At 54.4% G+C, this 68,864-nt stretch overlaps 2 protein-coding genes and 1 long non-coding RNA gene across 15 annotated transcripts; 2 read left to right on the top strand and 1 right to left on the bottom strand.

Annotated features, from left to right (window-relative positions):
- Positions 1 to 27,832: 27,832 nt before the first annotated feature.
- IZUMO2 (IZUMO family member 2) lies at positions 27,833 to 39,342 on the top strand. Of its 4 annotated transcripts, XM_058280674.2 has the most exons (7): positions 27,833 to 28,076; positions 28,174 to 28,248; positions 33,055 to 33,141; positions 33,382 to 33,402; positions 34,251 to 34,331; positions 36,062 to 36,185; positions 38,873 to 39,342. In XM_058280674.2, exons 1-7 carry the CDS (start codon positions 27,851 to 27,853, stop codon positions 38,913 to 38,915), a joined length of 657 nt encoding a protein of 218 aa, XP_058136657.1. In that variant the 5' UTR covers positions 27,833 to 27,850; the 3' UTR covers positions 38,916 to 39,342. The 4 variants fall into 4 exon arrangements, with proteins under 4 accessions (XP_058136657.1, XP_058136658.1, XP_071065509.1 ...); XM_058280675.2 differs by lacking the exon at positions 33,382 to 33,402 and having other exon boundaries at positions 27,851 to 28,076; XM_071209408.1 differs by lacking the exons at positions 36,062 to 36,185; positions 38,873 to 39,342 and adding an exon at positions 35,212 to 35,297 and having other exon boundaries at positions 27,851 to 28,076.
- LOC131274383 (uncharacterized) lies at positions 30,015 to 35,220 on the bottom strand. Its single transcript, XR_009181652.2, has 3 exons — positions 33,361 to 35,220; positions 32,619 to 32,726; positions 30,015 to 32,445 (listed from the first exon to the last, which is right to left on the bottom strand). It is a non-coding gene; the product is annotated as an uncharacterized lncRNA (long non-coding RNA).
- A 5,612-nt stretch (positions 39,343 to 44,954) lies between the features above and the next one.
- Positions 44,955 to 68,159, top strand: LOC101410997 (zinc finger protein 135). 10 transcript variants are annotated; one of them, XR_011646398.1, is made up of 7 exons: positions 45,053 to 45,137; positions 45,368 to 45,432; positions 48,970 to 49,057; positions 49,742 to 49,868; positions 52,651 to 52,752; positions 55,247 to 57,162; positions 66,583 to 68,159. XR_011646398.1 is itself a non-coding variant. In XM_071209405.1 (7 exons), the coding sequence occupies exons 4-7, from the start codon at positions 49,025 to 49,027 to the stop codon at positions 57,094 to 57,096; spliced, it is 2,112 nt and encodes a 703-aa protein (XP_071065506.1). In that variant the 5' UTR covers positions 45,079 to 45,137; positions 47,350 to 47,698; positions 48,333 to 48,395; positions 48,970 to 49,024; the 3' UTR covers positions 57,097 to 59,510. The 10 variants fall into 10 exon arrangements, 7 of the variants coding, with proteins under 7 accessions (XP_071065504.1, XP_058136654.1, XP_058136655.1 ...); XM_071209405.1 differs by lacking the exons at positions 45,368 to 45,432; positions 66,583 to 68,159 and adding exons at positions 47,350 to 47,698; positions 48,333 to 48,395 and having other exon boundaries at positions 45,079 to 45,137; positions 55,247 to 59,510; XM_071209403.1 differs by lacking the exon at positions 66,583 to 68,159 and having other exon boundaries at positions 44,955 to 45,137; positions 45,368 to 45,548; positions 55,247 to 59,510.
- The last annotated feature ends 705 nt before the right edge of the window (positions 68,160 to 68,864 follow it).

Genomic DNA, 68,864 nt, shown 5'->3' with positions numbered 1-68,864 from the left:
CAGCCCCGGCAAACGCAGACACCCACATTCGAATCGGGTCTTTTTATTATTTGGTTCCAAATAATATTATTATTTGACTGGTCACGACCAAATTGTTTTGAGTCACTCTCCCATCACCCACGTAGAACGTTCCCGATGTGCCCCTCTTCTGAATTCTTCTCTCCCTCCCGTCCCGCCAGTTTTATACTCGAGACCCTCACTGTCCAACCTGGAAGCCACATGGGGCTGTTTAAGTCGCCTTTTATTAAGATCAAATAACATTTTTAATTCACTTCCTAGGTCGATCGGTCACATTTCAAATGCTTGAAATGGCAGATACAGACTCTTTCCATCAGCCCAGAAGGTTCGTTTTTGGACAGCAAGGTCCAGCAGTATTCAGAGGGAAACTGCCCTGTGTCTCGCAGCAGCAGCTGCCTCTCATACGATAACGTGGACGCCTTATATACGAAATAACTTCTCCCCACCGGGGGTGGTGAGCAGAGGAGGAAACAAAGGAGAGGAGAGCCTGAGAACCACACGGACCACAGCCCTCGGTGTCCGGCCTTTCTAAGTGCTCGTTGTATGAGAGAAACACACACACCACCACATTTAAAGAGTCTTTACTGCGTCCCGGTTCCGCGACTGCATTATCTGATCTATGTTTAATCCCAGAGAAACAGGGCGAGCAAGAAAGACTCAAGCCAAGCTCAAGCTCTTCTTTTCATACCGCAGAGAGGTGAACCCTCCAGGCTCCACACACCTCTCGGGGCGGCCAGGATAAAAATCTCTCTGAACCGTGTTAGGCTGAAACAGGGCTCATTACATCCCCTGCCGAACCTGCTGGAACACCCGCGTTTCCATTGTGGCGAGTGGCTCCTCCCTGGCTCCATGGGTGAGAACCAGCGACACCGTTCCCACTGCTCTGGCCCCCTTCTCCCCGGAACACTGGCCCCCCCGCCCCCCACTGCCTCACTCCCCCCACCCCAATCTCTGCGACTCCAGCTCTGTTTCTGACCTGTCCTCTCCCACCTGGACCCTCACTCCAGCCTGATTCTACTCCTAGAGCTGACCCTGCCCCTCCCCTGCTCACAGCCCTCCCATAGCTCCCCAGTGCTTCTGGGAAGAAGTCCCAGCCCCTCAGCTCGGCTTTGGATATATTCTCCTCCTTCTCTGCCCAAGCATGATTCACTGTATCCAGAATTCTCTTTCCCCCTTCTCTCCCTGGTGAACTCTTACTCATCCTCCAAGACCCAAGTCAAATATCCCCTCCTCCAGGCAGCCTTCCTTCACCACTCAGGCCAGTATCTACCCTCTTCTGAGCGCCCCCCAGGTCGATGGGAAGCCGTGGCCTCCCACTCGTCTCTCTGTATTGTGAGTTTCTGACCACCTACTGGTCTTCTTTGGGAGAGCAAAACTTCCCACACTGGGGAAGACTTACCCATCTAGGTCACCACAGTATCTTGGACAGGACCTGACACATATTTAGTGCTCAGTAAATGTGTTCGAACAATAAAGAACACTTAATAACAGTTAACATCAACAAACCCTGGCAGGGAATAGCCCCTGAATAAAACAATGAAAATGTCAGACAAACCCAAAGGGAGGGACATTCTACAAAACAACTGATGCCAGCTTTTCAAAGGAGTCAGGATCACAAAAGACAAACCTGGGGGGGCTAAGGCAGATCGGAGGAGACCAAAGATGAGTGACAACTAAATGCCATCTGGGCTCTTGGGTTGGATCCTGGACCAGAAAAGGGACAAGCATGGGGACATTGGTGAAATTTGAATGAAATCTGTAGATTAGTTCATGGGAATGTCATCCAGTCGATTTCACGGTTTTGATCATTTCACTGTGGCTGTAGGTTATGGGTTGAAAGACACGACGTGGAAATAAACTCAGCGGTGAACGTGACCACGTTTGGAAATAGGGTCATTGCAGATATGATTCATCAAGTTAAGAGGAGGTCATTAAAAATAATAAAAGATGAGCTCATACTGGAGTAGGGTGGGTCCTTCATCCAACATGACAGCGTCCTTTTAAGGAAAGAAGAGACGCAGACAGACCGGGGAGAAGGCTGGGTGTCAATGAAGGCAGAGGCCGAAGTGCTGCGGCTGCAAGCCAAGGAATGCCGAGGGCTGGCCAGCAAATCCCAGAAGTGGAAGAGACAAGGAAGGCGCGTCAGGCAGCCAAAGGGGCACTGACGCAAAGTATCAGAACGCTGTTGTTTTTGCAAAGAGTGTTCGTTTGGGGTAAAACTTTCAGGTACAATGCCCTAAAGAGTAAAGCGCAAGGTTACTTCCTCACCAAAGTCATTTGCCACGTGTTGAAGCCAGACGGCGGGCGACGTCTGCGAGGGTTCAGCCCTCCTCTTTCCCCTCAAGGCTCCGTGGCTCCAGCTTCTTCTGATCTGCAGTAGGCTGGCATAGGGCTCCTCTCTCTTCCCAGGGCTCGTTTCTTTCCAGGTTTAGCTGCTCTGTTCTCTTCACAAGGTCAGCTGTCAACTGTCAGGCAAATGGCTCAAGTATTCCCAGGGCTCCAGCGTCAAAACCAAGTTCTGGAAAGTAGATTTGGCTCAATGGATAGACCATCCGCCTACCACATGGGAGGTCCAGGGTTCAAACCCTGGGCCTCCTGACCCATGTGGAGCTGGCCCATGCGCAGTGCTGATGCGCACAAGGAGTGTCCTGCCATACAGGGGTGTCCTCTGCACAGGGGAGCCCACGCGCAAGGAGTTCGCCCCATAAGGAGATCCGCCCCACGTGAAAAAAAAAAAATGAGCCCACCCAGGAGTGGCATTGCACACACAGAGAGCTGACACAGCAAGATGACACAACAAGAAGAGACACAGATTCCCAGTGCTGCTGACAAGAATACAAGAGGACACAGAAGAGCACACAGCGAATGGACACAGAGGGCAGACAACCTGCGGGGGTGGGGAAAGGGGAGAGAAATAAATTAGAAAAAAAAACTGAGTTCTCTCCTCTGCAGTGTCTTTTTCTGGCTGTTTACTTCTGCATGCAAGCCTGTTTTATCAGCCCATCGAGGGGGCGGAGACTCAAGCCTGCACGCCCTGATGTGTGGTGGGTCAAAGTCCTAATCTTGATTTAATAAAGTAAAAGTGAAACCTCTGAATTTAGTACAGTCAAAGGGGTACCACGCCCAGGGGAACGCACCAGTTCACAACCGTAATCAACATTTCTTTTTGGAATTCATCGACAATGTCCAGCGACCACAGAGGGCTCTTCCCCGCAGGCTTCAGAGGGTCCCTTGATGACGGACCTTCCCCCTCCCGAACGGAGGGAGGCGGCGTTTCTGTTACTGCGGCCGCCTACTGCGTGGTACCGCGGCCCCAGGTAAACTGAGCCACGGTGCGAAGTGTGAGCATTTGGACAAGCTGAGGAGAGGGTACATGGGAGTCCTTTGCACTACTTTGGCATCTTTTTGTGAAGTCTGGAAGTATTTCAAAATGAAAAGTTACAAAGAGAAAGAGCTGTGTGTGGTCAAACCTTCACTGGCATCATCTGTGTTTAACTTTCTCAGCATCGTCTCAATTTCGCCAGCAACGAAACGGGCACAGAAAGAAGCAAGTAAGGGGCAGAGCTGGGCTGTGAACCTGTGGGGTCGGCTCCAGTGTTTGGACTTAAACAAAAAAAAAACTCACGTGTTTCTTGAGCACCCTCTCCGAGCCAGGTGCTGTTCCAGACACTGGGGGCACAGCCATGGACAAGACAAGTTCCTCTCCTAGAGCAGAAGACAGGCAACAAACAAGCAAACGATAAAATAAATGATACACGTGAAAGGGGGTAAGTTTTTTTAAATGCTGAGGAAGGGGCTACAGGTGGCAGGGGAAGGGTGCACTTTGAAAGTAAGAAGCAGGTGGTGGACTTGGCCCAGTGGTTAGGGCGTCCGTCTACCACACGGGAGGTCCACGGTTCAAACCCCAGGCCTCCTTGACCCATGTGGAGCTGGCCCATGCGCAGTGCTGATGCACACAAGGAGTGCCATGCCATGCAGGGGTGTCTCCGTGTAGGGGAGCCCCACGCACAAGGAGTGCACCCCATAAGGAGAGCCATCCAGCGCAAAAGAAAGTGCAGCCTGCCCAGGAATGGTGCCGCACACGTGGAGAGCTGACACAGCAAGATGATGCAACAAAAAGAAACACAGATTACTGTGCCGCTGACAACAACAGAAGCAGACAAAGAACACACAGCAAATAGACACAGAGAACAGCCAACCGGTGTGGGGGGGGGAGGGAAGAGAAATTAATTAATTAATCAATATTTTAAAAAGTAGAAGATATTAACAAAAAAAAAGAGAGTAAGAAACAGGAGGTACAGCGAAGGCAGAAGCTTTTTACCTCAGCTTTGGCTACCTGCCTCCCTTCTGCTCTTCTCCAATAGGTGACCATCTCTCCCGCAGGTATTATCACTGAACCTGTTTTTTACTCAGGGCAATATTACAAATACTGGTCTATTGATCCTGGAGCTGTTGAGCAATATCCTGTAGACCAGGGCTGCTGACCATTTAATGTGTTCCGTAAATGCGTGTTGGAGAAAACAGTTCATCGTAGTTACCATCGAATGAGCCTTGTGTGAGAAATCGTAACTTCACAGAGAAGAAATCGGGTAGACAACGCCGTAAGCAAGTGATCGAATTTAATGTCAGCCCTACTGCGACCTACCAAAATCGTGTGCCTCCTGGTGTGACGCACGGAGAAGGACACGCCTCCGTGGTTCCTGAAATTGTCACGGGGGGTCTTGTTCAAATGCAGGTTCTGACTCGGCTGAGGTTTTATACTTCTAACAAGCTCCCCGGAGGGGCCGCCGCTGCCAGTCCATGGGCCGCACTGGAGAAGCAAGGCCAGTGCTTCTCACACTTGAGCAGGCTTGAATCACCTACAGGACCTGCTAAGATAGGCCTTGCTGTGGTCCACCCCCAGAGTTCCTCTAGGGTGCCCATAATTGGGCTCCTCAGCTCTTCCGTCTCCTGTAAGCAATCCCCTATATTAAATTTCCTCCAGTTGAAAGATCTCGGGTGGTTTTGTTTTCCTGGCCAGACTCAGACAGATACATGCGCCTGGAACTGTAGGGGAGAAGCGGGCCCTGGTTCAGCGTCCCAGAGACGGGGCACCCTGAACACTGCTGTATAATAGAGAGCTTGGACGGCTTTTGTCCCAGGTTCCTGGGAAGTAACCGCTAAATCTTCGGGATTTCCCGTGATAGGGGTGTCTGTCGTTACTCACGCTGGGCCCCAGACCACACCCGATAGCTCATGCTGAGGAGAAGAGTGTCTTAGGGTGGGGCTGACCACACCCAGGTCTTGGAGAGGGTCTGGCCTGCACAGGATGTGGGTCACACATCCCGATGCCACGCGGAGAGGACGCAGAAGCTTTGTGTTTGAGACACGTACACCCCCTTCCCGAGAACTCACCATAAGTGTCTCTTCGCTTATTTGTATCCTTTTTTTCATAATAAAATGATAAACATTATTGTGACACTTTGATGAATTCTGTGGGTCATTCTAGTGAATTATCAAGCTTGAGAATGTAGTGGGAGCCCCCAAGTTTGAAGCCAGTTGGACAGAACTGCGGGTGGCCCGGCAACCCCTAAACTTGTGGTGTCTGAAGTAAGGGCAGTCTTGTGGAGGAGTGCCCTTAACCGTGGAATCGGACCCAACTCCAAGAAGTTAGTCAGAAGTGCATTGTAGTTAGTGCCAGAAATACACTATGTACTCCACGGTCCCACCCAACTCAACTGTGCCTTCTCTGTCCAAACCCAAAGCCTCCCTGCCTCCTCACCTTTGGCCAGGCTCTTCTCTCTGTCTCCACATATCTGAATTTTGGACTCATCTGTTAAGGTCCAACTCAAATCCTAACTCCTTTTAAAATTGTTCCCTGATCACCCAACTATCACTCATCTGTCCACCAAATCTGCACAGCTTCCCCCTCCAGATCTGATTACAAGCTGGCTTGCAGTCTAGACATTTTTGTCTGTGTTTTGTAATTGTCCTCTTCGGAGACGAGCTTGACGAGGGCAGCATCAAGACCTTAGACACACTCTGTATCCCCACAGTGCGTTAATGCAAGGAAAGTGCTTGCTGTAGGTTTTCTTTTCTTTTTTTTCTGAGGTACCAGGGCCTGGGATTGAACCCAGGACCTTATATGTGGGAAAGCTGGCACTCAACCACTGAGTTACTGCATTGGCTCCCCTGAATTGGTTTTTTTCTTTTGTCTGCTTGTTGTTTGTTTTTGTTTTTAGGAGTCACCAGGGACCAAATCTGAGACCTCCCATGTAGGAAGCAGCAGGTCAAGGTCAACTGCTTGAGCCACATCTGCTAGATTTTCAAAATGAACAGATGAATTAACTCAATGATTATTTATTGCGCTCCTAATAATCACAAGCCTTGAGGTAGTACCTGGGGATACGGCAGAGAATAAAACAGACAAAAATTCTTGCCCTCATGGATTTTCTATTCCAGTGGGGAGAGACAGACTAAAAACAAGTCTGTTGGTGATACGAGCTAAGACAAAAAGAAGTGGCAGGGTGGGGGGAGGCCCACTCAGATTGGGTGGCCCGGGAAGGGCCCTCTGAGCAGGTGACACACGAGTCATGGCACGAGGGAGAGGCGTTAACATCGCTCTCCTGTGAGTAAAGACCATGAACTTCATTGCCTGGCATTTATGACATTTGGCGTCTCAGCGGTATTTAATTTGTTTTTTTCCTGCTCATTTCCTGGTTTGAAACTGGTGAGATTAAGAAGGAATAAAGCCCAGAGCCAGTGGGGCGTGGTTCTCGTAGGAATCTGAGAATGTTTCTGCTGGCCGAATTCACTAGATCAGCAGCCCTAAGCAACCCCAACTTCTGCGAGGCTGAGAAACCGTCAGATCCCCATTGCAGAGAGGGGTCCGGGGCCTCCGCCGTGCAGCAGCTGCTTGCCAGCTCTCAAACCGTCACCCCAAGGCCCCTGCCGCCTTATTCAGAATAACGTGCACGCAGAAAGGGACACGCATCCTGAGCTTACAGCTCCATAAAATGTCACCAGGCAAACACACCCGCGAGCCAGCACCCCGACTGAAAGGGTGGAAAACCCCCAGGCCCCCAGAACTCAACCCCTGTCCCGCGGTTCCTCCACTGTCCCAGGGTAACTGCTTTCCTGACTTCTCACGCTGTAGAATCGTTTTGCCATTCTTGAATCTCAAGAAATGGAATCGTGCGGTCTGTGCTCTTTTATCTTGGCTTCTTTTTCTTAACATCACACATCTACGTAGCTCTGGGTTGCTCCATGAGCTTTACTCTCATGGCTCATTGCAGGGGGTGACGGTAGCGGGGGGTTCAATACCAGCCTCTTGCCTGTTTTGGCGAATAAAGTTTTATTGGCTCACAGCCGTGCCCGTCATTTACATGCTGCCTGGCTCTTCGGGTGCTACAGTGGTTGCAGAGGCCAGATAGTTAAAATTTTTAGGCTTTGTAGGTCACTTATGATCCCTTCAAAGATCTTTTTCTTTTTTTTTAAAGATTTATTTATTTCTCTCCCCCTCCCCCCGTTGTCTGCTCTCTGTGTGCCTTCGCTGTGTGTTCTTCTGCGTCCACTTGTGTCCTTGTCAGCGGCACTGGGAATCTGTGCCTCTTTTTGTTGCGTCCTCTTGCTGTGTCAGCTCCCTGTGTGTGCGGCACCACTCCTGGGCAGACTGTGCTCTTCTCACATGGGGCGGCTCTCCTTACGGGGCACACTCCTGGCACATAGGGCCCCCCTACGCAGGGGACACCCCTGCGTGGCACGGCACTCCTTGTGCACATCAGGCTGATGTGCTTGGGCCAGCTCCACATGGGTCAGGAGGCCCTGGGTTTGAACCCTGGACCCCCCATGTGGTAGGCAGATGCTCTCTCCATTGAGCCAAGTCTGCTTCCCAAAGATCGTTTTCTTTGTTTTTGTTTTTTAAAGCTTTAAAAATATAAAAACCATTCTTAGCTCTGGGCCCAACAAACCCAGACCAGATTTGGCAGCGTAACCCGTCTCACTCCAACTGCTGTGGCTCGATCACATTAGACCAGCAATTCTCAGCCAGGGGCACCGGGGTCCCCCACGGGTATTTGGCAGTGCCTGGAGACACTAGCGATGGAATCTAGTGGGTAGAGCCCGGGACGGCTGCTCCACGTCCTGCGATGCCCAGCTCGGCCCCCTGCACAGAGAAGGACTGGACCAAAACGCGGGAAGTGCTGAGGCTGAGAACCCCGGCGCTTATTCCTACAGGGCGGTCCAGGGCCAGCCGCGCCTGCATCTCCAGGGAGCTTGTTAGAAACGCAGACTCTCAGGCCCCCCCGGGCCCCTGGATCAGAGGCTCCATCTGAACTCCATCCCCAGGGGTCTGTGTGCCCACGAAAGTTCGAGGAGCGCTGGCCTGGGATACCTAATGAGGTCACAGGGGCTGGGGACACTGGCCATGAGAGCAACAGCTGCAGACACAGCCCCACGCGGGGACTCGTCTCCCACTCAGATGCCCCCACCGCCTGGCTGTCCTCAGAGATGTGATTTTTTCCAAAACGATTGTCAGCTCTTGCTAACGCCCCGAGCAAAACGGAGCCCAAGGGGAGCAGATGTAGTGCAAGTGGTTGAGCGACGGCTTCCCGGGTTCAATCCCCAGTACCTCCTAAAAAAACCAAAAGCACAAACGTCTCTCCATTTATAAGCCGGCAGCACACCAGGAACCACCAGTGCGTACTCAACTGAGCAAGACGTATTCTGTGTTTACGTGTAAAGGAGAGTTAGGTTCCAAGCTCAGATCGTGATAAACAGGTTTTTCCTCTTCATGCTTGTCGGGACGCTGGGAAGGTTTGGAAAGAGCATTTTTATAGCTCATCCGTGCAGTCACTCATTCGCTCGCCCATCACTCACGACGTGGCTCAGCATCCCTGACCAACGTCCTCCAGATTCTTGCCGTGCCACCCATCAAGACGCCAACGCCAGGGAAGAACCACCGCAGACGGGGAGCGCCTCGTCCTCCCCACTGGGGGGGCACCGGGGCCTGGGAAGGGGGCACCCCGCCCACGGCCCACGGCAGCTTACGTTGGTCCCGCGTCCGCCTGCTCTTCATGCGGTCGTTCATTCACTCCTCCTTCATCCGACAGACACAGCGGGAGCACCGTCCCTAGCTGTGGGGACCCAACAGGAGTCCTGGCTCAGGGCTCATTCCCTCTCCCCATTTTCCTAGGCCGTGCTGCCCAGAAGAAAAAGGGTGCAGGTCGTGTGGGCTGTTTTAAATTTCCCAGGGGGAGCGGGTGTAGCGCCGTGATTTGAGCGCCTGCTTCCCACGTATGAGTTCCTGGGTTCAATCACCGCTACCTCCTAAAAAAATAATGAAATAAATAAATTTCCTAAGAGCCATGGCCTTTTTTTTAATGTTTGTTTGTATTTGTTTGCCACATGTTTTAAGAAGTAAAGAGAACATGGAAAGCAGACTTGGCCCAGTGGTTAGGGCGTCCGTCTACCACATGGGAGGTCCGCGGTTCAAACCCCGGGCCTCCTTGACCCGTGTGGAGCTGGCCCATGCGCAGTGTTGATGCGCGCAAGGAGTGCCGTGCCACGCAGGGGTGTCCCCTGCGTAGGGGAGCCCCACGCGCAAGGAGTGCGCCCCATAAGGAGAGCCGCCCAGCACGAAAGAAAGCGCAGCCTGCCCAGGAATGGCGCTGCACACACACGGAGAGCTGACACAACAAGATGACGCAACAAAAAGAAACACAGATTCCCAGTGCCGCTGATAAGGATAGAAGCTGTCACAGAAGAACACACAGCGAAGAGACACAGAGAGCAGACAACTGGGGTGGGGGGGCGGGGAAGGGAGAGAAATAAATAAAAAATAAATCTTAAAAAAAAAGGAGTAAAAAGAACAGGTGGCATTCATGTTAATAATACATTTCATTTAATCTAATATAGCCAAAGCATAATCGTTTCAATGTGTGATCACTCTACCAAATTATCACAAGATGTTATATTTGACGTTCTTTTTTGTTTTTACTACGTCTTTGAAAGCCGGTCCATAGATTCCACTCGTGGCTCATCTCAGTTTAGGGCACTTACGTTTCACGTGCTCAAGAGCCACGCACAGCAAGTGCAGCTCAGCCTGCAATCTCAGCATTGCTGACACTGGAATCCTCTCCGCTCTGGGCTGAGCCTCTGCCCTCGCTGGATGTCTTTCTCTCTGCCAACGATGAGATCTTTCTCTCCAAAGCTGTCTCCATCCCTCCCCTGGCCTCTCCCCTCCATCCTTTCTTTGTGATACGGCTGGCATTTGTCCCCTCCTCTCCAAGCCCATAGCTGCTAGCAGCTTGTCACTTGCTTCGTTCGTGCACTCACTCATTCATTCTTTCATCCTTCAAATCTTTATTGAGCACCTACTGTGTGCCAGGTGCTGGGGATACAGCAGGGAAGAAGTTCCTGCCCTCCCAGAGCTTCCATTCCAGTGGGGGAGATCATCATTAGCCAAACAGTCACACCAGCATTCCTGCTGGGGCTACCACTGAAAAGTGCACGATTTTGTGAGACAGGTTAACAGGGACCTGACCTTGCGGGGACTGCCCAGAGGGCTTCCCTGAGGAGGTGTCCTCCACTGGGCTTTGGCGTGAAAAGTGAGTGGGAGCTATTAGGTAAAGAGTAGCAGGGACAGGTGGTCCAGGCAAAGGAGGGGGCACGTGCAAAGGTCCTGAGGCAGGAGCCTGCCAGGTGCAAGCAAAGAACACAAAGAGCAAAGCGGCCGGAGCAGAGCGAGCAGGGCAGGGTTCAGGGGAGGCTGGAGGTGCGGGCGGGGCCCCATCGGGCAGCCCTCGGTTTCCATCCTGAGCACAACAGGAGCCCCCAGAGGGGGTTTCGTGGTAAGAGGGGGTCTCTGGTGGAGAATGGAGAATGCGCTGGAGGCAGCAGAGGGAGGCAGGGCGAGCAGGGGGAGGCTGGAGTCCGCCGGGATGACACGAAGTTCCCCACGGGCCCCTCCGTTTACCCTGCCGTCCGCGCGACAGTTCCACGCGTGTGTCTAATGGAAGCTCTGACCCTTCCTGCTCGGTATCCCTTCCCAGAGTTGCTGAAACCGATGACCACCAACCCGGGGGCCTCGAACAGCAAAGCTGACTCTCACGCGGCCAGGGGGGCAGAGGCCCCTCACCGGGTCCCCGCCGCGGCCCACCCCGCCCCTCCCTTACTCTCCGCAGCCCTTTCCCCCTCCCTCGCTCAGCCTCCTCGCTGCTTCCCCAGCGCCTGGCTGGCCCTGCCTCGGGGCCTTTGCACGGCGCCCCCTCTGCTCTGCCGGAACGCTCTTTCCTGCGCCCCCGTGTGGTTCCCTCTCCCGCCTCCTTGGACCCTGCCCCGGGTCAGCCTCCGCGGGGCCTCCATGGCCTGCCTGTCCCCCGTTGCCCTTTCCCTCCCCGCCCCGACCGGCCCCACTGCGCTGTGACTTATCCCCTCACCGTCCCACTCTCCCTCCTGAACAAAACGACGAGGGCAGGGGGTTTTCTGTCTTCTCTCTTTTTTTAAAAAAAAGATGTATTTATTTTTCTGTCTGCCCCCTCCATTGTCTGCTCTCTGTGTTCTTCTGTGTCCCCATGCATTCTCCGTGACACCGGGAATCTGTGTTTCTTTTTGTTGTGTCATCTTGTTGTGTCAGCTCTCCGTGTGGGCGGCGCCATTCCTGGGCAGGCTGCACTTTCTTTCGCACTGGGCGGCTCTCCCTATGGGCGCACTCCTTGTGCGTGGGGCTCCCCTACGCGGGGGACACCCCTGCGTGGCAGGGCACTCCTTGCGCGCATCAGCACTGCGCATGGGCCAGCTGCACACGGGTCAGGAGGCCCGGGGTTTGAACTGCGGACCTCCCATGTGGTAGGCGGAGGCCCTATCAGGTGGGCCACGTCCCCTTCCCTTCTCTGTCTTCTTCACCGCCGTGTCCCAGGGTCGGGGACAGTGCCCGAGGAACGAAGGCGCGAGCTGCGAATGGGAAAGTCACGTGATTTTTCTAACCACCGGGATTCACTGAGCCTCCGTTTTCTCCAGGAAATTTCACAGAGGCAGCGGAGGTGAGGCGGAGGGGCTGACCTACCCACGACCCTGCGCGGTGCTGCCAGGGCCCCGGGCCCCGTTGGAGGAAGCCGAGCAGGCCAGGCGGCCCGGCACGCCCTGCTGGACCTCGCGCTGCCCGGCCTGCTCGCCCGTGGACCGGCTGGGCCGCGACGACAGCCCGCCCGGGCCGCCCCCGGGGCCACGGACCCCGCCTCCCGCGTGGCTCACGGAGCACTGCGCCAGCCGTCCCCACGTCCCTCCCCTGCTGCCCCCGCCCCTTCCCTTCGTCTCAAGCAGCCATTTAAGCTGCTCCCCAGCTCACCCCTTCCAGCAGAGGCCTCCTGGGGGGCTGCTCCCACGTGAGCGCCACTTAAGTCAACCCACTCGCCCTGCACCCCCTTTCTAAGTCTGTTTTATTTTCAGCACAACAGCCCGAACAAAAGAGTGGATGACCCGCGTGCCAGGCGCTGCGTGGGGTTCCCACGGAGCAAGTGCTCCGTTATCACGAAGACAGAAGCACCCGGGAGAGACAGAGGTGGGGGCCCTGGCCCAGACCCTGGCTCCCGCGGTGCCCTCTGGCTGCCCAGCGCCGGCAGCGGGGAGGTGCAGGAGGACAGGACCCGGCCCTCGCACCCCCTACCAGAATTTTCCCTTCATCTGCTGCTCTCTGAAGCCTCGCACGGCACCGGCACCTCATGGCCGCTCAATTAATATCTGTCACTGAGCCGTGGGGCCCACAGTGTGGCTGGGAAAGACACCATTTCCCACTTGGCGTCCGTCTGTCCGCTCACGCAGCAGAGCCGCTGGGCAGGCCGAGGGCGCCCCGACCCGGACCCCCACGTGGGCCGAGGGGACCCACGCAGGCGGCGCTGACACCGGGGCCCGGGGAGCAGGGGCCTGGCCGGGGCGGGAACCGCAGCGCCTGGACCCTGCCCAGGGCAGACGGCGGGAGGCCGGGGCGTGGAGGGCGACTTCATCCCTCGCCACAAATCCCCGACGTCAAGAGGCGACGCCTGCCCCGGAGCAAGGAATCGGGTTGGGTGACCGTCGCCCCCTGCTCGGCCCTCCTGGGGGGACCCCAGGGCAATCTGGGCGCCTCCTCACAGGCCCCCACTGGGGGAGGGGCCGTGCACTGTGCTTGGCGGCCGGGGGGACAGGAGCCTCGCTCTCCTGTGGGTCCGTCCACTGTGCGCTGGGGCTTTTGTTGTCCTCGGTTAGGATTTCCTGTGTGTGTTTGCTTCTCCCTGTTGTCTTGCGCTCCCGTCTGCGCCGTGTCTGCTCGTCGTCGTCTCAGGAGGCGCCGGGAACCGAACCCGGGACCTGCCGTGGGGCGCCCAGGGGCCTGAGCCCTCCGCCCCTCGGTCTGGTCTGGTTTCCGCCCCGCGCTGTGTGGAGGCGTCGCCCTGCGCCCCGACAGCAGATGCGGGGCTCGGCGGGGTCTGGGGAAGCGGCGCGGCCTCGTCCCGGCTGCCCCCGCCAGGGTCCCACCGAGGCCCGTCCCGCAGGGCGAGCTGGAGCGGCAGCTGCTTCAAGCCAACCCGGTGCTGGAGGCCTTCGGGAACGCCAAGACGGTGAAGAACGACAACTCCTCGCGCTTCGTGAGTGGGGCTCGGGGGGGACCGCGGGCGAGATGTGTGGGTTCACTGGGGGCCTGGGCTGGACCCCGGGCCTGAGGGAGGAGGGCTGGGGGGGCCTGGACCCCAGGCCTGAGGGAGGAGGGCTGGGGGGGACCTAAGGAGGAAGTTGAGGGACGAGTCGTGGATTCCCGGGGATCCCCTCCTGGGGGCCCTGATTGGGGGGCTTCAGGTGGGGGAAAGTCTAGAGGCCCCCGGCTCTGGGGGAGGGGCTCCTCCGGCTGAGGGAGGACGAGGACCCCCTGCCCAAGCCCCCGTGCCCCCTCCCAGGGCAAGTTCATCCGCATCAACTTTGACGTGGCGGGGTACATCGTGGGCGCCAACATCGAGACCTGTATCCTCCTGGGGGCCGCCGGGGGCAGGCACGGGAGCCCCACCCCGTGGACGCCGGTCCCCACCGAGCTGACGCTGCACCCAGCGCGTCCGGGGCCCTGAGGAGGCCGCACGCGGCTGGGGCGGGGAGGGGGTCCCAGGAGCTCCAGGCCCTGCGGCCCTCGTCCCCCGGGGCAGGGCCGGGCGGGTGGGAGCCGGAGCTGGGTGAGGGGGCTCCCGGCTGGGGGGACTGGGTGGGGGCTGTTCGCAGGCCCCACTGCCCGGCACGTTCTGGATCCTGACCCCGGGGAGGGCAGGGCCCAGGACAAGCCCGTCGTTGAGCAGCTGAGGGGCCGCGAGCCCCTTACCAGTTCCTAAAGGCGGGAGCCCAGGCCCGAGTGCCCGACGCCGCCCCCAGCTGGCTTTTCCCCACAGGCAACGCACAAACCTGGGGACCTTAAAGAAACCACCTGGAGACCTGGGGGCTGTGCGCGCTCTGTGCCTCAGTTTCCCCCCACCGTCCAAGGGACAGAACCCTGCTCTAGGAGCCCGAGGGCTAAACTTAACTAACAGGCCTTGTAAACGCTAATATCGTCAATACGGCGTTAGTGACAAGCCACACCCCCATTCCCCGGGGCGTCTGAAACACGCTCATTTCAGGGCATCAGGGACTGAGGAGGTGGGTCCCCGCGAGCTGGGCCTCAGGGGCGCTGTGGCTGTGCTGGGTCTGCCGTGCTGGGTCCGCCGCCCCTGGTGAGGCTCCTCGGATCCTGCCCCCGGGGTTCCTGCCCCCGGCCCCTGCGCCCCTGCGCCCCTGCGCCTCGCAGCCTCCTCTTACACGCGGTCATCCTCTCTGCCCACTCCCCCTGCTCCCGTCCGGTCGTGGCTGCCCCTCCTGGACCCCCCCCCAGGCCCAGGCCTGGCCCGTTGGGTGCCATGACCCGCCCCCAGGGCCAGCACGCCCCGCTGACCTCTGAGCGCTCCCTGCGTGCTTTACTCAAGAGGAAACTGCGGCCTGTGGACTTCCCGCACCCCCCCCCCCCCCCGCCTTCTGGGCTTTTTTGGCAAGGTGCCGGTGCCAGTGCCGTGCGAGGCTTCAGAGGGCAGCAAATTAGGGCGACTGGACCCCGCCTCGAGGGGCTTGTGTTCTGGTAGGGGGTGCAGAGGGCCGGGTCCTGTCCTCCTGCATCTCAGCCGCTGCCAGCGCTGGGCAGCCAGAGGGCACCGCGGGAGCCAGGGTCTGGGGCCAGGGCCCCCTCTCCCGTGCGCCCTGTCTCTCACAGGTGCTTCTGGCTTTGTGCTACTGTCGTAAGGCGGCTGGGCCAGCTTGCATTCCCGCCAGCGTGCGTGCGACTTCCAGCTGCACCACGTCTTCACCAACACTTGGAGTCATCAGTTTTTGTCGTTTTAACCATTCTGGTGGGTGTGTAATAAGTGATATAGTTGAGCAATTCCATAAAGGTAACGTGGGGGAAGCAGACGTGGCTCAAGTCACTGGGCTCCCGTCCGCCATATGGAAGGTCCAGGGTTTGCTTCCCAGGGCCTCCTGCTGAGGGCAAGCTGGCCTGTGTGCAGAGCTGGCCCGAGCGGAGAGCTGGCACAGCAAGATGACACAAAAAAGACAAACAGAGGGAAGGCAGTAAGAGACACAGCAGAGCCGGGAGCGGAGGTGGCGCCAGAGACTGAGCAGCCCTCCCACTCAGGAAGGTCCCGGGGTCAGTTCCCAGGGCTGAGTAAAGAGAAGACAAGCAGGGACAGAAGAACATACAGCAAATGGACAGAGAGAGCAGACAATGGTGGGGGGAGAGAAATAAATAAATCTTCAAAAAAAAAAAAAGTAATGTGAAAAAAAACAAGAATAAATAAATTAAAATAAAATAAAAGTGGGCATTTCAAGTTACAACTGGTTATTAAACCTAGCACTATTTCCCCAGAGTGGCTTTTAACAGCCCAACTCTACAACAATAAACCACATTTGAAAACTCATTATGTCAAATGTTTAATGTACATTTTATAACTGGCTTTTTTTAAGGTCGAGATTATGACCTTCTTTTAGAGGCAGGGATAATTATTAGCTTTTCGTAATTGCATGATGCCTTACGATCTTTAATACTTTCTTTCTGATGCAATAATGTGTCATAAAACAACCTCTAATTTTTGGCTAATAAAGTAATAAATGCATACATAATTAACAATTAAAAAGAGAGTATTAGAGACTGTAAAACAAAATTTTCCCTCCTACCCCAAACACCTAGAATCTGTCCCTATGGGTAATTGTAATTTCCTGCAAACACTTCCATGATATTTTTAGGCATACAAAACTTACAAAAAAAAAAACAGTTATCACTTTCTTTACTCTAATATAAGGTCAGCGAGCTACAGCCCATGGGCCAGGCGCCTGTTTTTATAAATAAAGTTTTATTGGAACATAGTTGCGCCCATCCATTTCTATCCTGTCTGTGACTGTACAATGCAGAGCTGAGCAGTTGCAGCGGACACTGAATGGTCTGCAAAGCTGAAAAAATTCATTGTCTGGCCCTGTAAAGAAAATGTTGCTCACCTCTGCTCTAGTTTAAAGGCTAACATTTATTGAACGCTTATTAAAAAATAAAATTTTTACAGGTTTTCTCATCTAACCCCCTAGAAGTCTTTAAACTCCATTTTGTAACTGCATTTTTTAAATTGTGGTAACATAAACATATAACATAACCCATTGTAACCATTTTTAAGTGCACAATTCAGTGGCATGAATTACATTTACAATATTGTACTGCCATCCTTACCATCATTCCCAAAACTTTGTGTCACCCCAAACAGAAACTCTGCACCCATTAAACAGTAGTTTCCCCTTCTGCACACCTCCAGCCTCTAGTACCCTCTAATCTACTTTCTGTCTCTAGGGATTTGCTTATTCTGGATATTCCTTGTAAGTGGACTCAGACAGTCGGTGGCCTTTCAGGTCTGGCTTCCTTGTCTTGGCTTCGTGTGGGTTCATCCAAGTTGCCATGAGCGTCAAGCTTCGCTCCTTTCTGTGTCCGAGTCATATTCCATCGTGTGGGAGGACCTGGCTGGGTTTGTCCCTCGGCTGCCTGTGATGCACCTTGCGATTTCCACTTAGCGATGGGTCTCGAAGGGCATCGCACCTGCACGCCTGCACGCCTGCCGCTTGCGTTTCTTTAGCATCCCCTCCTGCTGGATGGTTAGGTTATTTCCCCTTTTGCTGTCCTCCGCTGAGCTGCAGCAAACATCCTCGTGCTGAGGTCTTTGAGCCCACATTCCCTGTGCGTGACCTGAAGACAAATTCCTGGGATTGGAGCTGCGGGGTCAAAGGGCATGCGCCCACCTTGCCGCTTGAGCTGGAATTGAGTTCCCTGGGCAGGTGGGAGGGCATTCCAGACAGAGGAACTCGCAAGGACAAGGGCAGGGGGCAGAACCGGCTCCCCTGGGGTGCTTGGGACCCCACCCAGGAAAGGGGAGGCAAGGAGAGTGTGGCCAGGTGTCCCCAGTGCCAGGCTGAGCTCTGTCCTGGAGCCAGGAAAGGGAGGACAGGGACAGCTCTGAGGCCAGGATGGGGGGGCTGGAGAGGCCCGGGCGGGGGGCCCAGGGCGGAGGCGAGGTGTGGGGGGACGGTGGGCGTGCCTCACCGGGCTCCGAAGTGCTGCGTCCGGCTCGGTTATGGAGCCAGGGATGCCGAGGACTGCGGCGCCCTCGTTCCCCGCAGGGCGTTGCCGGACGAGGGAGGGGGCTTGGCCAAGAGCAGGGCAGGGCACGCGGCCTGTGCTCCCCGAATGTGGCCGCGGCCTTGACCGAGCACCGGGGCATGCCAGGAGCCCAGGGGACACGCATGACCCCCTTAGCTTCCTGTCAAGGTGCCACGTCACAGGAGAGGACACTGAGGCACGGAGGAGCCTGCTGTCCAAAGTCGCACCACAGTCTGTGGTTCTCAAACAGAGAAAGAAGGAAGGAAGAGAGGGAGGGAAAGGGGGAGGGAGGGAGTGGGGGGAGGGGGAGGGGGAGGAGAGGGAAAGGAAACCAGGAAAAGGGAAAGACACTGAAAATTGTAGAGAGGGACAGAGGTGGGACAGACACCCTGGAAGGTGGGGACAGAGACCCAGGGGAAGGGGGACAGTGACCCAGAGAGAGAGGGATTCCCAAAAAGAGAAAAAGAGCGAGGGGCCGGGAGGGTGAGCAGCCAAGAGTGGCCTCCTGGCCCAGTGGCAGGACCAGCATCTCGGAGGAGCCCAGCTGGGTGCTGGGGGGCACGGGGCGCACTGGCTGACTCCTACAGAGCGCCCAAGCAGGGACTGACTCTGCGACAGCCCCAGGGCAGGTGACGAGCAGAGACGGAGCTGGTGGGTGGCGTTTCAGTGTCAGGAGCCAGCGTGCATGGGTGTGACGGTCTCAGCCAAGGGTGTGAGAGTCGCTGATCGGTAACCGGGGCCCATGAGCCCCAGGAGCCGGGTCACGGTGCCCCCACCTTCAGGCAACGCCCAGCCCAGGCCAGGGTGTGTGCGTCCAGGGGTGTGCATCAGTCCAGGTATGCACGCATCCAGGTATGTGTGTAAGCCCAGGTGTGTGTGTGTGCATGCAGGTGTGTGCATGCATCCAGGTGTGTGTGTGTGCATCCAGGTGTGTGTGTGTCCAGGTGTGTGTCCAGGTGTGCATGCATCCAGGTGTGCATGCATCCATGTGTATGTGTGTGTAGGTCCAGGTATATGCATGCATCCAGGTGTGTGAGTCCCATTGTGTGTTTGTGTCCAGGTGTGTGTGTAAGTCCAGATATGTGTGCATCCAAGTGTGCATGCGTCCAGATGTGCGTGCATCAAGGTATATGTGCATCCAGGTGTGCGTGCATCCAGGTGTATGTGCATCCAGGTGTGCATACGTCCAGGTGTATGTGCATCCAGGTGTGCAGACGTCCTGGTGTGTGTTCATCTACGTGTGCACGCATCCAGGTGTGTGTACATCCAGGTATATGTGCATCCAAGTGTGCATGCGTCCAGGTGTGTGTTCATCCAGGTGTGTGCATAAGTCCAGGTGTGCGTGCATCCAGGTGCATGCAAATCCAGGTATGTGCACGTGTGTGTGTCCATGCATGTGCTTGTGATATTTACTCAGCAAACAGCACAGTTTACTTTTCAAAGCGTTCGTCTTGATGACACACACACATCCAGAGAAGAACAAGGTGCAGCTTGAGAGATGATATAAGATGAAACCCTTGCAGCCGGCTCCTCAGGCCAAGAAACAGCCCCGCCAGCCCCCAGAAGCCCCCAGAAGCCCCCAGAAGCCCCACCAGCCCCCACCAGCCCCCACCAGCCCCCAGAAGCCCCACCAGCCCCACCAGCCCCCAGAAGCCCCACCAGCCCCACCAGCCCCCAGAAGCCCCCAGAAGCCCCCACCAGCCCCCACCAGCCCCCACCAGCCCCCAGAAGCCCCACCAGCCCCACCAGCCCCCAGAAGCCCCACCAGCCCCACCAGCCCCCAGAAGCCCCCAGAAGCCCCCACCAGCCCCCACCAGCCCCCACCAGCCCCCAGAAGCCCCACCAGCCCCACCAGCCCCCAGAAGCCCCACCAGCCCCACCAGCCCCCACCAGCCCCCACCAGCCCCCACCAGCCCCCACCAGCCCCCGCCTCTGCAGACACCCTCTCGCCTGTGGCCTGCGCGTTCTCGCTGTTCTCATGCCTGCATGGAGCACGGGGCAGGCAAGCACGCCCCACGCGTGTCTGTTTACTCCCATGTGGTTTGAATCTTTTCTTTCCGAACACTCTCCCGTCTGCCCTCCCCTGGTAACTGCGAATCTACCCCCGTCTTCGCAGGTTTGCTCTTTCGCCAGGTCTCATGAGTGACACGGTACAGTCTCGGTCCTCTCGTCGTGCCAATTTCACTGAGCATGCTTTCAAGGGCCTTCCAGGCTGCAGCCTGTCTGAGAGCTCACTCTCCCTTAAGGCTGAAGAACGCTCCATGGCACGGATATGCCACGCGGTGCTTATCCCGCCGTCTGCGCACGGCCACGTGGGCCGCATCCACCCTTTGGCTCTTATGAAGAACGCTGCGACCACCGCCGGGGCACAGAGGCCTGCTGGAGGCCCTGTTCTCCTCTCTTCGGGGCTGGACCTGGAAGCGGGCTTGCCAGGTCACTCTGCACTTGGCTTTGAAGGAACCGCCGTACTGCTTTCCACCCTGGCTGCGCCATTTTACACTCCCACCGACAACGTCTGAGCGTCCCAGTCCCTCCACCTCCTCGCCACCGCGCGCTACCTTCCATTTCCTAAACAACAGCCGTTCTAGTGGGCAGTTCCTCGCTGTGGGTTCCGTGTGCCTTTTCCTGAGGGCTAGCGACGCCAAGCATCTTTTCATCTATATCGGAGAAGCGTCCATTCAGCCTGTGGCCCGTCTCTTGAGGGGCTGTCTGCCTTCTTGCTGCTGTGTTGAATTTGTCATCAGCGCACTGCATGTCCTCTTCTGGGTCCGGCTTTCATTTGCTCACAGTGTCTGAGAGTTGAATCCAGGATGTCGTGGGGAGATCTTAGTGGCGAGTCTCCTCTGACGGACACATGGGCCATTTGCAGTTGGGGACGCGCCGCGGCGGGGACTCGCTCCCGTGCCCGCGGGGGGACAGGCGCCTCCTTTCTCACGGGCACGCCCGCAGACTGCACGTGCCTCTGCCCGGCTCTGGCAGATCCTTCCAGTTCTCCTAAGCGATTGCCAATCTTTCCTGCCCCGGGGCCGCGCAGGACAGGCCGCTGCCTGTGCAAGCACACCCCTGCGGGCGGCGGCGGGCCGGGAGGTGGGCTGGCCCCGGAGCCCGCGCCTCCAGCGCCCCCGCCACGCGGGCCAGAAGCCTCCCGCGGCACTCCTTCCCGCCCGCCGCCAGGGCGCGGCCCACCCGTGCCGGCCCCCTCCGCCCCTCGCGGCCCGTGCGGCGCCTCGCTAAGCCTCAGTCTCCTCGTCTGTCAAACAGGGATTGAGGAAGGTGGTGTGAGCGCTAGTAGCGTCAGGCACGCCTTCGCCGCCGCAACGCACGTTTTACGTGAACCGCTCTAGAGGCTCACGAGTCCAGCAAACGTTCAGAACTGTGGCAAAGCGGCAGGCTCAATACATGACTGTCACAGGCTCAGGCATGCCTAAAACCTAACATTTGTTATAAGACAGAGTCATGGTCAAGAGCGTGATCTCTGGCCTCAGACTACCTGGGTTCGAATCCCAGCTCTCCCGCTTATCTGCTGTGCCACCTCAGGCTAGTTACTTAACCTCTCTGTGCTTCGGCTTCTTCCTATGTCAGTAGGGATAAGAACAGGACCTTGAGTTGTTGAGGGGTAAATGAGTACAATGCTTCGGACAGTGGCTGACATACAGTAAGCACTCCACAAATGTCAGGTACTGTCGTCATCCTGTTAGGTCATTACCTGGGCAGGCTGCTGTGAGAAGGCCACGGGTTAACCCTTACCAGTTCCTGCGCAGCGCCGGGCTCTTCAGAAACGTTCAGCCCCCGTTTGCTAGTATTTGCTTTCCACGCCTCCTTTGAAATCCCGGCCCGGAGGCTCCAGGTTTGCCACTGAAGGAAACTTAACCCGGTTGTGACGCCCAGGCAGACACGGTCCCCGTCGGTGACATCTATGCCACTTCTGCTTTCAAGTTCAATCACCTTCAGGGTCACTTCCTTTCATTTCTTCCCCCATGCCCCGTATGGGTTGACTTGTGTCCCCCCAAAGAAGACACTGAAGGCCGCGCCCCGGCTCCTGGGACGGGCGGTCTTTGCAGGTGGGTGCGGCTAAGCGGAGCGCAGCACCCGGAGCGTGGGGTTGAGCCCCTGCGCCCGGCGCCCTTGTAAGCCGGGGGCAGCGGGGCAGGCCGGGAGACGGGCTCAGGGGAGGGGGCCCGCAGCCCCGGGCAGGGCCTGGAGCGACGCGGCTACAAGCCAAGGGTGGCTGGGGGCGCCCCGGGAACCGAGGGGCCGGCCCGGAGGGCGTCTGCCCCGTCGGCGCAAGCGCAGCCCTGCGGCCTCTGCTCGGACCTCCAGCCTCCGGGCGATGAGGCAGAAACTCGCCTCAGGCTTCGTGGTCCGTTGTCACGGCGGCCGAGGACACACAGCCCCCACCCCCCGGGTGGAGGGGCGTCGTAGACGCCGTCGTGAAGCGGTGGGAGGGCTTGAACCCAGTACCTCGTAGCCGGGAGGCAGGTGCCCCACCGCTGAGCTCCAGCCGCCCCCGGCGGGTCCGCTGCCGCTGCGCTGCTTTAACACAGGCCTTCCGCTGCCGACGGCACTCACGCTCGAGGTCCAGCTGGTGTCCATGACCCCTCAAGTGACGGCTGGTCGCCTGCGGGTGCGGCCTGAGTCCCCGCCCGGCTCGCCAGGGCTGGGATCTCCTGAGACGTCGGCATGCCCTGGCCCTTCCCTTTGGGAAAGGGCCTGAAGCATGTCCCCAGGGCTGCCGCCCTCTCCGGGAGCTGCTTCGCTTTCCTGTGTCAGTTTGGGTGGATGCTGTAAGGATGAAACCCCAAGAAACAGTGCCCGAAGAGCCAAACGTTTATTTCCGTCCCACCTAACGGCCCCGAGAGGAGGCGCCTGGGCCGCCTGGGGCAGCTCGGCTCCACTCTGTCACTCAGGGATCCGGGCCTGCCACGGCGCGCCCTGCTCACATCCCATTGGCTCACGCCGCCCCGCACGGCCACTCACGGCCACCAGGAGCAGCCACGTCCCCGGTGACAGTCCCAGGACCACAGAAGAAGGAGAGACCAGACCGTGGCGCGCTCTCGAGGCACACAGAGCGGCCATCCCACCGCGCGACCACCCGGCTGCTCTTTGATGGCTACTATTTAAAAACGGAAAATAGCAAGTATTGGATGTGCACACCCAGGTGGGCAGGCGAAATGCACGGGCACTGCGGGACAGGGTTTGGCGGTTCCTCGGAAGGCTACACAGAGAATCGCCCCGTGACCCAGGGCCACTGCCCGGTCTACGCCCGAAAGACCTGAGAGCAGGGACTCGGGGAGCTATTTGCGCGCCGATGCTCATAGCGGCGTTATTCACAGCTGCCAAAGGACGGAAGCAACCCAAGCACCCATCCACCGACGAACGGGGAAGCACAGCGCTGGGCGACCCACGCGAGGGGATGTTGTTACTCACCGCGAAAAGGAACGGGAACCTTGAAGACATCGTGGTGGGTGAAACACGCCAGACACGAAAGGGCAAATATTGTACGATATTGCTGATAGGAAGTAACTAGAATAAGCAAATTCATAGCGTTGGAAACTAGAATACAGGTTCCCGGGGCCAGGGTGGGGGAGGCAACGGGGGGTAAATGCTGGATGGGGACACTTTCTATGTGGGGTGATGGAAAAGGCTGGTACTGAATGGTGGTGATGGTGGCAGGACACTGTGGTGTCATTAACCCCACTGATAATGTAACTGAATGTGGTTTTTTAAAAGGGAAAATTTTAGGGTGTATATGTGTTACCAAAAGAAAAATTTTTTTAAAGATAGGAAAGTACAACACAGTGAACGCTAATATAAATCATGGACAATAGTTACTAGTACAATTACGATAATATTCTTTCATCGATTGTAACAAAGCTACCACACACAGTGTTATTAATGGGGAAAACTGAGTGTGTGAGAGGGCTGGAACGGAACTCCATATTTTCTGCATGATTTTTCTCTAAACCTACAACTTCTCTAAAGTAAAAAAAAACCCACAACTCCTTCGATCCTCCTCCTTTCAAAAGGTGGCGCCTCGTCCCCCTTCCCTTCAACACGGGCCAGATCTAGCAGCTCGCTGCTAACAGATAGGCGGCGGTAACGGATGGTCTGTGAACCTGTGAGACCAGGGCATCGAAGCCACGGCTGCTTCCTGCTGGCTCCCTCGGGACGGTCCCTTGGGGAGCCCTCCGAATGGCAAGGGACTGCGCCAGGACCAACCTGCCAATGCGCCATCTTGGCAGAGCCGCTCCAGCCCGTCTTGCCTCCAGATGACCGTTGGGCCGGTCAACACGTTAACTGCAACCTCATGAGACTCTGAGCCAGAACTGTCCAGCTAAGCTGCTTCCAAATTCCCACAGAGACTGTGAGATAAGAAATTGTAGCGTTGCTGTAAGCCACTAAGTTTGGGGATAATTTGTTATACAGCAGTAGGTAACTATTACACCGCCCCATCAGGAAAGTGTGAGGGAATTTCTCTGACAGGCTTGCCTGCTCACTGAGCCACTCCCAGACATGAGGCACATGTCGAATCAGATCCTGAACTGGGGTCCCTGTGGTAGACATCAGAGCCGCTCACATCTAGTCCAACTCTCTCCTTCTTGGCACACGGGCAGTCACTCTTCCTCTCTGTCGTGAAGTTAAGTGTGGCCATGTGACTCACTGACCGACAAGCAGGTGACTTTTGTGGATGGACGCATTTATGAATGAGGCTGGGTCTCACTCTCCTTTTCCCTCTGTCACAATTACCAGTCCCAACCAGACAAGTGTAATGACAAGAGGGAAAATGAATTTGTCCTGTAAGCCACTGAACTATTGAGGCTGCCTGTTACAGCGGCATAACCCAGCCCAGCCTGACTAATGCGGACAACTTCCACAGCCCCTCATGCCTGGCAGACTCGTGCCCAGGAGGCAGGGCGGAAGAGCTGGAGGCCCCAGGGCCACATCAAAATCTATCCTTTCCTCTCTTTCTTGAACCTCTTCTCCTTCTCCCTGTGCCAGCTCAGAGGGCCTCACTTTCCCCTTCCATACTTAATAATCTCAGGTTCAGAAGAGTTAATAGTCGTAATCTTCACAAACATTATAAAAAGAGCCAGCATCTCAACAGTACTTGCTAGCACTTTATTCTAAAGCCTGTAGGCATTTTGTGTTCCTTAAGCTACAGGACAACCCTGTAGTGTAAGTACTATCATTACCCCATTTTATGGATGAGGCAACTGAGGCAAAGAGAGCTTAACTGATTTGCCTGGGGTCACCCGTTAAGAGGCAGAGCTGGGATTCAAACCCGGGCAGTCTGACCCTGTTACTGGTTCACACCCAGTCTGGTGCCAGTTTTATTGGTTGACTCACCCGTTTTTATCCTGAGCCGTTCATTGCGTAGCCTTTTGTTTGCAGATGTTCTTCCAAACCGCGCTTCTGTTTTGGATGTTAGAATTTTAAGTTTATGTCGATAGTATTGAGTTGTAGGTCTGTGTCTTACAATTTTCCCTCAGACCCACCCAGTTGCTGTGTGGACAGCCTGCCTTCTAACAGCTGCGGAGTGGTCTGGTGTGGGGGCCCACCAGCTCCTCCGCCTCCCTCGGGATGGACACCCAGATTGCCTTTGTCTCCACTAAGCAACGGGGCAAGTGTGGGAACTTCCTCAGCCTCCGTACCCAGGACAGTGGACTTGCTCAGTCCTGAAATCGGGGGATACGTCATTGAGCCAAGTGCTACCAAATTGCTCTTTAAATAGTGGCTGCAAAATGGAAACAAAACCGGTTCTGCCTCCTGCCTGGCGCACTGGACCTGGGGCTGGCCGGTTAGAAACCACCGAGGAATTTGTGGTCTTTGTTCTCTCTGCCATTCTCACAATTCCTTCTTCGGGCAAATAACAGCTCTTGACTCACTGCCTGAATGGGGGATGGTCATGGGGAAAGAGGGAAAGGACACGCAAATTGATTATCTCGTGTTCATATCTCAAATGATCATCACCGCACCAGCTAGTGTGACAACGGGCCAATCCCGGACACATAGGCGTCGGCAGAAACTCGGGCTGGGCGACCCCTTGCGGTCTAATGGAGCCATTGCACCCTGACAGAGTATATCCTCTTCAGCCCAGGCTGATTTAATCACCTCTAATTCCATCCAAATATTATATATTGGGCACCTTCTAGATCAGCTCTGTTAAGGAGAAATAGAGTGCAAGCCCCGCATGCCATTTCAAATGTTCTACTAACTACATTAAAAAAGGAAAAAGAAACAGATGGCATTAATTAGTATCATATATTTAACCCAATGCACCCAAAATATTACCATTTCAACCTGCAATCAATAGGAAATTAGTGAGGTATTTTAATTTTTTGCAGTAATTCTTCAAAATGTTCTTAGAACAGCATGTGTCCATTCAGAGATTAAATGATCATTAACGTATTTGATCTCTATTTAGATTTTATAAAAGGTATCCACTGAAGAAGTAGATTCACATACATATATTGTGCCAAACATGCTGAGAAAAGTGTCCCAATAATGGAATCAGAAACATGTTTTAGGGGAGCAGATGGGGCTCAAGCAGTTAAGTGCCCGCCTCCCACATGGGAGGTCCTGGGTTCAGGGGTACCTCTTAAAGAAAACAAGCAGAAAATGGGCAAAACCAATGAGCAGACAACAAGCAAAAAATACTAAAAAACACGGAATCATACACTTAAAAAATTTTTGAATTATAAGGTTTGTGAACTACATGTCAATAAAATTATTTTTTAAAAAAGCATATTTTGGGAAGCGGATGTGACTCAACTGACAGAGCATCTGCCTACCATATGGAAGGTCCAGGGTTTGATACCCAGGGCCTCCTGGCCCGTGTGGTGAGCTGGCCCACGTGCAGTGTTGCCGCACGCAAGGAGTATCCTGCCACTCAGAGGATTCTCCCGCGTAGGGGAGCCCCACGCACAAGGAGTGCGCCCCACAAGGAGAGCTGCCCTGCGCGGAAGATTCAGCCCACCCAGGAGTGGCACCACACACAAGGAGCGCTGATGCAGCAAGATGACGCAACAAAAAGAGACACATATTCCCAGTGCCACCTGATAAGAATGCAAGCAGACATAGAAGAACACAAAAGCAAATGGACACAGAGAGCAGACAAGAGGAAGAAAGAGGGAAACGGACTTTGGCCCAGTGGTTAGGGCGTCCGTCTACCATATGGGAGGTCCGTGGTTCAAACCCTGGGCCTCCTTGACCCGTGTGGAGCTGGCCATGCGCAGTGCTGATGCGCGCAAGGAGTGCCGTGCCACGCAAGGGTGTCCCCCGCGTGGGGGAGCCCCACGCGCAAGGAGTGCGCCCGTGAGGAGAGCCGCCCAGCGTGAAAAGAAAGAGCAGCCTGCCCAGGAATGGCGCCGCCCACACTTCCCGTGCCGCTGACGACAACAGAAGCGGACAAAGAAACAAAAGCAGACAAAGAAACAAGACGCAGCAAATAGACACCAAGAACAGACAACCAGGGGAGGGGGGGGGAAATTAAATAAATAAATCTTTAAAAAAAAAAAAAAGAGGAAGAAAGAGAAATAAATAAAATAACTCTTTAAAATAAAAAAAGCATATTTTCAAGTTTCCCAATAACTGAACCAATGATGTTTTTAAATTTGCCTAAATCGATAAAAATGAAATAAAAGCTCAATTCCCCGGTTGCACTAGCCCCATTTCAAGGGCCCAGTAGCTGCACGTGGCCAGCGGCTCCCCAGCTGGACAGCCCAATGCCAGGCTGGACATTACGCATACATTGCTTTACCCCTTTTCCCGCTTGGGAGAAAATAGTTATATTATTATTCCCATTTTACAGAGGAGGAAACTGAGGCTCAGAAAGGGGAACCCCTATCATATGCCAAGTTCCTTCGTGCCTGTTGGGGATACACCGGTGAAGACGAGAGAGGCCCCCAACATTTGAACGAAATCATTAAAATGGTAATTCATGCTATCAAGGAAACCAAGAAGAGACTATCTCGCAGGAGAACAGAAACATAGCGATGCATAGAGATTCTCTGATTTCCTAACCTGTTGCCCGGGTTTCATAGCTCCCGCCCCCCCACTGGACAGAACCCCGGGAGCAGGCGCGGCCGCCCAGGGCGCTCAGCGCTGGTGGAACGCGCACCTCCCCCCGAGGGGGCGGGGCCCGCGGCGGCCCCGCCCGGCCGCTGTGACGTCGCTGGCGCCATGGCCGTGGCCGTGGCCGTGCTGCTGCTGGGGCTGGCGCGCGCGGCCGGGGGCTGCCTGCACTGCGCGCCCGCGGCGCTGGAGGCGCTGGAGCAGCTGCGCGCCGCGCTCGTCCCGCGCCGCTTCACCGCGCCGGGGCCGCAGAGCCGCGCCGAGGCCCTGCTGGTCGGCATGCAGGGCTCCTTCTTCCGGGACTACGCGCTCGACGCCTTCGTGGGCAAAGTGGGTGCGTCGCGGGCCCTGCGGGGGCGCCCGGAGCTGGCGGGGGGGCCTCGGTCCCCTGAGACCCCCCTCCCTGGACTTCTCCTCCCGTCTCGCCCCAGGGTTAGACGAACTGGACGCCGTGGCGTCCTTTACCAAGAACCAGACGAAGACGCTCAGGGCGACCGTCCTGCAAGGTAAGCGCCAAGAGGGCAGGCCGCCCCCGCCGCGCGCCCCGCCGCCGCCCCTCGAGGTGGCAACCGGAGCGCCCCGGGGGTCCTTCCCAGCGCTTTCCCCCGGAGGACTGATTCATCGTGGGGTGCTCTTCTGAGCTCCAATCTGCAGAGGTGGACGCAGGCTCAGAGAGGGTAGGTGACTTGCCCAAGGTCACACAGCTAAGGAGGTTAGAGGTTACCGCTGAGGAGCTGAACGTGGGCGCGGGGCTCAGACACTGTCACGCTCAGCGATGGGTACACCACCCAGAGGCCTCTTCTGGTTTTTCTGGTGCCCAGGGCGCCATTCGCACCTGCTGGCCTTGACCATTTGGGTGGTTTTTCTGACCTTCCCCGGCAGAGGCTATAGAGGGTCCTGTGGACTACTGGGGTGATGTCAGAGCGCCAGCAGCCTTGCTGCACCGTGAGGAATGGAACACAATGAATGACCTTACCCAGGACGCGTCATTTCTTTAAGATTTAAAATGCGTGTGTGTGTTAGTTTGTGAAAGGAATGCCTAAAAGGGAGGCGCACCAAAATCCCGCGGCTGCCCTAGGGTGAAGAGCGGAGCTGATCGTTTCTTCCCTTCCACTGCTTGTCAGATTGTTGTAGTTTTCAATTTCTTATTTCTTTTCCTTTTTCTCCCTGCCCCCTTTATAATGAGTAGGCAATAGTCAAGAATCAGGGGGAAATAATTATTTGAATTAGGTTAAAAAATTTCTTTAATCTATCCCATTTTTTAAGAATTACCCTACCATTTAATGAATATGAAATATAAAAAAAAATACAGGCCAAAGAAAGTGCAGGGTTTCTTTTGGGGACAATGAAGGTATTCCAAAATAGACTGGGGAAGCGAATATGGCTCAAGAAATTGGGCGCCTGCCTACCACATGGGAGGTCCCAGGTTCGGTTCCTGGTGCCTCCTAAGGAAGATAGCGAGCGGGCATGATGGGCAGGTGCAGCATGCTGACATGAGATGACACAACAAGAGACATAAAAAGAAAAAACATAACGAGAGACCCAACAAAGCAGGGAGCAGCGGTTCCTCGTGCCTCCTAAAGAAGACAAACAATGGGAAGCAGATTTGGCTCAACAGGCAGAACGTCCGCCTACCACATGGGAGGTCCAGGGTTCAAACCCCGGGCCTCCTGACCAGCGTGGTGAGCTGGCCCACGCGCAGTGCTGATGTGTGCAAGGAGTGCCGTGCCACACTAGGGTGTCCCCTGCATAGAGGAGCCCCACACGCAAGGAGTGCCCTGTAAGGAGAGCCGCCCAGCGTGAAAAAAGTGCAGCCTGGCCAGGAGTGGCACCACATACATGGAGAGCTGACACAACAAGATGACACAACAAAAAGAGACACAGATTCCCAGTGCCGCTGACAAGAATAGAAGCGGATACAGAAGAACACACAGCGAATGGACACTGAGAGCAGACAATGGGGGTGGGGCAGGGAAGGGGAGAGAAATTTTAAAAATTAAATCTTTAAAAAAAAAAAAAAAAGACGACGAACGAGACAACAAGCTGACATGACAGGCAGGCCCGGCAAGCTGAGGCAACAAGAGACACAGCAAAGCGGGGAACAGCGGTGGCTCAAACAGCCGGGCGCCTCCCGCCCACATCGGAGGTCCCAGGCTCAGTTCCTGGTGCCTCCTAAAGAGACAAGATGAACAGAGGAGACAAGATGAACAGACACAGCAAGTGCAAACAATGAGGGGATGGGGAGAAATAAATAAAAATACACCTTTACAAATAAATAAATAAAATAGATTGCGGTGAATATACTAAAAGCCACTGGATTATAAACTTTCAGTGAATGGGGTTGTGGGATACGTGGATTACATCTGAATAGAGATGGTTTTTTTAAATCCAGATGTGGGTAGTGCCCCTTGTCCAGCTTCAGGCCCCTCCCAGGGAGATAAGCACACTGACTCGGAGCGGGAGGGGGGCCGTTGTCATCTTCATTCCAGACCCTTCTCTGAGAGAAGCGATGGACGTTAGGTGAGATGGACGTTAGACAGGGCCCTGATGGGAGCCCTAGACAGACTGCCCCTGGGTTCCAATCCTGCTCCATTCCTTCCTAGCCACACCTGGAACATATTTATCCTCTCCCTGCCTCAGTTTCCTTATCTGTAAAATGGAGAAACGATAGCACTCACCTCGTGGTCACTGCAAAGAAGCGTGAGCTTGTGCATGTGCATTTCAAACAAAGCCGTGGGGTCTGGGCTGTGGGTCAGGGGCTCGGCCGTGTCGGTGTGGCCTCAAGCCTTAGTCTTCAGCCCTCCAGAGGTCAGGGTGCTACCACGTGGCCCAAGGCCCCTGCTTCAGTGTCGGCCTGGGCTGCTGCAAGTAAACCCCCTGAAATGGGCCGGGGTTAAACAAGGGGAGTTTATTCGCTTACAGTTTTGAGGCCGAGAAAATGTCCAAGTCAAGGTGAGGCTCTCTCCCCGACGACCAGCTGCCACCCACCCTGGGCTCCTCTGCCACATGGCAAGGCTCGTGGCCGCACCTGCTGCTCTCGCTCTTCTGGGTTTCACTGATTTCAGCTTCTTGATTCCGTGGCGCTCTCTCTTTTTTTAAAGATTTATTTTATTTATTTCTCTTCCCTTCCTCCAATAGGGTTGGGGTTTTTTTAAGATTTATTATTTATTTATTTCTCTCCCCCCGCCCCCCGCCTGTTGTCTGCTCTCTGTGTCCATTCACTGTGTGTTCTTCTGTGTCCGCTTGCATTCTTGGCAGCACGGGGAATCTGTGTGTCTCTTTTTGTTGTGTCATCTTGCTGTGTCAGCTCTCCATTTTGCAGCACCACTCCTGGGCAGGCTGCGTTTTTCACATGGGGTGGCTCTCCTTACGGGTTGCACTCCTTGCGCGTGGGGCTCCCCTACGTGGGGGACACCCCTGCGTGGCACGGCACTCCTTGCGCGCATCAGCACTGCACATGGGCCAGCTCCACACGGGTCAAGGAGGCCCGGGGCTTGAACCGCGGACCTCCCGTGTGGTAGACGGACACTATCAGTTGAGCCACATCTGCTTGCCTCTCTCGCTTCCTCTCATTTATAAAAGTCTCCAGTAAGGATTAAGACCCATCCTGAATGAGGGGGCCCCTCCTGGGCTGAAGTAGCCCCTTCAAGGATCCTGCCTACACCGGCCTCACACTCAGGAATGGACTTGATTAAGAACATGCTTCCCGGGGCACACACAGCCTCCACCACCACAGCCGCGTCACACAGCACATGGCTGGCTTCAACGATCGGCAGCGCCCGAGGCCCCCAGGTGGGACTTCCCCAGGGCTCAGAGGTGCCCTCCCGGGGGCGTGGGTGGCAGTTTGAAGCCGCCTCACTGCAAAGGTGGCTGTGAACAAAATGCCAAAGGAGAGCGGGCAGCAGCCGCGGGGGCCGGCGGGGGCAGGAAGCTGCGGGCAGGCTTGCACCGGCCCTGCAAAGGGGTGACGTTTGGCATAGTCACCCAAAGGCCGGGAGACCAGGGAGGCTGGGGTGGGGTGAGGGGTGGGGTGAGGAGATGAGGTGCTAGACGTTCGAGGGCCTCAGGGACCCTTGGAAGGCCTCGGAGGTTTCACGCGACGTCTCGTGGAGGGTTCTGAACAGAAGAGCGACGGGCACCGACGTGGGTCTCCGTGGGCTCCCCCTGGCTGCAGAGAACAGACCTCGGCAGGCAAGGAGAGGCCCGGGGGCCAGGGAGCAGGTTGCGGTGGTGGTCCAGGCAAGAGATGACGATGGCTCGAGCCAGCGGGTAGCAGAGGACGGGCGAGACCCATCGGGTTCCACTGAAGATGGGAGCGACGGGAACCTCTGACGGGCGCGCCGACAAATTGCATGGGGGTGTGTGCGAGAGAGAGAATTTGGGAGTTGTCCAGGGTGGCGCCAAAGTTTGGGGGGGGTCTGAGCTTCTGGAATCATGGCACTTCCGTCTGCTGAGCTGGAGAAGACTGGGGAGCCAGGAGGAGGTTTGGGGGAGAATAGCCACGGTTCCGTGTGGGACTCCCTGACTTGAGGTGCCTGTTAGCGTCCAGGGCCTGGCGGGTGGCTGGAGAGAAGGGTGGCTGGAGAGAAGGATCCGAGGGGCCGCGGGAGGTGGGAGGGTGGGGTGTGCAGCAGCGCCGTCCAGCAGACAGAGGGGCGCCGCCAGGAGCCACGTGGGCGATTCCACCTTTCCTTGCAGCCGCGCTTGAAAAGAAAAATAGAAACGGGAAATTAGTCATAATAGCATATTTTATTTAACCTGATATAGCCAAGCCATCACCATTTCTGTACTTCATCAACATAAAAATCATTGCGCTTCTTTACTCTTTCTTTTTGCACCCCGTGTCACTGAACGCTGGTGGATATTTTATACTCACAGCACATCTCAATTCAGACCAGCCCATCTCAAGTGCCCAGGTGCCACGTGTAGCGAGTGGTGACCTCATTGGACGGCGCAGGGCTGGGAAATAGAGGAAGCCGCGAGGCTGGATTGAAACGATGGAGCGAGTGTAGATGAATGAAGAGAAGGGAAAGAAAGGGAAAGGGGAGGGGAGGACAGAGAAGGAATGGGATGTTGTCAAGTCCATCCTTCTCCCATTTACCAGAGGTGGAAACTGAGGCCAGGGGAGGGCGCTTGAGTAGCCTGAGGCCCCACAGTGGATCTGAAACTCCATCCAGGGCCCCCGGGGCCGTGGATTTACCCGGAGAGTCCCTGGTCTTGGCTATTTCCTCATCCCTTCTCTTGGGACCCACAGGTGGGGGTGGCCTGCCAGGTGCCTCCCCCCACCCCAAGAGGGTGTCTCTCTCCCTCAGATGGGCCTCTGCTGGAAGAGCTGGTGGCTTTTAGGAGGCGCGTGACCGAGGAACTCAAGAAGGCCTTGAAAGACTATGAAGAACGAGGTGCGGCCCCTTCTCTCCAGGGGCGCCCTTCCCCGCTTCCCCATTTGATCCCTTCATTCCCTGCTCCCACTTTTCTCCCAGACTCCCTCCTCGCCTCCCTAGGATGCAGCCTTCTCCCTTTCTCCCATTGCCCCCTTCTCTTCTTTCCCAAGGTCTCCCCTCCCCCTCCTCCCTCTGCCTTCCTAATGAAATCCTGAAATGCCTTCCGCCAAAACTCACCTCGGCTCTTTTCTCTTGCAGCCTGCGATGCCACCGCTTGCCGTGAGTCCTGCTGTGTTGCCTCACCTCTCCTGCTCACCCTCTTCCCCAGAGCAAGCCCTGCTACCGCACCCACTCCGTTCGTTCCGCGCTCCTCCCACCCCAAAGCCATAGTGCCCAGGGGTGGCTGCTTTTTTGAGGGCTTGTGAAAAAAAAAAACAGTTATTTTGAGGTATGTAAGTCAGGCTAGGCTAGCTGTAGTAACAAATAACCCCTCACGTCTCAGTGGTTTAACGTAACCAAGGTTTATTTCTCTCTTATGCAAATTCCTTTGTGAGTTGCGTGTCTCCTCCACGTGGTGACTCTGGGATGGGGGCTGCTGCCATCTCGTACCTTCCACAGTGGCTTCCGAAGAGAAAAAGACAGTAGGGACCCAGACTGGGAGTTTTGTGGCCAGACCCGGAAGTGGCACCGAAGCTCTGCCCACTTTCCATTGGCTAGAACTCAGTCACATGGTTGCAGCCCACTGCAAGGGAGTCTGGGAAATGTAGTCTTCCAGTGCATGTGAGAAAAAGAGTGAGCAGGTAGCCAGTCCCTCCCCCAGGGAGGCTCCAAAGTAGAAATAAGGCAGTATGAAAGAAAAATTAACACGTTTAATCAAATGTCTACAAACAGAATGTTGGGTCCACTGGGCAACCGCAAAGCAACTCAACCCTTGAGTTTTAAGTATAGAAAGTTTGTTTTTAACGTGCGTGGTCCATGCATTTTGCTCAGCTTTCTTGGCTGCAGTGGGACCTCCAAAATCAGGAGGGCCAGGGGACCCCATCTTCTCCTCCCCCTTCTTCTTTCCCTCCCCTTGCCCATCCTCTAAGAGACACTCTCAGCCCACTTGTCCCCTTCCTCCGGTCCAGACACACTAGAAGGAGACGTCTTGGATTGTTTCCTTTGCCAGAACGTCAGGCCTCAGTGTATCGCATACGAAGAGTGCTTCGGTAAGTCCAGGGCTGGGAGGAGGCCTGGGCAGGTGCGTGAGAGGACAGCTTGTCCCAGTGAAGATGGGTCTCGAGGTCTCCCAGATGGCACCTCGAATCCTGCCCTTATCACTCAGTTACGGTGGGTGATAGTCCCAGGCTCAGTTTCCCTCCTCTGTTCAATGGAAAGACTTCTCTGTCCCTTTACTTTGCTCCTTACCTGGGACCTTGGATGAGAGCAGCAGGAGCTCAACCACTTGAGCCACACCTGCTCCTGCCAAAGTATTCTAAAAGAAATGACCCAGCAGTGGTGTGCAGCTCTGAAAAGAAGGACCCTTTGCTTCGGAACCAGTTTGCCATTGCCACACCCAACAGACCTAACAGTGATTCCTCAGTAGCAAGTGGTTCCAAGCTCACCTTCCAACTTCCCCGGTTGCCCCAGAATATTCCTCACAGCCGTTGTGTTCCAACCAAGAACCCAGCAAAGGGACTTCTTGCCGTTCTGTCTTTCCCTTCTGTTTTAAACCTGGAGGTTTCTCCTTCACCCCCACCATGGCCCTGACTAGCTGAGAAGGAGTGTGTCCTCTGATAGCGCCCCGTGGGGATCTGTTGGCTTCCTTGGGACGGTACTTAAGTACGACGCCTGTTGTGAGTGCTCTCTAATGGCCCGCGCTGGGACAGAGGCACTTCTTGCCCTCGCGCTGCTCACATTTTAGTCGGAAGAGGGGCCCGACTAGGGCTTCTCGACCCCAGCACCCGTGACCTTGGGGGACGGATCATTCCTGGGGGGCCTGCCCTGTGCGTTGTGGGAGATCTGGCGGCATCCCTGGCCTCGGCCCCCTAGTTGCCAGGAGCACCCTCCCCATTCGTGACAACCAAAAGTGTCCCCTGCCATCATCAGGTGTCCTCCGGGGCAGACCCGTCCCCATGTGGGAACCACTGCGGGAGATGATAATTACGTGAACAAAAAGGCCAATTGCAGACAGCAAGACGGGCTACAATGAAAAGAACTCAGAACGCTTGGTAGAAAACGCGTGGGGTGGGTGCAGAGGCGGTGGGACTTTAGAGGGTGCAGTTGGGGTGACCTCTGAGGCCTGAAGGAAGCAAGCGAAGGGAACAGTGTGAGTGATAAAGGGAACAGCACCTGCAAAGATCCAGCCAGACTGAGCAACAAGGAGGAGGCCAGTGTGATCAGAGGAGAGTATGTGGTCGCTAGAGCGGGGGCCACGAGACATGGGGGACAGATCCTGCAGGGCCAGGCGAGGACTTTACCTTTTCTCGAGGCGGGAGCCCCGGAAAGCTCTGAGCAGAGACGTGAGCTGACTTGGGGCTTCTCCGGCGCCCCCTGGCGGCCGCACAGGGAGCAGCCCGTAGCGGGCAAACGGAAGCCGCGGGTGCGGGAGGTGAGCGGGGCTGCGGGCAGGACCGGGAGGCGGAGGCTGGAGGAGGGTGAGCGCGAGTGGAAGGGGCAGCACGGCACCCCGCAAGGCCTCCGTCGGGGTCCCCAGCCAGGACGCGGGCGGAACTTGCAGCTTGGGGGCCCCTGTCGCCTTGGTTTGGAGCGGGGCGGCGCGCGTCCCCGTCCACGGCGCTGCGGTTGGCGCTGCGCGCTCGGCCCGGTGCCACGCGGGCTGGTGCGGCCACGGCCCGGTGCCAAGCGCGCGGCGCGGAAGGGAAAGCGGGTGGCCGGGTGGGGGGCGAGGGCGCGCGGTCACCCGCAGGTCGGGCCCCCTGCCCCTGTCCCTCCGCAGTGGACCGGCAGCCGCGCCTGGCCCTGCAGTACGACGCGTCCCAGCAGCCGAGGGACCCGGCGCTGCTGGGCACCGTGGCCTCCGTGGCTCTGTCGCTCTCAGCCTTCTCCGTCATCCTGATCGCGTGAGCCATCCCCGCCTCCGCAGTGGGGGGGGGGGCGCACCCCCGGGTCCGCCTGGGCGCCCCTCCCCCTCTCCCCCTCCCCCTTCCTGCTCCTCTGTCTCCATCCCTCTCTCAGCCTCTTCCTCCATCAATCCATCTCCCAGGCCAATCCCCCCATCTCTCTGTCCCCCACCCCCCGCACCTCCGAAGCCCCCTCCGGCTGTCCTGGGGCTGACCCTCGGGCTCTCCAGAATGGCTCTTGTCCATCTGCCGTGCCCTCCCTCCGGCAGCCCCTTCCACTGTCTCCAGCTGCCCGTCCTCCCGCCCCCCGCCTGTCTCTCCAAGCCCCTCGCCGGTGCTTTTTCTCCATGGCCCTCTCCGCCTCAGTTTCTCCCTCCCTGTCCTCTTTCTCTCTCCCCCCTCCTCTCCCCTCCTCTCTCTCTCTTTCCCGGCTTCTCTCCCTCTCCGGTCTCACCCCATCTTTCACCTCGGTCTCCAGGCTGCCCACCTAGCGCCCCCCACCCCCGCCCCCGGATATTCCCCCTCAAAGCGCCAGCCCCTCGTCGGCCTCCAGCTGCCCCCGCCCCCAGCCTGGGGGGGCTTTCTCCCCGGCTCGCCGGCCTCGCCGCCCCTGAGGCCCAGGGCGGACCCTCGCCTCGCCTCCATCCCGCCTCTCCCTCTTCCCCCCCCCCCTCTCTCCCTCACCCCCTTTCTCCCCCTCCCTCTTCTCCCTTCTCTCCTTTCTTTCCCTGCCTCTCCCTCCCCCTCTTCCCCCCTTTTCCCTCTCTCTCCTTTCCCTCCCTCCCTCCCCTCTGTCTCCAGCCCTCGTCTGTCCCCCCCCCAGCCCCTTCGTCTACCTCTGGATCTCTCATCTCCTCTCCCCCCACCCCAGGGCTGCAATGGCTGTGGTGGCTCTTGGCCCTTTTGCCTTCGTGGGTCCCTTCCTGCATAAAAAAAATAGGGAAAACTCTCTTGTGACTGTCGCTGTAAAGGACAGTAACCTGGGCTGGAGCCACTCTGTACTCGTTCATCTCCGCCTTTCGTCTGCTGTCGCCCTCAGCCCTCCGCCTCCCCACCCCCCTCGGTTTCTGCCGGTCTCTCTCAGCGCCTCCGCTTGCCTCTCCCCTCCTTTCCCTGATGTCTCCAGGCCTCAGTTTCCTCATAGGCGCCCCGGGGTCGGCTCTCCCTCCAGCTGGCTGGGCCCGGCAGCCTCTCTCTCCAGCTCGGAAACGCCCCCCTCTCTCAAGCCCCAGCGCCCTCGCGGCCCCTCTGCTACTCCCCGCTTCCCCCACAGAAGTTCCTTGGCCCCTCCTCTGCCCCAGTCCCAATTCCGCCATCCCTCGCCCCCCCAGGTTGCGCTGATGCGTCCCCGTCCCTCGCTGCCTCCCTCGCTCCCCACCTCTGGGTCTCCTTCTGCCCCTCTGTCCCCCTGCTGCTCTCCCTGCCTTCCAGCCTGCCCAGAGTTAGGCCACACTTCACAGGTTAAGGCCACAGCTCCCCTGCCCCCCCTAGAAAAACCTACCCTCAGGCACCAGCCCCAAGCTCAGGGGTCCCCAGAACCACCCTCACTTCTGACTGCTGGCTATAAATTGGGGGGTCCCCCCAGACTTCCTCAGCGGTAATTTCCTAGAACAACTACAAGACTGCAGAAAGTGCTGGACGGACAGTTTTATTACAGTGAAAAGATGCCAACCAGGCGAGATGGAAGGAGGGGTGGGATGGACCTGGCAGGGCCCCAGGCAGGAGGCTCCTGTCCTCCTTAGGGACACGGTGCGCTCTGGGGGCATCAGCGTGTGACGGTACTCACAGAATATCGCCAACCCCGCGTCCTTAGTTGGGGCTTTGTGGCTGGAACCGCCGGCCACGCAGACTCGCTCCAGCAGCCTCCCCCCCCTCACCTCCCCCCATCACGTTCCCGCTGGAAGCCAAACCCCCTGACCACGCACTGGGCCTGCTGGGTGGCGCTGGGCCTGCTGGGTGGAGGCCCACCCTGCCTCGCCTCATTAGCATAAACCCCCTAGGGCCCCACCTCTTCAGCACGTACCCTCAGGTGCGCCCCGCCGGCCCTGCGGCCAGCTGCCTCTGCCCCCCCTCCCCTCTTCCAGCAGCTCCCGCCCCGGCCCTTGGCTTCTTTCCCGCGGTTCGCTCCTTTCTCCCTCCTCCAGTTGGATTCCCCCCTCTCCCACCCCTGGGTGCCCTCCGTCTTGGGTTCTGCCAGTCTCTCTCCCCCGCCTCTTGCCCACGTCCTCTCTCCTCTCGTGCCCCTGCCTGGCAGATCCCCTGGTCCTGCGTCCTCCACAGGCCTCCTTCTCCCCCCTCAGGTCTCCCCCCACACACACACATGCACCTCTGACTCTTCTCCTTTCCCGGTCTCCCTGCTTCCGCCTCTCTCTCTCTGGTTGTCTTTCCCTTCTCTCTGAGTCTCTCTCCCTGTATCTGTCTCTCGAGTTTTCCACTCTTCTTCGCACTCTTCTCATTTCCACATTTTACCCCCACTCCAAGCCCCGACTTCTCTCTCCGCCCGCCTCGAGTACCCAGCACTGATTGGCTGAGAACTCTGGACAGTTGACCAGAACCCCACGCTGCCACTGGCACCCCCGAAAGCCTGAGCCCAAGCAGGCCGACAACTGACAGGGCGCTTGGGGGTCGGTGGGCACAGAGGGGCTGCAAGTTCTCTTTCTAACCTCCAGCCGTTTTCTCTCCGACAGGGCTTGCATGTACAGGCAAAACCGAAGACTCCTGCTGCAGTAGGGGGTGCTTTGGGGGTGGGGAGGGGTGGGGAGGAAAAGAAGTTTAATGAAATCTGTGACAGACTCCTCAGCGCCCCTGTCGGCTTCTTGGTGACCCTAAGTGTCTCCGGCTCTGTTTGGCTACAGTGCCAGCTCCTCAAGGGCTGGGGTCAAGTCTGACTCATCTGTGGGAATCAGGTACCCCAGTTCAAGGCCGAAGGTGAGCAGGACCTTTGAGAGGCCTGTCATGAGAGCTTTGGGGACAGCCATACCTACCGGGGGGAGAAATGTGTCCCGAAGATGATGACACCTAGTCGGACCCCCAAGGATGCGCGCCAAGAGGTGGTGTCGTGGCTTGCGTGCGCTGCTGTCACACCCACACGCCCGGGGGCCTTCAAACAGGAATGTCTTGGCCCCCAGTTTTGAGACTAATAAAAGTCCAAAATCAAGATAGTGGCAAGGCCTGCTTTCTCCCCAAATAGATTTGGGTAGAATGGAATCCTTCACTTTCTGAACCTGATGGAAGTATCACTAATTCAGGGCTCTAATTCCCATAATGAGGAATTTATGTGGAAGGAATGGTTAAAAAATATATATCTAGCTGAAGATTCAGTGCTTAGCATGATGCCTGGCCCAGAGCAGATACTCAGTAAATATTTGATGAATAAATGAGGATGGCAGTGTTGGAAAACAAGCCGACAAAGACAGGTTTTTGTTTTGTTTGTTTGTTTTAAGGATTTTTTTTTAAGATTTATTTTTTTATTTCCCCCCCCCAAGTTGTCTGCTCTCTTTGTCCATTCGCTGTGTTCTTCTGTGACCACTTCTATCCTTATCAGCAGCACCGGGAATCTGCATTTCTTTTCTTTGTTGAAAATGCAGCACCACTCCTGGGCAGGCTGCACTTTCTTTCGTGCTGGGCGGCTCTCCTTACGGGGTGCACTCCTTGTGCGTGGGGCTCCCCTATGCGGGGGACACCCCTGCGTGGCAGGGCACTCCTTGTGCGCATCAGCACTGCACATGGGCCAGCTCCACGGGTCAAGGAGGCCCAGGGTTTGAACTGCGGACCTCCCATGTGGTAGGTGGACGCCCTATCCATTGGGCCAGGTCTGCTTCTCTGTTTTGTTTTAGGAGGTACCAGGGATTGGACACAGTACCTCATACATGGGAAGCGGGCTCTCAACCACTGAGCTACACTCATTCCTGGAAAGACAGTTTTTTTTGTTTTGTTTTGTTTTTTCACTGAAGAAAATAGTTTAAGTTCCCATTCCAAACTAAGGAGTTTTGTTTTTGTTTTTTCTTCATCGAAGAAAATAGTTTATTTGGAAAGAGTTTCAATCCAGGGCCTTGAATGCTAGGGAAAGGTACTTGGCTGTTTTCCCCCACGTCTGGGATTGAAAACTGAAATATCTTATGGATCCGGGCAGGTAAAATGAACGATTGCAGGTCCATTTAAACGGAATAGAAAATACCTCTGTCCTATTGTGGTCATGGTGAAACAAGGCCCCAGTATTTTCAAATTTCTGGTCCAGAAAACACGATATTTCTGTGAAATGACTCCATAATTATAATTTATTTCAGATGCCGCAAGTCAACTAAAACGCCTCTTTAAACCTCTGTTAGGTTCCGGGAAATTTTTCATTTCATTGATAGACTAGCAAAGGAAGAGTTACAACAGTCGGTGAGCCCCGCTGGGTTCCCTAATAAACTACATTTCCCAGAATCCTCCGTCTCCCGTTGCCGTAGATACCGCTCTCCTAGTCTCTTTAATAGCAGAAAGGGGTGCAGGTAAAGCGCAACTTCTGATTGGCTAAAACCTTGACTTCTTTGTTCTCCGTTGCTAAGATACCAGAGGTGGGACATGCGTCGTAGAGCGCGCTGTGAAGGGGCGCCTCCGACTTAGAGCGAAGCCGGAATCGGAGGGTTCTGGGAAGAGGTCCCTCTTCACCTGCGCAGGCGCACTGCTGCGAGCGGCGCTACCGGGACGCGCCGTGGCTTTCGCCGGTGGTGCCTTCCCTCCCCGCCTGCCCCAGGGGCACACTGCGGCCCCGGGGACGTCTGCGCCTCTCCATCTCTGACCCTCCACCCCGCGCCTCAGCCAGGAACCCACACATTTCTGCCGGCGGCGAGGCTAAGCATCGGATGCTGGTCGTTATGGCAACGGCCCCCCTCCCGTCCCGCGCGTGGATTTCACCGCCTCCAGCGTGATGCCCGGGAGGCGGGGCTAAAGCATCCGCGTGCGCAGGCGCATGGAGACGGCGGCTAACAAGACTCTGGCACCCGAGGAAGGGTCTAGCTCGTGGGTCGAAAGCTCGTGACCCGAAAGTAGTTTTGCTTGTCTAGCAGTGGTTTTTGTTTTTTGGTTTTGTTATGTTTTGTTTTTTATACCTTCAAGCTACGGGTCCAGCCACTCCCTCAAATTCCTGGGAACCTTCCCAGAGTCATGAATAGTAAAGGATAATTGTGCGTAATTACAGCATAATGGGAGCTCCCCGGAGCGCGGAGTCTGGGATGGGGAAACAAGAGTTATCAAATAATTTCATCCCAGCAAGGTCAGCACTGGGATACCGGGATGTTCAGAGAACTGTGGGAGCCCAGGGCCGGGAGTTGCAACTCCTGCCGGGTGGGAATCGGGAAAGTTTCCCAGAGGAGAGGCGGTATGAGTTTGTTCTTGAAATAAAAGTAGTTTTCCAAAGGAAGTAGCGGAGAAAAAGCATTCCCAACAGAGGGAACAGCAAAGGAAAGATCAGGAGCTGGGAACTATTACCAACTTGCTTTAAATAATGTGCATAACAGAAACTTAGAAGGTGTCTTTCTACTGGCCACGTAACGTTGTAATGGTTTTACAAATAGCATCCTATTCAAATCTCATAACCTGGTGAAGAGGGTGTGTGTTATATCCCTGTCGGAATCATGGACCCGAAGGGTATCGGGAATGAAAGACAAAGAGAGACTGGGATCAGGGGATCTGCAAGCATTGAAGCCTCAAGCTCATCAGACAAGTTTATTGATATCAGGGGCTTCTTTATATACCCCAAGCAACCGTGAGAACCAGCAACTATCCTAGCTAACTATTCCCATAACTTCATTAATGAAAACACAGTGCACAGTGGGTAAGAGAGTAACTAAAGCTCAAGATGTTCTATTATGTTATTGAAACAAGTATACTCATAAATCTTGTTGCCCAGGTTACTTGAGATATCAAGTCTGGGTTCTGCTGGAATGTTATGTTTCCCAGAGAGATTAGCCACCTGCACGTATATCTCTAGGGACAGCATGACCCAGTGGTCAGAAAGTAACTTGTGACCATGGAAACAGCATGCCTTTGTTTCCCACATATCCCCATGTACAATGGTGAAACGGAAGCACAGAGAGGTTAATGGCATTCACAGTATCACATGGCAATTAAGTGCAATTAACCATTATGCGAGAAGCGGATTTGGCTCAATGTATAGAGCACCGGTCTACCACATGGGAGGTCCAGCGTTCAAACCTGGGGCATCCTGACCCGTGTGGTGAGCTGCCCACGTGCAGTGCTGGTGTGCACAAGGAGTGCCATGCCACGCAGAGGTGTCCCCCTTGTAAAGGAGCCCCACGCGCAAGGAGGGTGCCCCATAAAGAGAGCCGCCCCGTGCAAAGAAAGCTCAGCCTGCCCAGGAATGGCACCGCACACACGGAGAGCTGATGCAGCAAGATGACGCAACAAAAAGACATAGCTGCGGTTCATATCCCGGGCTTCCTTGCCCCGTGTGGAGCTGGCACATTTGCAGTGCTGATGCGCGCAAGGAGTGCCGTGCCACACAGGGGTGTCCCCCGCGTAGGGGAGCTCCAGGCGCAAGGAGTGCGCCTCGTAAGGAGAGCCGCCCAGCGTGAAAGAAAGTGCAGCCTGCTCAAGAATGGTGCCGCACACACAGAGAGCTGACACAGCAAGATGACGCAATAAAAAGAAACACAGATTCCCAGTGCTGCTGATAAGGATGGAAGCGGTCACAGAAGAACACACAGTGAATGGACACAGAGAGCATACAAGTGGGGGGAGGGGGCGGGAAAAGGGGAGAGAAATAAATTTAAAAAATAAATAAAAATCCTTAAAAAAAAAAAAAAGAGACATAGATTGCCCGTGCCGCTGACAAGAATGCAAGCAGACACAGAAGAACACACGGCCAATGGACACAGAGAACAGACAAGTAGGGGAGGGACGAGGAGAGAAATAAATCTTTTTAAAAAATAAAGAAGAAACCATTATGCCATGCTGCCCTTGTTACAGGGTCCTGAAGTTAATAAGCGTTGTGACAATTAGCCAGGAAGTACTGTGCTGATTGACTCATACCAAATTTAAGCCTCATCAAGGCCTTAGAAAATGGTTGTATCAGGAAAGGTATGTTATGCTATAGTAACAAGTACCCCCATAGCACAGAGACTTGTGGCAATGAAGGTTTACTTCTCACTCATGTAATGTACCTGTCACACCTTCCCTGAGGAACTGGTTCCTTCTGGAGGATCCAGGAGAGTTGTATATTTGTTACCACAAGAAAATTTTTTTAAAAAAACCAATCAGGGAAGTGGACCTGGCTCAACAGATAGAGCGTCTGCCTACCACATGGGAGGCCCAGGGTTCAAACCCAGGGACTCCTTGACCTGTGTGGAGCTGGCCCACGCGCAGTGCTGATGTGTGCAAGGAGTGCCGTGCCACGTAGGGGTGTCCCCCGTGTAGGGGAACCCCTGCGGAAGGAGTGCACCCCATAAGGAGAGCCGCCCCGTGCAAAAGGAAGTCCAGCCTGCCCAGGTGTGGGGTCACACACACGGAGGGCTGACACAGCAAAAAGAAACACAGGTTCCCGGGCCGCTGACAAGAATAGAAGCAGACACAGAAGAACACACAGCAAATGGACACAGAGAGCAGACAACTGGGCTGGGGGGAAGGGGAAAGAAAGAAATTTTTAAAATCTTAAGAAAAAAACAAAAAACCAATCATCTGTCATTAATATTAATACTATTAAGCATTTATGATCATCTTAGAGCAAAAACAGAAACAAGAATAGAGTGGTAATTTCATACATGATGTTATTATTGTTCAATATGACATTTTCCTAATTTTTATGCGTACTTAGAAATGTACAGTTACTGAAGGATATCAAAACCTTTTAAATATATGTGAGAGTGTTATTTTTATGTATCAATAGATGATCCTGATTAGGATGGTTCAATTATAATATTGGGCCATCCTTGCATTCTTAGACGCCCAGCTCCCAGCATAGGACTATTTCCTCTACCACACTGCCATTTAAGAGGTGATAAGTCAGGAAGCGGATTTGGTTCAACGGATAGAGCATCTGCTCTATGGAAAGTTCAAGTTTTAAACCCAGGGCCTCCTGACCCTTGTGGAGCTGGCCCACGCTCAGTGCTGATGTGCGCAAGGAGTGCTGTGTCACGCAGGGGTGTCCCCCGCGTAGGGGAGCCCCACGCGCAAGGAGCGCGTCCCACAAGGAGAACCTCCCTGCGCAAAGAAAGCGCAGCCTGCCCAGGAGTGGCACCACACGCACGGAGAGCTGACACAGCAAGATGACGCAACAAAAAGAGACACAGATTCGCGGTGCCGCTGACAAGAATATAAGTGGACACAGAAGAACACAGCGACTGGACACAGAGAGCAGACAACGGGGGGGGGGGGGGGGGGGGGGGGCGGGGAAGGGGGGGGAAGGGGAGAGAAAGAAATAAAAAATAAACCTTTAAAAAAAGAAAGAGGCGATAGGTGAAACCGAGGCAAACAGGAAAAAGGAAGCCCAAGGAAATTGGATAATTATGTGGCAAGGGCTCTGTTCCTTTACCATCAATCTATATGGGGCCAATTTTTATCCGTCTTGAAGATTTAGCTAAAGTAGGAGAAACTTTAGTTAGCTGGACTATGGCTTCACCTCCTGTGTAAGGCAGGGGAAAAGTTCTGGCCCAGATGGAACCACTCACAGGGCCAGTACAGCCAGTACATTTCGCAAATACTAGGTGTCCTCCAGCTGCAAAGCAGCGGTGTATTCAGAATTTTTCTCTCCTGACATCCCGCTCCTAGACTCCATTTCCCAGCATTCGTCGGCCCTCAGGGACCTTAGCCCGCGTGGAGCGTGGTCTGCTGCGGTTTCTGGGAAATGTAGTCCAGTCGCTGACGGAGCGGCGCCGGCGGCGCAAGCGCACTCAGCAGCCCCCGGAGGGAGGGAAGGCCTGGCCAGCCTGCAAAAGCCGGGGGGACGCACAGGTGAGTCCCGACCTGGCGGGCGCGCCCGGGAGTCGGTGAGCGCGGCCTGGGCCGGGCAGGTGGACGGGGGCTCGGGGGCGGGCGCGAGTCGAGCCTGGGAGGGAGGGGGAAGGCGCTGTGGACGGCGCCCCGCCCCCTCCTGTCAGTCGCCACTGCCCCAGAGCCCACCTAGCATCCTCGCCGCCCAGACCACCTCAGCGCGCATGAATGGGGCGCCTGCTGTTTGCCAGGAGGAAGACCGAGCGCGGGAGGGCTGCGATCCGGAGGCGGGGAGCGGCCCCTCCCCACGCCACAGGTGAAGAAACCGCGCCTCGGGGAGGCTCCACGGCTCACCAAGTCCCATCGCTAAAAAGTGGTAGACGTGGAGTCGCAGCCAGGGGTGTCTGGCTCGCACCCCGGCGCAACACTGAGGTCGTGCCCTCGGTTTCCTACCCCCGCCCCCGGGCCTCTGTCCCACCCCTCTGGGTCTTTGCCACACCCCTCCCCCTTGGGTCTCAGTCCCTCCCTGGGTTCTCCATCCAATTTTCTGTGGGTCTCTCATCTCCAGGTCTCTGCCTTCCACCCTGATCTCTGTCCCCCTCCCTCTGGGTCGCTGCTCGTTTGTGTGTCTGTCCGTTCCCCAACCCCTCACCCCCCCCTTTTTTGAATGTTTTCTAAAAAACAAGGTCATTCTCTGACATTACCACAGCGCCATGATCCAAATCAGAAGATTAACTTTGATACTATATTATTAGCTAATCTACAAACTATTCAAATTTTGCTCCTGGTCCCAAAATGTCTATTGTTTCATCATGATTTGATTTAGGTAAATCACTTTGGGCAGAGTCACCCAGGAGTGACGCTGTGTCCTTCTATCAGATCAGGGCGCCCCCCACCCCCACACCACACCACACCCCCGTCACATCTAGCCCGATCGCTGGGTTAAGGTGGTGTTGCCAAAGGGGTGCTGATGCAAAACACCAGAAATGGGTTGGTTTTATAAAGGGTATTTATGTGGGGTAGGAGCTTACAGATGCCAGGCCATAGAGCATAAGTTACTTCCCTCACTAAAGTCTATGTGGAGCAAGACGGCTGCCGACGGCCGCGAGGGCTCAGGCTTGCTGGGCTCCTACGTTCCAGAGTCTTGCTTTTCTCTGGGTTCAAGGTTCCTTTCTTCCTGGGGCTGGCTTCTCTTTCCTCTGTGAGCTGACTTCCTGGGTCTTCAGCATCAAACTCCAACGGCAGAAATCCTGGCATCAAAAGCGCCGACTCTGCCCTTTGCCATGCCTTTTATCTGTGAGTCTCCACCCACCAAGGGGCAGGGACTGGGCGGGGACTCCACGCCCTAATCATAACTCAGTCATGCCCAGGTAGATTACAAGCATAATCCAATATTTCTTTTTGGAATTCATCAATTATATCAAACTGCTACAAAAGCTACCCTCTTCTTTTTGTAATTAATCAGTGATTTGTGAGGAGATATTTCAGACTGTAAATGTTCCGTGCCAAGCCTTTTCATTCCTGGACTGTAGTAGCTTCCTAAGGCAGCTGTGAATGACAGACTACCACAAACTTGGAGACTTAAAAACAACACAGATTGATTCTCTCTCGGTTCTGGAGGTCAGAAGTCCAGAGTGGGTCTTGCTGGGGTAAAAGCAAGGTGTGGGCAGGGCCACACTCCCTCCGGAGGCGCTCGGGGAGAAGCTGTCCTTCCTGCTAGAAGTTTTTCAGCTTCTAGAAGCCTCCTGCATCCCTCGGCCCCTGGCCCCTTCCTCCATCTTCAGCGCCAGCGGCGTGGCATCTTCTCTGGGTCTGCTGCACTCTGCGCCTGGCACATGGCCTCCGCCTCCCTCTTCAAAGGGCCCGTGTTGCGCTGGGCTCACCTGGATAATCCCCCCACCTCAAGATCCGCCACTGCACCTGCAGCAGCCCTTTTGCTGTGCATTTTAGATTCCCAGGCTGCTCCAGCAAGTACCGTGCATCGGCTGGCTTAAGCAATGGGAACTTACTCGCTCACAGTTACAGGGTCTGGGAAAATGTCCAGATCGAGGGGTCATCAAGGCGATGCGTTCTCCCTGCAGACCAGCTGCTGGCGATCCCGGGCTCCTCCGCCACGTGCCGAGGCTCCCGGTGGCGCCTGCGCTCTCTCCCTTCTCTGCCAGGTGTCGTTGCTGTCAGCTTCTTGCTTCCGTGGCTTTCTCTGTCTCTGTCTGAATGTCGTTCTCTTATAAAGGACTCCCGACTGAGTGGGCGGCACCTCACCTGACGCAGCCACGTGCAAAGGCCCTCCTCGCAGCGGGTCCTGACCGCGGGGCTGGACTCGACTTCGGCACGTGTTTCTGGCTACCGTCGCCTCATGCCACGACCCATGGACGCCGCCCGTTCTCAGGCTCCAGGGCTGAGGACCCGAGGACCTTTCGGGGGCACTAGACAGTCCAGGCCTGTCTCCCCACCATCTGGGGAGCCCCTCGGGGCGGTGCTGTGACTCCCTCGTCTCTGAGCTGCGAGCCCCTCGAGGCGCCTGTCGCACACCTGGGGCGAGAGGGCGCGGGGCTGCCCAGGCGGCAGGTCGCTTCTCCTCGGCAAGGGTTATTCCTAAGCTTGTTTTAGCAGCTGGGCCCTTAACGACATCTTAAGCCACATAAAGGGGGCTCTGCGGAAGGCAGTCTGTCCCCACGAGGGGACACTGTCCAGCCTAATACGGGCAGCTCTGACCCACGCTGCAGCGTGGTGAACTCAAGCCGAGATGCCAGGGAGGATGGCAGGCACAAAAGGCCGCGTGTCGTTCCACTCCGTTTCTAGGAAATGACCAGAATAGGCAAATCCGCAGACACAGAAAGCAGGCGGGTGGGGGCCGGGGCTGGGGCTGGGGGTGGGGGGGCCGAGGCCGGGGCTGAGGCTGGGGGGGGGGGCGCTGCTGATGGGTACAGGGCTGCTTCTTGGGGTGAGGGAAATGTTCTGGAACTAGAGAGCCCTGATGGCGGCACAACATTGTGAATGAATGCTGCTGAATCGTGCACTTTAGAAAGGTCAAAATGGCAGATTTTGTGATGTGTGTATTTGGCCACAATTTTTTTAAAAAGTAAAAAAAAAAATGGGGGGAGGGGATACTGTGCCGCTGACTTGTGGGTTCCAGCCCCACTTCGCTCTCGTGCGATGTGGCGCAAGCGCCTTAACCCCTTGTGCCTCCGTTTCCTCCTCTGGCGACAATGCTAGTTACCCTCTCGGGGAGGAGTGTGGATGCCGGCGCCCGTGGCTGCGGCTGGACGTGACACGCAGGTGTCCGTGGCTGCCAGTTGGTTGCTTTGCTTTTCTGATTTAAAGATTTAAAGATTTATTCCCCCCCCCCACTGTCTGCACTCTGTGTGCATTCGCTGTGTGTTCTTCTGTGTCCACTTGCATTCTTGGAAGCACCAGGAATCTGTGTCTCTTTTTGTTGTGTCATCTCTCCATGTGTGCGGCTCCCCTCCTGGTAGGCTGCACTTTTTTCATACGGGATGGCTCTCCTTGCGGGGCACACTCCTTGTGCGTGGGGCTCCCCTACGCGGGGACACTCCTGCGTGGCAGGGCACTCCTTGAGCGCATCAGCACTGCGTGTGGGCCAGCTGCACACGGGTCAGGAGGCCCGGGGTTTGAACCCTGGACCTCCCATGTGGTAGGCGGACGCCCTATCAGTTGAGCCAAATCCGCTTCCCCAGTTGGTTGCTTTGTAACCGCTATTGAATGGGGGCCTCGGGCAGCTTGTCCTTGACTTTGGCAGGCCATGCCCGTCCGCGTCCTCTGCCTTGCGGTGTCTTTGGGGAAGGTGTCTGCCGGCCGGGCCTGACCCCTCTGCTCCGGTCTCCCCTTCCAGCTCTGCGGGCTCGGCCGTGGCCCTCTCTCCTGGAGGTGCATGCCCAGGACCAGCCATGGCCACTGGGACCCTGGCGGCCAAGGGCCAGGTGAGTTTGGGCTCTCTCTTCCCCGAGATGCCATCCCTGTCTCTCCCAAGACTGGGAGAGAGGCTGGGGGAGGGGGGGGTTGGGGGCTCTGGGGCTGGGAGGTGCAGGGGGGAGGGTGCAGGGGCAGAATGCTCTGAGCCGGGACCTTGTGCTACGGTCTAAAGATCAACCTATCAAACGCGCAGGTGCCTTGTTGTTACCAAGCAAGGTGGGCAGTGGACAGTTTGGCTTCACCCCTGAGCCTTACCCTGGAGTCAGGAATGCCAGGGCTCAGGGGGTTGGGGTAAGGATCGGTGTCCTGGATGAAACGGTTCTCAGGAATATCTCTTGCATCTACTAACTTGATAGTTAAGAAATAAAAAATAATGTATTTCTTAGGGCCGCCACGTACTGGTTGGTGTACAGGTTACACACTGTACAAGGGCACCTCACCGAAGGGGCAAGATTCTCAGCTTACACCCTGCACGGTGATATATTTACTATGACAGTTTTCCAACAGATGGCAGTAAAGAGTCACGTGGCAGGGGCGCCTTGTTCTCCCCCGCACCCAGGTGCCTCTGGCCCCAATTTTACTAAGACTCTTCCAACCCAGCGAGCAGTTGTGGCTTTTGACCCATGCCCCCTCCCGCCTGACTCCTGGGAGGATGGGACCTTCCACCCTGTCTCTAACACTGGCCCTTCCAGGGATCAGTGACCTTCAACGACGTGGCCGTGGACTTCACCTTGGAGGAGTGGGGCCGGCTGGGGCCTGGCCAGAGGGCGCTGTACCGGGAGGTGATGCTGGAGAACTACCGGAACCTTCTCTCACTGGGTGAGGCCACCCCCGCCCCCCCAGCCCTCCCCAGGGAGAGGCGCGATGCCCCCTCAGCCCCGTCCTCGTGTAAACGTGGGTGTCCGCTGGGGCCTCAGCACCCTGGCTGTTCCCTGCATCGGTCCGCCTGGCCCCCCTCTCTCTGTCTCTCCACCCGCTTGCCCTGGAGCGCCGGCATCCCCGGACGTTCCACCTGCTTCTCACGCTTCCTTACCCCCGAGTGATCTCCTGGGACCTCAGGCTCTCCCTGGACTGCCCATTCCTGGACCTCACTCCCCCTGCCTCCTGGGCGGCCCCCATCTGTAGGTCCCAAACCATCTCGGCACCTGCTCCCCGAAGCGCGCACACACTGCGCCCTGAGCGTGTTTCCCGAGCCCCACGCGTGTCCACCCCCCCCCCCCCCCCCCCCCCCCCCCCGTCTCCTGGCACCCCTCCCCCGGGCCCTTCACACTCACCTCGTGCTGCACCCAGCTCGGCGTCTGCCACTAACTTGCTCCTGGGACCCCAGCCCTGCCCCCCCCCCCCACGTCACCAGAGCGGACCCTGAGCACCACCCTGGCCCCGCCCCCAGCCCCGCCCCTCCCGCCCCTGCCCTCCCAGCCCTGCTCCCGGCCCCGTGTCCCGGGCGGTCGCCTCCCGCCAGCCGCTCTCAGGTCCTGCTCCCGCGCCTCCGCCTCTCTGTGCCCGGGGGCAGGGGCCGCCCAGAGGCTCGTCCCTGCCTCCTCGCTGGCGCGCGGTCACGGGACAAACTCCCCCAGGCCTTGACTTCTGCGGCGGGGTCCCCGCGACCGCGCCGAGGTCTGGTGACAGCGCCTCCGGCGTCCTCTCCCCTGGGCGCGCCCGTAACTCCCCCGGCAGCAGGCTGTGACGAGCGAAGTGTCCTCCAGGGCAGCTCGTTGGAGACCCAGCCCCAGGGGTTCTGCCGGGGGCTAAGGGAGGCGCCCCCCAGGGGGGACGCAGGTGGCGGGACATGCCACGTGGTTTTTACAACCAGCTTTGGCAAAGCCAGACACACACACACACACACACACACACACACACACACACACGATCGTTTAGGGGACGGTGGGGACACGCCTGAAAGCCGGTTCCCGGGCCCTGCCAGCAGGCCTGCCTGAGGAACCCCGGCTCAGGGCCCCCACGCCACTCTTTTCTGCGCAGCTTCCCTGGACAGAACGACCTGGTCTGTCTGTCCCCTGAACTCCATCCTTGGGCAGCCCGCAGGGCAAGGCCCCACACTGTCCCCACTGAGCGCCTCCCGGGCTCCCCAGCTCAGGGACGTCCCCTGCCCCCCCCCCAGGCCGGGCTCTGCTCGAGCGCCCGCTCCACCCCCGGCGTGCTTTCCCCGCGCGTGCTCTCCCTGGCTCTCCGCAGGCGCAGGGGAGCGGCGGGGTTGGAGAGCGCCGCGCCACGTGTGGGGGCTCGTGGGAGGCAGCAGGAGGGGGCGGAGGGAGGAAGGCCCCCGAAGGGAGCGGGCAGGGGGAGGGGACACCCCGGCGGGGGAGGGGGCGCAGAGGGAGGCCCCGCGGGTGGCAGGAGACGCAGGGAGGGCAAGGCCGCGGCGCTCTGAGTGCCAGGGGAGGTGCGGGCTGGAGGGAGGAAACCCGCAGGCCACGGAGGGGAAGGGCGGGCTGTGCACTGCGCCTCCCGCCCCGCAGCTCGGGGAGAGGCCCTGCGGCCGCCCGCGCCCGCGCCGCGGAGGGGGACAGCGCGGGGTCACTCCCAGCGGGGCCCATTCCGCGCGGACGGGAGGGGCGCAGGCCCGAGACTGCCCGAGGGAGGAGGCGTAGGCGCCAGGCTGCGTGGGGGGCGCCCCCAGCCCCCGGAGCCAGCAGGGGGCGCCTGAGGCGGGAGGGGACTCAAGGAGTCGCGCTGGACTGGGACCCGCTGTGTGCAGGTCCGCTGCCCCCTCAGGCAGGGCCGCGCCTCGCAGGCACGGGAGGCCGTGGGGCGTGTGGGTGGAGCCACGCGCTTCCCGCCTCACTCCTGGTCGCCCTTTGGCTCGCCTCCTCCTCCAGGAAGCCTCCTTTGATTTCCCCCACCCTCTATGCCTTCCCGCGGAGCCTGGTCTTTCCTCCGTTACAGCTCACATGATACTCAGCCGTGCCTCAGTTTCCTGTTTTGAGGATAAAATGAGTTAAAACATTTAACCAGCTTAGAGACACGCCCAACACCTAGAAAACGCTGGATCAGCGCTCGTGTTCAGGCGTCACTTGCTGTGTTGCAGTGGCCTGACGGTTCCATCAGGGACTGCGTGTTCTAGCTGTAGGGATTCAAGAAGAGTTTCAGCAGAATGTTTTGATTCGTGCGTCTGCGTTCATGTATCTGGAAGGGCTGGGATGGAAGGTGCAGGCGTAGGAGGCTCTCGAGCAGCGCTGTCCGCCAGAAACAGGAAACGAGGAGCCTAGGTGATTTTTCACTCTCTGGTGGCCACCTTAAAAGAGAACCAGATGAAACTAATTTTAATAATGTATTTTATTTACCCCCAGTCCATCCAAATATTGTCTTTTCAACGTGTAATCGGTGCACACATGGGAGCGAGATAAACTCCACATTTCTGTCCTCCTTACGTCTTCCAAATCCAGCGTGTCTGGCGCTCCCCAGCACGTCTCCGTTTCACACGTGCCACACGGAAGAACCCAGGAGCCACGTGGCGGCGTCAGGGCTCAGTCTCTCCTGTACGCAGTAGGCGCTCAGCAAGGAGCCTTGCGCGGGCCCTCGGTGCTCGCATTCGCGCGCCCCGCGCCCGCGCCCGCCACAGCCGCGTCTTCTCTGTTCCCAGGCGCTGGGCTTCCCGGGACCAAACCCGACGTGATCTCCCGCCTGGAGCGAGGGGAAGAGCCGAGGACGGAGGCGAGGGCGGCGCTGCGGGCCACCTGTCCAGGTGGGTGGCAGGGGGGAGCCCCGCTCCGAACCCCGCCTGTGGGGCTGGTGGTGGCCCGGCAAGCACCCGGCAGCGGAACGCCCGGGGCTGCCTGAGTCTGAATCCCGGCTCCACCACCTCCTGGCTGGGTGACCTTGGCCAGGTCGCTTAGCCTCTCTGTGCCTCAACTTCCTCCTGTGTAAAATGGGGCGCAGTAGTCCCTGGGGTTGGGGGGAGTGAAGGAACGCACACGCGCGGTGTCAGCCGGGTGAGTGGCGGGGGTCCTGGGTTACATTATGGCTGTGAATTGCGCGCCTGCGTGAGGACCCAGACGCGGGGCCTGGCTAGGCTGGGGGGAGCGGGAGGAAGAAGCGGGGTTCCTGCCTCCCTTGGGCCAGGAATCCCATTAGAGGAGGGGCGTGGCAGCGGGGGTTTCCGGCCCCGCCCCCTCCGTCGCCTTCGGCGCCCCGCCCCACCCCCCCCACCCCCGCTTTGCGCCAGCCCCCTCTCGGTCCCCACCGCCCTAGCGCAGGCCGCGTCCTCTCCCACCCGCGCCCTCGCCCCAGCCGCCAGCCCCCAGTGTCCCCCCACCCAGGCCTCCCACACAGCCAGAGCGGACCCGTCCCTCGGTGCTCGCAGCCCTGCCGTGGCCACCAAGGTCCCTGCGGAGTCCGGGGCCCTCTGCTGGGCCCTCGAGGCCCCGCAGGGTGGGCCCCACTGTGTCTCCAGCCTCTTCTCTCGAGCCCCAGCCCAGACCTCAGGGAAGCACCTGTCCCTACCTGAACCTGCACGTGCTGTCCTGCCTTTGTGCACTCCCTTTGCCTGGAATCCCCTTCCCTGCTCTGTTCGCCTGGCAAGTACCTTCATGTTCCTCAAGGTGAATCTACATGCCACCTCCAGGAAGCCCTCCTTGACTTCCAGCCGCCCATTCTCAGTGCTTCCGTCGCTCCTTGCTTGGGCTGCTGTTCAGGCACTTGTGTGGCTGTGGTTAAGAGTGTGGGCTCTGGAGCCAGATTGTCTGAGTTCAAACCCCCGCCCCGACAGGCTCTGCGGTGTGGCTGTGACCAAATGACTTAAGCTCCCGGTGCCTTTTTTCCTTATCTATAAAATGGGGAAAGCAGAAGTACCCACTTCATTGAATTTTCCTGAGGATTAAATTAGCGAATACGTGGGTCAAGCTTAGAACAGCCTGACACATAGTAGGCACTCAATAAGTGTAGCCTGTCACAATAATAATAATAGCTGGTATTATTATTTTCTGATTTATTAGGATTCTTTTGAATGTAAGGATTCAAAATAGCATTAGCGCTATTGGACTGTGCTTTGACCCGTTTGTCTAGCAAATGTGGCACAAGCCTTTAGGCAGAGATGGATCCAGAGCCTTAAACTGTGTTGTCAGGGCTCACTCATTCTCTCTCCTCCCCTTCCTCCTGCCACATTTTGATCCTGTTGATTTTTTTTCCCCTAGCTTCATCCTGTCTGTGGCCCTTTCAAATAGCTCCAGTGCGGCCACCCACAGGCTTCTGCGTATACTCTGCCTAGCAACCCCGTGTGTCGATCTCAGGGAAGAGTCAATGGGCTCCGTTTGGCTCCTGAACCACTTAGTACTGGGGTCTGGGGTCTGGGGCCTTATGATTGGCCAACCTGGGTCTCATGCCCACCGTGCGTGGAGAGAGAAGGGAGGCTGTAGTTGACAGCCACAGCAGCACCAAATGGAGGGGGGAGGCGCAGCCTTCAGGGCAGGGGGAACAAGGAGATGAGTAGGACAGACACAGGTATCAGCTCCAGCCTGCCTCTCCCGCCTCCCCGAGGACGGGCCAAGAGTCTCGGTCAACACTGTGGTTGGAATGTAACGATATATGATGAATGCGGGTCCAACGAACAAGTCTAGAGCAAAAATAAAATCAGTCCTCCCCAACAAATTCCAGATGGTTTTGCTTCCTGCTCATCGTCTCTTCTCTACACCTTCCTGCTGCATTAACTCTTTCCTTGCACATTCGCACCAGCAAGGCGCGGGGATGCCCCCACCCGGCTCTCTCACCGCCCCTAGATATTATGCATATTTTTAACATTTTACTAATCTGAAAAGCATAAAACGTTATCTTAGGAATTCGGTTTTTTAGACTATTACTGATGTTGAGCATCTTTTCGTGTATTTATCCAGCCACTTGTTTCTTTTCTGGTGAATTGTCTATAGTTTTGCTTCACTTGTTTATTAGATTGTTCTATTTTTGTATTAACTGTAAAAGTTCATTACAAGTTATGGCTAGTAAACATCTGTACACATACATTGTTCTGCAACTTGCTTCTTTGCATTACTTAGAATATATCAAGACCACCATTCCATGTTAGAACTACTAACATGCCTTTTAAAACTACTTTATGCCTTTTAAAATAGCATGAAATCCTAAACCAGAATTTGAAATCCTCCTTTTTAAGTTTGCAATGCCAGTCCCAAATAACCAGTTCCCTTTCTCCTGGAACAGATGATATTCGTATTTTCCATTTCCTTCAGACTTGGAGATGAGCACTACAACTTCTCAGGAGACTCCTCCAATAAAGAGCATTTCTGAAGACTCAGCTTCCCTGATGGGAAAGGTGGAGGGAATGATAAGGGCCGTCCTCGGAGAGACCAAGTTAGTAGAATCCCAAGCGTGTTGCCATCGGATGGAAGAGCAGAGAAACCAGGAGAGACGGTTGAGGTGTTTGTTTGCTCCTCCCAAGGAGAACGCCTCTGGGGAGAGAGGCCTTGGATATAACGAGCTTGGGAGAAGCCTCAGGCTGACTTCCGCCCTCATCGAGAAGCAGAGAGGTGGAGAGAGACCCCAGAAGTGGAATGAGCCAAGAAAAAGCTTGACATGCCAAAGGACCTTCGTAGAAAAGAAACCGTTTGACTGCCCGGAATGTGGGAAGGCCTTCATATACCATTCAGACTATATCCTACATCAGAGGATTCACACTGGAGAGAAACCCTACAAATGCAACGACTGTGGGAAGGCCTTCAGCAACAGCTCCTACTTCATCCAGCACCACATCATTCACACCGGGGAGAAGCCCTACGCGTGCAACGAGTGTGGCAAGACCTTCACTCAGAGCTCATCGCTCACCGAGCACCAGAGGATTCACACCGGGGAGAAACCCTACAAATGCAAGGAGTGCGGGAAGGCCTTCACCCAGAGCTCCTCGCTCATTAAGCACCAGCGCTGTCACACCGGCGAGAAGCCCTACAGATGCAAGCAGTGCGGGAAGTTCTACTCGCAGGTTTCCCACCTCACCCGCCACCAGAAGATCCACACCGGCGAGAAGCCCTACAGCTGCGGCGAGTGTGGCAAGGCCTTCAGTCACACGTCCTCCCTGACGCAACACCAGACGATTCACACCGGGGAGAAGCCCTACAAATGCAACGAGTGTGGGAAAACCTTCAGCCACAGCTCGTCCCTGACTCAGCATCAGCGTGTCCACACTGGAGAGAAGCCCTACGAGTGCTCAGAATGTGGCAAAGCCTTCAGCCACAGCTCGTCCCTGACGCAGCACCAGAGGATTCACACCGGCGAGAAGCCCTATGAGTGTCACGAGTGTGGAAAGGCTTACACGCAGATTTCCCACCTGATGAGGCACCAGAGCATTCACCTGGGGGAGAAACCCTATATCTGCAACGAGTGTGGAAAGGCTTTCAGTCACACCTCCTCGTTCACTCAACACCAGACGATCCACACGGGCGAGAAGCCCTACAAATGCAACGAGTGTGGGAAAACCTTCAGCCAGAACTCTTCTCTCACGCGCCACTGGAGGATTCACACCGGGGAGAAACCCTACGAGTGTAAAGTCTGTGGGAAGGCTTACACCCAGATCTCACACCTCATTCAGCACCAGAGGATCCACACCGGGGAGAAGCCCTACGAGTGCAGCGAGTGTGGGAAAGCCTTCAGCCGGAGCACCCACCTCATCGAGCACCAGAAAATCCACACCGGCGAGAAGCCCTACAAGTGTCAGGAATGTGGGAGGACGTTCAGTCACAGCTCGTCTCTCACGCAGCATCAGAGGCTGCACACGGGCGAGAAGCCCTACGCCTGTGAGGAGTGTGGGAAGGCCTTCAGCCAGAGCATCCACCTCATTCAGCATCAGCGAGTCCACAGCGGAGAGAAGCCCTACGCGTGTAGTGACCGTGGGGGGACCTATACCCAGATTTCACACCTTATCCAGCATCAGAAAGCGCACGTGGGTGGCAACGGCCGCGTGTGGAAAGAGTGCGGGGAGGGTTTCGGCTGGGGCTCCCGCCTTCCTGGACATCGGAGGCTTCACGCAGGGCAGAGGGCCTACGTCTGTGAGGAGCTGGAGAACTCCTTTGCCTGGACAACTTGCTGAGCGCCCAAGAACTCCTGCTGACCAGAAAGCCCCGGGGCAGAAGGAACTGGTGGTTCTGTGGTTCAGGTCGGTTCGACTTTCATCGGTCCTAGTAACTTCCTCCCAGAGAGGAACCCAAAACTACACTGAGGTAGAGTTTTATTTCCTAGAGGGGAAAATGGCACATTTTCACCCGCTGGGACAGCTTCTGATTGTTAGGTGGCTTCCCTGCAACCCACTGTGTATTTCCTCCGTCCTACAGTGTCCCTACGGGGTCGTATGGTTAGGGCGGGGCCCACAGGAGACACAGCCTCATCTGAGATCTTTAATAAGAACAGCTGTCCGGGCGCTTTTTAAATTTAATGACCATTCATTAAGTTTTGGAGCCTGAGTATTCAAGGGAGAAAAAAAAACCCAGCTGTAAAGATTAACCCTTTTGAGTAAAGTCTCAACTATGTGTTGCTAAATATAAATGCTAAAATTTTAAACCACAAATTTCACAATCTGAGATTGGCTAAGACACTAAATATGTTTCATGTATTTACAACCATTTTTATGTCCTTTCTTTTTTATCTTTCCATTTCTAGGATTTGTGTTTCACAGAACAATTGCCCTATTCAGCATCATTATCTGCTTTTATGTTTGGAAGTAGATTTTTCCTTCCTCACATGTTTGAAACAAAGTATAAAAATAATCCACAGACGCTTTTATAACAGGAAAATTTTTAAATAAAATAATATGCTCATTGTAAAGGATAATTTGGGAAGTGTAGAGAATTATGAATGAAGATACCAATTCCCCATAATCCCAACACCCAGAGAGACATACTATTCATGGTTAGTGTATTTCTCTCTGGCTTTGTTTCACTGTGTAACCCACATCCAGGTTTTTAACTGTCAGAAATTTTGGATCAAAAAATGAAAGCCATACACTCACCATTTGGCCACCTCAGATGTCATATTGCTTTTATTTTTCCTTGTTCATTTCCAAATTTCACTTTTAAACAAACATGATTTTTTTTGTACTTAAACAACAGAATTTTATCATCTCACAGTTCTGGAAGCTAGAAGTTGGAAATCAAGGTGTTGGCAGGGCCATGCCTCCCTCGGAAGCTTGTAGGGGGAGGGTTTGTCGCTTGCCTGGCTCCTGGCTCCCGTAGTGGGGGGTTTGTCGCAGGCCCGTCTCCTGGCTCCCGTAGTGGGGGGTTTGTCGCAGGCCTGGCTCCTGGCTCCTGGCTCCCGTAGGGGAGGGTTTGTCGCAGGCCCGTCTCCTGGCTCCTGGCTGTGCTCACCACAATCCACGGCATCCCGTCTCCCTTGTCTTGTGGCCTTCTCCCCTGTTCTGTCTATGGCTACTTCTCCCCTTCTTGTGATGACACCAGTCATCTTGGATCAGGGTCTCCCCTGTACAGTTTGGCCTCATCTTAGCTAATCACGTTTTCAAAGACCCTATTTCCATGCAAGGTCAAAGTCACAGGATGGGGTGTTCAGACTTGAATGTGTCTTTTTGAGGGACACAATTCAACCGAAAGCTCTGCTGATTAGAGAAGGGGCCATACACAAACGGAGTTTTATTTCAGTGTAATCAGAGTATGGGAACATGTTCAGGTTCTGCATTTTGCACTCATTTTCCTTTGTTCCCACACACACGCCGTTTTTAGGGCTTCATTGAGCAGGTGCAGAAAAATCCGCCAATGCCCCTATCTTCTTGGTCTTGTCCTAACCTGCCTGACACAGGCAGTGGGCCATGATTATGAATAACATGATGAGCCCCCTGTGCTTAGTTTGTCTGTCCTTCTGGGAAGATTCTTTCTCCAAGTCCATTCCCAGATGGGAATGAAGGCTGCCACCATTCTCCTGATTCTTGGAACGTGTTGTCAAATTGCTTTCCAAAGGGGCCCAGCGTAACCTGCCTGCCACAAGCCAGGCTGGGCGTGCGGCCCACAGTTTCACGACATTTTTACCAGCCCTGGGTGTGAATCGCTGTTTTTTTCTTTACAATTTCAAACATGTACCTTCAGCGCTCTCGCCGTGGGTTAGGGGCTGTTCAGAGGCCTGGCGTATGTGGACTCCTTTCGTGCTCGCAAGAGCCCGTGTGCTCAGGACTGGGTTGTGCCATTTTACAGACGAGGCACAGAGAAGTCAGAGACCAAAGTCTCCTGCCATGAGGTCATGGAGTCTGGATTCAGACCCAGGTGTTCAGGCTGGGGCATCTGTGCTGCGACCACTACGCTGGCATTGAACTTTTCCACTCTAACACAGGCAATTCTTGTTAGTGCTGGTAGTTATGTTCTATAAAGTCACTAGGAACACTGAATGAGCAAATGCTGACCCACTGCCCCAGGAGGAAATGCAGGTTAGCGCCCTGCAAGCCTCTGTTCACAACATTTCAAGGACAATAAATACGTATCCCTGTCTTTGGTGTTTCTATTTAAAGATGCCTTATCTCTTTTGTTTCCTCCCTAAATTTGCACACAGTTCCCAGGAGGTTCTCCGCTTCACCAGCCTTTTAGAGACTTCCCATTTAACCCCTTCCAGAAATAGTATCATTGCCTTCAGAAAAAAATTTAGAGCGGCATTCCAACAAACCTCTGAACGTAAGGCTAAGCAAGTTTAATCATAAGCCGCACTGGGAACTGTGGGAAGGCGGCGGAGTAGGAAGCTCTGGAAATCAGTCCCTGCCCCAGAGCAGCATGAAACAGGCAGGAGCTGAGTCAACCACTTCAAAACTCAGGGGTCCAGCAGAACACTCCACAGCATCCTGGGAAGAGACCGGTCAATTACGCTGGTTACAAACTCAAGAATCAGACATTCAGGGAATAAATCCCAGAGTTAATATTTTAAAATATTAAAATGTACAGTGTGCAACAAAAGATTATAATTTAAACAAAGAAATAGGAAATAATGGTCTAGCCAAAGGAAAAGGATGCAAATCCAGAAAACATCAATGAAGAAGACCAGATTGTGGACATACCAGATAAAGTCGAAAAAGTGATGTGCAGTATGCTCAAGGAGACAAAGGAAATACAGAGAAAGGACTAAAGGATATCAGGCAAACAATAAATGAACAATATGAGAAGCTCAGCAAAGAGCTAGACATTTTAAAAAGAAACCAAACAGAACTCCTGGAGTTGAAGACGATATTAACGCAAATGAAAAATTCCCAGGAAGATTTCCACTTCAGATTGGAGCTGACAGAGGAATCAGAGAACTCGAAGACAAGACAAATGAAATGAGTCAGGCTGAAGAGCAGAAAGAAAAAAATAATTACAAAAAGTGAAAATAGCCTAAGAGACCTATAGAACCAAAACTTCCGGGATGCAGCAAAGGCAGTGCTGAGGGGCGACTGTTTAACTCTAAATGCTTTCATTAAAAAAAGAGAAAGATTTCAAATCAGATACCTAACCTCAAAACTGGAAGAACTAGAAAAAGAACAGCAAACCCAAAGGAAGGAAATAACAAAGATGAGCGCATAGATACATAAAAGGGAGTGAAAAAATTAGAATCAACAAGACCAAAAGTTGGTTCTTTGAAAAGATAAATAAAGTTGACAAACCTTTAGCTAGACTCATGAATAAAAAAGAGAAAGGACATAAATGCTAAATCCAGAAATGAAATGGGGGACATTACCACCAATCTCACCAAAATAAAAAGGACTGTAAGAGGATACTAAGAAGTTAGATAACCTTGCTGAAATGGACAAATTCATAGAAACACACAAGCTATACTGATTAAAAAAGAAATAGATGGGGAAGTGGATGTGGCTCAAGCAATTGGGCTCCTGCCTACCACACGGGAGGTCTGTGGTTCGGTTCCCAATTTTTCCTAAAGAAGACCACAAGCTGGTGTGCCAGGCAGGTGCAGAAAACTGACACAACTTGACAGGGGACACATGGTTGGCAGGAAGTTCTCCAGGGCATATATCCAGGGTACATAAAAATGTTTGGATATTTTCATAGTGGTTACAATTAAAAACAATAACTGAGAGAGTGCTGAGTTCCTAGCCAGGTTAGCCCAATCACAGTCCCTAAAGGAACAGCAACAATCCCCCAGTGCAACGGCAAAGACCAAAAAAGAGGGAAGGTCCAACAATGAGCCCTTGATACTAATGACTATACCTGTAAGCCTGTGCACCTGAAATAAGAACAAGGCCTAGAGCTGCAGGGTGCCTAAGAGTTACCTCCTGAGAGCCTCCATGTTCCTCAAATGTGGCCAGTCTCGAAGCCAAACTCAGCATGTAAATAAATGTGTTTGCTTTCCCCCCAGCGTGGGACATGACTCCTGGGGATGAGCCTCCCAGGCGCCGAGGGATTACTACCAAGTACCAGCTGATGATGTAACTAGAAAATGACCTTGAATAAAAGGGTCAAGTCGAACCAGCAGAATATCTCAGTCTACATATAATACCAGGAGTTAAAAATGCTTTTTGACCTGAATAAAAGGGGGAAATGGAAAGGACAAATGAGTTCATATGGCTATGAGTCTCCACAAAGAGCCGGGAGGTTATCAGAGGGGTTGCCCTTATGCACACCTCAGCAGAGTCCCAGAGAAAGATAAAGTAGATACAACCCCAGGTATTGGTTCTTCTGAGGGCTACAGAGACCCAAAGGTTCCATGGTCATGGCAGGTGGAGTTCAGTGCCATGTCAGTTGGCCCTACTTTGGAGTTTGTGTTTCTGTGTGATAGAGCTGGACTCAGATGTGATCTTTGTTCACAAGCCTCTCCTGTTACTTTTACTGGACCTGTGGTTGGCACTGGGGTTTACTGTATACCCAGGGGATTTGAATCTCTGGACTGTCCAAGTGATAATCAGGCCCTGAGCCTCAACAGACTAGCAACTCCTACACTCTGGTTTATTGGACTTACCTCACTCAGTTAACATGGAGGTGAAGAAGGTCAACTACCACACCAGGGAGCCAAGAGTGCCTACACCTGAAAGCAGGAGGATTGCATCCAGCATCCATGTGGAATCTAAGCCCCCTCTTGATATAGATGTGGAGTGGAGACAACCATTCTAAGGTCCACAGGATGGAGAAATAGATTATGGATTAGAGTGGACTTACTGATATTCTTTTCATGAACTATTGTGATTAGTAATCAAAGAAAATGTGGCATTGATGTGGAGAAAGTGGCCATGGTGGCTGCTGGGGGTAGGGAGTAGGAGGAAGAGATGTGATGTGGGGGCATTTTCAGGAGTTGGAGTTGTCCTGGGTGGTGCTGCAGGGACAGTTACCGGACATTTTATGTCCTCCTGTGGCCCACTGGGTGGACTGTGGGAGAGTGTGGGCTATGGTGTGGACCATTGACCATGAAGTGCAGCGGTGCTCAGAGATGTATTCACCAAATGCAATGAATGTCTCATGATGATGGAGGAGGTTGTTGTTATGGGGGGAGGAGTGGGGGAAGGGGGTGGGGGGTATATGGGGACCTCATTTTTTTTAATGTAACATTAGAAAAAAGACAAAAAAAAAAAGAGAAAGCTGACACAACAAGATGACACAACAAGAGACAACAAGAAGGAAAACAATAATGAGAGATGCAACAAAGCAGGGAACAAAGTCTCCTGGTGCCTCCTAAAGAGGACGAGCAGGATGGCGATCTGATCGACAGGCAGGCACAGCGAGCTGATGCAATAAGATGATGCAACAAGAGACACAATGGGAAAAACATAACGAGGGACACAACAAAGCAGAGAATGGAGGTGGCTTAAGCAATTAGGCACCTCCCTCCCACATCGGAGTTCCCGGGTTCAGTTTCCGGTGCCTCCTAGAAAAACAAAGAAAAGAAGAAGATGAACAGAGACAGCAAGTGCAAACAACGAGGGGGTGGGGTAAATAAAATAAATCCTAAGGGAAAAAAAAAGAAATAGATGATCTCAGCAAACCAATAACTAGTAAAGAGATTGAATCAATCATCAAAAACTTCCCAACAAAAGAAAATCCCAGGACCAGATGGCTTCAGAGGAGAATTTTACCAAATATTCCAAGAAGAATTGTTTTAGTTTGCTAAGGGCTACTAAGGCAACAGACCAGAAGTGCGTTGGCTGTTACACTGGGAATCCATGAGGTTAAAATCTCACTGTCCTGAGGCTGTGAAAGTGACCAAGTCCAGGCATCGTCATGAGATGCGGCCTCGCCGGGCTGCAGCCGTGGGCGCCAGGCACCGGGCAGGGGCGCTGCCGGGCTGCTGCTCTCCATCTCCTCCACGCCTCCTCTCTTCAGCGTTGAGCTGCCCCGTGGGCCTGGCCTCCTGCGGCCTCTTCCCATGCCTTGTGCTCTGCTGCTTCCAGCCTCCAGGGCCTCTCTCTGACTCTGAGGTTTTTTCCCCATGTGTCTCTGCTTTTAGTCCTCATCGCTAGAGGACTCCGTAAGAGGACGAGGACCCACCCTGGGTCCTGCAGTCTAATCAGAGGCCCTGAGCTGAATCTAACCAAATGTCCACATACAATACGTTCATGTGTACAGGAACGAGTTAAAGAATGTAATTTTCTGGGGCCCACCAAAGACTCAAACCAGCACAAGAATGAACACTAATCCTGCCCAAACTGTTTTTAAAATTTGAAGAAGGAGAACACTCCCTAAATAATTCTATGAGGCCCACACCACCCTCATGCCAAAGCAGATAAAGATGCCACAAGAAAAGGTCACAGACCAACATCTCTTAGGAATATAGAAGCAGAAATCCTCAACAAATCCAACAGCACATCTACAGAATTATATGCCATGATCAAGTGGGATTTATCGCAGGTTTGCAAGGGTAGTTCAACATAATAAAATCAATTAACATAATACACCATAGTAACAGAATAAAAGGGGAAAACACGTGATCATCTCAGTTGATTCATAATAAAGAGGCAGGAACTGAGTTTGACAAAATCTAGCTCCCCTTCTTGATGGAAACACTTAGAAAATTAGGAATAGAAGGAAACTTTTTCAATATAATTAAGGGCATATATGAAAAACTCACAGCTAAATTCATACTTATTGGTAAAAGACTGAAAGCCTTCCTTCTAAGATCAGGAACAAGGCAAGGATGCCCAATGTTACTGAACATTGTACTGCAAGTTCTACCCAGGAAATTAGGCAAGACAAAGAAATAAAAGCCAAACAATGGGAAGCAGACTTGGGCCAGTGGTTAGGGCGTCCATCTACCACATGGGAGGTCCGCGGTTCAAACCCCGGGCCTCCTTGACCCGTGTGGAGCTGGCCCATGTGCAGTGCTGATGCGCGCAAGGAGTGCCCTGCCACGCAGGGGTGTCCCCCGTGTAGGGGAGCCCCACACGCAAGGAGTGCGCCCCGTGGGGAGAGCCACCCAGCGCGAAAAGAGAGTGCAGCCTGCCCAGGAGATATGGCGCTGAGCGGAGAGCTGACACAACAAGATGATGCAACAAAAAGAAACAAACAAGTAAATAAAAGGCAAACAATTAGAAAGGAAAAAGTAAAATGTTCCCTGTTTGCAGATGACATGATTCTATATCCAGAAAATCCTGAAAAATCCACAACAAAGCTTCTAGAGCTAATAAACGAATTCAGATGTGACTCAAGTGACTGAGTTCCTGCCTACCACATGGGAGTTCCCGGGTTCAGTTCCTGGTGCCTCCTAAAGAAGACCACAGGCTGGAGTGATGGGCAGGTGCAACAAGCTGACGCAACAAGATGATGCAACAAGAGGCACAAGAAGGAAAACATAATGAGAGACACGACAAAGCAGGGAACAGAGGTTCCTGGTGCCTCCTAAAGAAGACAAGCGAGACAGTGAGCTTATGTGACAGGCAGGCAGAGCAAGTTCATGCAGCAAGAGACGCAGGAGGGAGGACATGATGGCGGACACAACAAAACACACTGCTTCCCAGTGCCTCCTAAAGAAAACAAGGAAGACGAATAGACACAGCAAGTGCAGACAGTGAGTGGATGGGGAGAAGTGAATACATAAATCTTTAAAAAATTATTTCAAAACAGTTTTTAAAAACTGACTTCAGCAAACTAGTGGGGTACAAGATCAACACCCCCAAATCAGTAGTGTTTCTATACACTAGCGATGAACAAGTAGGAAAAGAAATTAAGAAAATAATCCATTTGCAATAGCAACTAAAAGAATCAAATGTCTAGGAGTAAATCTAACCAAGGATCTAAAGGATTTGTACACAGAAAACTATGAAAGTAGATGTAAATCTAACCAAGGATCCTCACTGCTTGGGAGCCACTTTATTTTGCAAAATCAACAAAAAAGCACAAAAATGTGAATAATGTAGCACTAAAATCCTGCAAGAAGGTCACTCGCTTACATTTTGAGAGCTGAGAGAAGGCAGCGTGTTGCCTGGTTCCCCGCAGCTGGGCACGTGTGCACCAGGTGACTCGGGGTCACTGGTGCTCTGCTCGGGGCCGCCCTGACAGCGGGGGCGCTGTGGACACTATGTGGAGGTTACAAGTTCATTTTAGCAAGAGGCAAATTTGCAAACATGGAATCTGAAAAGAATGTGGATCAACTGTATTTCCTTCTCAAACTGTCTTGACTTCTTATGAAAACTAATACTTTCTTACTATAGAAAACAAATCCAAGAAATTAAAAAGAGTAAAAGAGAGATCACCCAAACTGCTCAAAACAGTTAACATTTCAGTAAATTCTTGTTCTTTTTTAAAATTAATACATAATAATATATATTCTTTAATAATTCTAGAGTATACTGAATATGCTGAGTGTCCTTCTATTTTTCCTTAACTTTATATCACAGGTATCTGCCATATTAAATCACCTTTAACAACCTGGTGTCTTGGGGCTTCCTGTAGCTTATATTTGTCCAATCAATGTATTAGCCCCTGCTGGACTTTTTTTTTTTTACTCTTATAAGCGTGGCATGGAATATCCCTTGTATCCAAGTCCTTGGCAGAGCACCTGACTCTTTCCCTGGTGAAATCCTAGCAGTTACATCACTATTGGTTGGCAGCCGGGCCGGCAGTTTATGGGAGTGTGACTCACGGACTGTCTTGGTTTGCCAGGGCTGCTATGACAAATACCACACAGTGGCTTGGCTTAAACAAGAATTTATTGGCGCACAGTTTTAGAGGCCAGGAGTCCCAAGTCAAGGCGCCAGCAAGGCCACCCTTTCTCCCCGAGGCCTGCGGCGTTCTGGCGCTGGCTTGCCGCAGTCCCTGGGGCTCCTGGCCTTGCAGCTCTGCCTCCCTCCGCGTGACCTGCTTTCCCTGGGGTTGCCCTTCTGGCTTCTCCCTGTGGCGTTCTCTATAAGGCCTCCAGGATGGGGAGCAAAGCCCACCCTGCCGCAGGTGGGCCAGACCTAAACAGGGTCTGAGAAGACCCCGTTCACATGAGTCCACGCCTCAGCTGATAACACATCTTCAAAAGGTCCTACTTTCAGACAGGTTCACACCCACACTAAGACTGCGACTGTGCCTTTTGTCGGGGCACCTAGTTCAACCTACCGCACCAGCCCCCACCCATGGAACTAGTACGTTTTAAAAGATTTACTCAGGTCTTTGTAATATTCTTCCAGGACGTCTTTGCTGATGACTGAAGGAGCACACGTTCATTGTGAATAATTCAGACAATAAGAAAACAGAGAAGGCTATGGTTCGTTCCAAAGATTCTAGATTTTCTTTGTATGAATATGCACATCCCATTTTGTTTTTATGAAACTGGCATTATATACATATATGATAATGGGAAGCAGATGTGACTCAAGCAATTGAGTTCCTGCCTATCACAAGGAGGTCCATGGTTTAGTTCCCGGTACCTCCTAAAGAAGACAGCAAGCTGGTGTGACAGGCAGGCGCGGCAAGCTGACACAACAAGATGACATAACAAGAGACACAAGAAGAAAAACATAATGAGACACAACAAAAGCAGGGAGCGGATGGTCCTAGAGCCTCCTAAAGAAGACAAGAAAGACAACGAGCTGACCCGACGGGCAGGCTCGGCAAACTCATGCAGCAAGATGATGCAACAGGAGACGCAGGAAGGAGGACACGATGAGAGACACAATAAAACAGAATGGAGGTGGCTTAAGACCTCCCACAGCGGAGGTCCTGGGTTTGGTTCCCGGTGCCTCCTAAAGAAACAAGGAAGATGATCAGACACAGCAAGTGCAGACAATGAGGGGGTGGGGGGAAATAAATAAAATAAATCTTTAAAATAAATAAATATACGATATTAATACAAATATAATGGTATATAAATTATAAATACAAACACGATGATACCATATATACACATGTATGATTTTATAAGTTATTTTTTTCACTTGGTATAATGTGGATATTTTTCCATGACAAGACAAAAAAAACATTTTACAAAAATATACTCATACATATATACGTATGTATCCTCATGTTTAACAGCAGCATAATATTTTAGGCTCGAGTTCCTTGAACTTACTTAAGCAAGCCCTATGAAGGGACATTTTGCTTCTTTTCATTTCCTTTTCCATCACTGGACACTTACTTGACACTCGTGCAAGTATCTCCATGAGATGAATTCCTCCAAATAAACTCATGGGATCGTAGAGTGTCCCCATCTAAAATTTTGAGTTACTGGTAAATATTCCTCCAAAAAAGGCGGGACCAAGCGCAGGGCTCGGAAGTGTACGGCTGCTTGGACTCTGTTTCCTGCTTCTGTTGCAAATACTTCACATTAGTCTCTTTTTAAAAAAACATTCAAAAATCTGACAGGTAAAAGTGTCCCACTGATAGTAAGATTAATGATCATTTTACATATTTACTGATGCTTTGTACCCTGTGAATTGCCTATTTGTATGTTTTCCCTGTTTTTCAATTGGGCTGCCTTTTTGTATTGATTTATATGAGCAAGTCTTTATATATTATGCACATTACCTTTTTGGCCATAAGTTACTAATATTTTCTCCCAGGTTGTTACTTATAATCTTCTTTTCACAGTTCAGAATTTTAAAATCTTCAGGCAGTCAAATCTATTTGTATTTTCCTTCATAGTTCCCGGACCTATTATCATGCTCAGAAAAGCCTTCCTCACCCCAAGATTATAAGAAAAATTCCCCTATATTTTATTCTATTATTTTATCATTCTTAAAAAATTAAACCTCTATTCTATCTGGGATTTATTTTTGTGTATGGTGTGGAGTAACATTTATTATCATCCAACTGCTAAAGAAGAAAGAGAATTTATTGGCGTATATAATTGAAAAGCTTCACCTTTAGGGGCGGCTGGATCCAGGTGCTCCAATAACCTTGTCATCAGCCTGTTCTCTCTCCATCTCTCAGCTCTGCTCATCTTTTCATTATTTAGGGCAGGTTCTGCTCTCATGCTCCAGGTTGAGCTCCTGTGTACTTGGCAATGCAAACAGAAGCAAGCACCTCTTTCCCCTAGTCCAGCAGAAGATCTGAGGCTGTCTCTCATTGTCCCATCCGGATCTGTCCCCATCCCTGAACTAGCTCCTGTGACCAAGGGATTGTCAGTCTGTGCTCACGTGCTCATCCCTGTGGTCGGGGGCGAGGTCTGCCCCATCAGAACCACAGCCCTGAGAGTGGGGTAAAGTGATTCCCCAAAGGAAAAGTCAGATTCTGTTACCAAAATAAGGCAGAAGGAACCCAGTGGGAACATGAAAGAACAAACAGGATCTAGCTTTATATCTTCCAAACAGTTAGTGAAACAAGCTTGTATTTACTGCTGAATCCATGTATAATCCACCTGGAATGTCGCATCTATCATATAGGACAGTGTATTGGTCAATCTTGCCAGAGTTGCAAATGAGCCCCATATCTCAACGGTTATGACAGCAAGTGTTTCTTTCTCACTCAAACT

This window comes from Dasypus novemcinctus, chromosome 18 (genome assembly GCF_030445035.2).
Source record: "Dasypus novemcinctus isolate mDasNov1 chromosome 18, mDasNov1.1.hap2, whole genome shotgun sequence".
Taxonomy (NCBI): Eukaryota; Metazoa; Chordata; class Mammalia; order Cingulata; family Dasypodidae; genus Dasypus; species Dasypus novemcinctus.
This window is presented reverse-complemented; position numbering and strand designations above follow the sequence as displayed.

What these genes read in the sequence shown, in the direction of transcription:
- LOC101410997 (XM_058280670.2), top strand. Translation starts at nt 48,211, where the DNA reads ATGGGGGGAGGGGATACTGTGCCGCTGACTTGTGGGTTCCAGCCCCAC. An exon ending in CCGGAACCTTCTCTCACTGG is followed by an intron (nt 49,869 to 52,650) that starts GTGAGGCCACCC and finishes CTCTGTTCCCAG; the next exon opens with GCGCTGGGCTTCCCGGGACC. An exon ending in GCTGCGGGCCACCTGTCCAG is followed by an intron (nt 52,753 to 55,246) that starts GTGGGTGGCAGG and finishes CATTTCCTTCAG; the next exon opens with ACTTGGAGATGAGCACTACA.
- IZUMO2 (XM_058280674.2), top strand. Translation starts at nt 27,851, where the DNA reads ATGGCCGTGGCCGTGGCCGTGCTGCTGCTGGGGCTGGCGCGCGCGGCC. An exon ending in CGCCTTCGTGGGCAAAGTGG is followed by an intron (nt 28,077 to 28,173) that starts GTGCGTCGCGGG and finishes GTCTCGCCCCAG; the next exon opens with GGTTAGACGAACTGGACGCC. An exon ending in CTGCGATGCCACCGCTTGCC is followed by an intron (nt 33,403 to 34,250) that starts GTGAGTCCTGCT and finishes CCTCCGGTCCAG; the next exon opens with ACACACTAGAAGGAGACGTC.